We start from the raw sequence: 72089 nt of genomic DNA on the forward strand, positions 1-72089 counted from the left end.
TTTTTTCAATTATAAAATGTGGCCATGAATCCACAGTATTATTATTTTTTTCTTACTTACAGGTGTAATGTTTAGCACTGAAACAGCGTGTGGTGAAATTAATTATAGGTGTTTATATTTTCAGTGGAATTAAAGGCGTAGTAAAATAAATATGAAATTGTAAATTATATATATATATATATATATATATATATATATATATATATATATATATATATTAAAAGAAATAGAATAAACAATACACAAAGTTAAAAATTTAACGCAAGCGCTTTCATTTTATAATCCTCAGGATTTGGATATATATATATATATATATATATATATATATATATATATATATATACACACACAAATCATAATCCCTATAATTTCTGGACATACCATGTCATACATAATTTGACGTCGTGAATACTTCTTGAACATCTTGGATGATCTTTTCCAATTTTCATTTTTGTAGTATCGCTACATAAGCCTACTGTTAGGAAACGGTACTTGTACTACCATGGCCTCCATTTACAACGTCCCGTGGAGACCCGGGTTAGAATTGATCTTCAGTACCCCTTACTTGTCGTAAGAGGCGACTAAATGGGACGGTTCTTCGGATGAGACCGCAAAAACCAGATGTGGCACGCTAAAAATCCCTCCCTGCTCAAAAGGCACAGGTCTAAATTTTGCAGTTCTTCACCGGCAATGATGACGTCTCCATTTGATTGAAAAATTCTCGAGAGGGATGTAAATAATTTGCAATAAATTCATTCACAATGAAATCGGATACAACGAAATGCCGCATATGATTATGATGTGTAGGTCAAATGACGAGTACAACGAAATCTTCTATACGAAATTCCGTTTACAACGAAGTAAACTCCAAGTCCTGCATGAATAATGACATCGGATATAACGAAATCCGTTATCATCCCGATTGGGGCACGTGCCTACATACAGGTAAGCTCCATATCCTATCCTTGCGATTTACAAACGGGTAGTGTACGTCGTGACTGGCTGCATCAATTATTGTAGGACACTGTTGAGGCTCTCCACATGAAGTCTATTTCACTGTTTTACGTCCCTTAGAGCTTTTTTCACTCATATTGAGACTTCATTAAATGTAGGTAAGTGCTACCAATTTTTGCCCATGCTTGTACTTAGGACCTTTGCAGGGAGATTTTTTTTTAACGTTCCAACGCCTGCCACAAAACGGAGCCTCCATTTGTAATGTCATATCCAAAGACCCCGCGAATAAATGTTAAGCGTTTGACAAAGGAGCGGTTCTCAATATGCTTACGCTGTATGTTTTAAGAGGCCATCTCGAACTCACGACCTCCCGGTCAGGAAGTGAACGCCCTAACCACTGAACCACCGTGACCGGTTCACGCGATGTTAAGGTATCCGACGCACATTAGCTGATTTTTATAAAATATAAATAAAGGTACTTATTATGACCATAATTGATGCTAAAAGCTATATCTATGTTTTTCATTAAAATTTACCGCAAAATTACCTCATATTATCAATTATGTATAGCTACCAACATTTTTCAATTATGCTGCAACTTTTTTTTTCAAATAATGAAATAAAATAAGAAATAAATAGACATTTAAAGTTTTCTTTTTATTATTATAGCATAATTTTGATTATAAAACACTTCTAACATGAAAAAGACAAACTGACCATGAGAAAACATCAAAAATAGAAAAATAAAAATTCAAGTGCAAAAAGGTGAAATGTACAAAACTGCTATTTAAAAAAAAAAATAATGTAAAAATTTCACAAATAATGTACTGCAAATGAAGTTCAATCCCTATATTTTTGTTCACCACTATTATAAAGATATTTACCATAGAAAACTTACATTATGCTATGTTGAACAACATAGATGATTCATAGATGATGCTGAAGAGTTTTAAATCATTATTTTCCATACAAAAATCTTAAGTATGTCTCAGCTGGTCTTCTCTTGTATCCACAAAACCTTGGAACACACTTGGTATGGTCTCCAAACTGGTGAGGCACTAATGCTTCCAAGTTTTCCCGCATGCCGTCTGCATCACCTTGATTTTTTCTGTACTTGATACATTTTGTGAAGTGCTGAATCACCTGATTGCTTATCTTTGCGGCTTTACTGTTCTTCAAGTCGTATAAATGTTTAGTGACATTTTTTAACACAATGGTTACGGTCAAGTTTTTTCTTTATTCTTACACCCAGTGCATTCTCAATTCTTGATATCACAGTATTGTCTCCATCACCCTCAATAGCTTCAACTAGTGTCTTTTGTGACATCATCTCCTTTATCGCCTGAATTCCAGCCATATCCTCCATCTGTCTTGATTAACCTTTGTGATTCCAGATACATTTGTGATTGATAACCTTTTGTCCAGGTCTGTTCCGTTTCCACCATTTGCAAACCGAACGAGTTCGATATTTAATAACAGTTTTAAGAATTTTATTGCCATACTTACTTTTACTGACCAAAAATGTATGGCCTGTTGAATGTTTAAATGTTTTATGACGTAAAATGAAAATTGATACCGTTTTCAGCAGAATTCCACATTGCACTTTTATAATTTATTCTCTTGCCGTTAGACTATCAAATCCCCTTATTTTCCAGCCATGGTCAGCACAAACTGTCATTCCTGTTCTTGCTCGTGGGTTAAATTTCCGCTTCTTTGAAACAGCCACTCCCTTTCTCATCTTGACTTTTCCAAATGACTTCCTGACCCTTTGTCTATATGTGCAGTTTCACTATAAATAATGCCCACATAGAATGAGAATGCAATTAAGTTCACAATATGATAGTGTATATGAACGAAATTAAACGTATCACATGAAAACATTAAAGTATATGAGAATTACTTGAAATCCTTGTGGAATGTGAAGAGCAAGGTCCATTTCCTGTAAATCTACAGTGATGGACAAACTAGTTTTGGAGTCTGCGGAGAATGGTCAACATTTAATGAATCTCGATCTGGCAGACAAACTTGTGCTGGGTTAGAATTCCTGAAATAAATAACACAAGATAATGTATATTTCCAACTAATCAAGGCTTTTCTCTGTTGTATGAATTGTAAAAGCGCAAGCACTGTGTCCGGTTAACTGGTACACTGATACAAGTCAGATCACTCCCAAGATTTAAAAAAGGCTGTTGTTCGTGTTATAGTATATAATGAAAATTTTAGAACTGTTGCACTTACTCATCATGATGATCATCATCATTTCCAGAATCGCCACTTTCCTCCTGGTCTTGAAGCACAGTTATAGATTTCAAACGTGATGCAGGATTACTGAAATCATTTTAGTTGTATCATATTTATACTCGCATAGGTATACATGTTATCTATATATGTACATGAAGTGTAACAACTTTGTCATTTCCAACATAGGTTTCAACATTCTAACATTACATACCCCAGGAATTCACCATCTATAACTGCAGTACCCAACTCTTCATCAAAAGTAACATGATGGACAAATGGGCATTGTTTTCTTCCATAGTTGAAATGTCACTACAATGAATGATAATTTTTTTAAAGTACATGGCATATTTTGATTTTTTCACTTATTCATTTATAATTTTTCCTGAAGCACACAATTGATAGTCTGAATAAGATAGGAGGGCACTCACTTCTAAAGAGTCAATACATATCCACTCATATCAAATTACAAAATGAAAGTGTCAAATAGCATAATACCTAGTGATTTGTGTCGAGTCGCATACAGTATGTGGCTACATGGTTCCCTGTATTTTAAATTGAAAAATTTCTGACAAACTACAAATAACGATTATGTCAATCTTTCAAACATATTAGGCCTAAATAATATATATATATATATATATATATATATATATATATATATATATATATATATATGTTTTTGGTTTCCCGACCCTACATCTACATTTTTGCTGCAGACTCTATTGATGATACATGTACATACATAATAAAATAAAAATCTGAACTTTTGAAACAGGAATGTTTTATATCATTTGCATTCGAGTTTCTTGGTCCTTCAGATGAGACCGCAAAAACCGAGGCCCTGTGTCACAGCTGTGTACGATAAAGACCCACCCCTGCTCAACGGCTGTAAGCGCCAAACATAGGCCTGAATTTTGCAGCCCTTCACCAGCAGTGGTGACATCTTCATATGATTGAAGGATTCTCGAGAACGTTAACAATATCTAAGCAATCAATCATATTGTTTGAAAAGTATTCTAATGTAGATAGGTCTGTATTTACAGCATATTAAAAACTAAGATTTTGATAAAATGTTTAACTTTTTATAAAATAATATGTTTTACCTCCCTAAGTTAGGGAGAATTAAAATAGGAAACACACATATATTTTATTGTAGTGTGGCAGGGTGATCTTTATATCTAATTGAATTTTCTACATTTTTCAATACTATGCTGTGCTATATTAATTGAATGAAATCTATTCACAACATTCTATTGGCCAGGTTGTTTGTAGGAATTCACTCACTCTAGCTAAAACCAGTTTAATAACTTTTTCTTCTATAAATAAGTTTCGCGGGCTTTTTCATCAGTGCAGGAAATTTGTTTTAGAGGGAGTAGACCTATACATGTAGCTGCCCGTTGTGCCACACCTTAAGGTATATATTTGAAATGTTTATTATTAACTGATTGATAATTATGTACGTTGAACTATTTTTTTATCAGTATATTTCTCTACTATGAAATGACCGTTTTTTGATCAAGGACTATAAATTTTGTTACTTTTTGAAGTAAAGTAATAAAGTCGATCATATACATTTCATTGGAATATTTTGACTTCTTTAAAGGGAAATACGAATATGAATTTATGTAATTGTATATTTTGTTGCATATGTAATGTGGTGTGTGATTTGTTAATTTCAGATCTGCCATTGCCTTTAGTTCCTAATAAATTTAATAAAACCTACGTCGCTTGGTTATATTTGGCGTCGCCGGTTATCCCGCATCAACTTTGTAAGGCAATGGCTTGTGGTAACAACGGATGGCGGAATTCATGGGTAGATCTCTCTACATATTAATATCGTGGACGCCGTGAGTACTTTGTGCTGGATTTCACACCTACCCGACAACGACAATGGCGGCTCACCCGACCGTGAAGTCATTACAAAAAGAGGTTACCGCATTGCAGAATAAAATCAGTGAAATGGGCTGGGAAAATACTGAAGCGAAAACAGTGTATGTACAACGAGATCGAACACTTCCCAAATTTAACGGTTACAACATGGACATCGAGGACTGGATAGAGGATGTCCATTACGCAGCACGCGGAACAACGACAGAAGAGGGCGCGGATCTAATCTACCAACACCTATCTGGAAATGCGAGAGACGAAATCAAGTTCCTGGATGGAAATGTGAGAAAAAATCCGTTGCAAATGATCAATGTATTAAGAGAAGCTTTCGGGGATAAAGAAAATGCTATGAAACTACAAAAGAAATTTCTAGATAGAAAACAGAGCGAAAGTGAAACTCTACGTCAATATTCATACGCACTTATGGATATCATGAAAAAGTTATTGCGCAAGGATTCGTCAGTGTTTAGGAATGAAGATAAAGCCATGCGTGACCAGTTTTCAGGAAACGTCAGGGATACCTTTCTACGGAAACATCTAAAGCGTATTCTGCGGACACAGCCGGATATAACATTTATCGAACTTCGTGAGGAGGCTACACTCTGGGCAGAGGAAGACGAAAACACCGATGTAAAAGACTCAAGTGAAAAACAAATTGAGAAATCAAATGAAACGAAACTTGATATGTCAACAAAACAATCGGAAAGCGGAAGTGAAAGCAGAATCAAAGAACTGTCCGAAATGTTGAAGAAACAATCGCGACAAATAGACAGTTTAACAAAAGCAGTTAATTCAACGAAAAGGTATGAACCTGACTGGTATTATGAACGACCACTGATATGTTTTGGATGCAAGAAGCAGGGCCACAAAATAGCTGACTGTCCATCAAAATCCGAGTCTACAAATGCAGATTCAAAACGTCAGTCTACAAAAGCACCACCGGAAAACAACAGCCCTTCGTAATGCCGAGTCCAGTTATAGAAGGGAATCAAACGGACTCTTGGAGAATGAACACTCGATTAGTCGGTAAATGTCCTACTACATTTGTAAATATGAACGGTGTTAAAGTAAATTGTTTAGTAGATACTGGTTCATCAGTTTCAACAGTGACTGAATCTTTTTATCAAAAACATTTAAAAGCAGCAAGCAAACTGAATACTGACATTGTGTTTTCACTGAAAGCTACAAATGGATTTTCTATTCCATTCATTGGATACGTAGAGGTCAACATAGAGGTCATGGGTCAGCTATTAGAGCAAGTTGGAGTATTAATAGTGAAGGACTCTGTTGACTATGAAACTCGACAACGCAAAGAGAAAATTCCGGCTATTTTAGGAATGAACACTATTTCACTTTGTAGAAAGCTATTGGAAACACAACATGGCACTGATTACACAGAAAAAGTAGAAGAGATTTCAGTGAACAACAAGTTAAAGGAACAATTCAAAGCGTGTAACAGAAATGTAAAACATGATGTCATAGGATATGTGAAAGTCTGTGCTAAATCTCCAGTTCGCATTCCTGGAAAATCAGTGACTGTTATCAATGGTACAGGACCAAAGCTACCAAGATTATATGAAGCAATGGTGGAACCTTTAGCATCTAATCAGCATTTGTCGTCAAATATTATTGTCGTTCGTACTTTAACCAAAGTGAACCGGGGATTTTTGAGTTTCCGCATAGCAAACGTTGGCAGTGACGAAGTGTGGCTAGCACCCAGAGCAAGAGTTGCAGTTCTTGTACATGGTGAGATAGTTGAAAATCATTCTAACATTGAATTTACCAGGCATGGAAACATTGAAGAAATTTACATTCAAGAAGAACTGATGTGCAGTGAAACTAAATTAACTAACAAAGTGCCGAGTGATTTTCAAATTCCCTCTGAGATTGATAAACTGAATTTGAATTCAGCTCAGATGAACGAGATTCGATCCCTGTTCTACAGAAATCGTGATGTATTTTCACAGAACGATGATGACATAGGCTATACGACTACAATCAAGCATAGTATACGAACAATGGACAATCAACCAATAGTGCAACCTTATAGACGAATTGCGCCATCTCAGTACGAGGAGGTGAAATCACATATTCGTAAACTGTTGAACAATAGCATTATAAGGGAGAGTAGTAGTCCATATGCATCACCTATTGTCTTGGTACGGAAGAAAGATAATTCGCTTCGGTTGTGTGTGGACTACCGTAAGCTTAACAGCAAAACTCAACGTGACGCTTACCCATTACCTAGACTGGAGGAATCGTTTGATGCTTTGTGTGGTGCAAAATATTTTTCAACTATGGATCTTACCAGTGGGTATAATCAAGTGGCTGTAGACGAGAATGATGTTGAGAAAACTGCATTTACAACACCCATGGGCCTATATGAATACCTTCGTATGCCATTCGGTTTATGCAACGCGCCGGCTACGTTTCAGCGGTTAATGCAGCACTGCTTTAGGGATGAAATATTTAACATATTATTAGTATTTCTGGATGATATCATTGTGTATTCAGAGGACATTCCAGAACATGTTAAACGATTAGAAACTGTGTTTAGAATAATACGTGAACATGGATTAAAATTAAAAATGTCGAAGTGTAAATTTTTCCAGAGTGAAGTTCGCTATCTTGGACATGTTATATCTTCCAAAGGAATTAAAACTGACCCTGAAAAAATCAGTGCTGTACAGAATTTTGAAAAACCGTCAACAGTGAAAAAATTGAAATCTTTCCTTGGATTGACGGGTTACTATAGACGCTTTGTTAAAGGATTTAGTGACATTGCAGCACCATTGCACAAGTTATCCCAACAGTTTACACCTCATCCAAGGAAGCCATTTGGAAATAAATGGGATTCTAAGTGTGACACTGCATTTTGTAAACTGAAAGAACTTCTGGTGTGTTCTCCTATATTAGGGTACGCAAATTTCCAAAACCCTTTCATTCTTGAGACGGATGCCAGTATGCGTGGTCTGGGAGCAGTTCTCTCACAACTCAACAACGGAAAACCACATGTGATTGCCTACGCCAGCAGATCGCTAAGACCAAATGAAAGAAACATGCAAAACTACAGTTCACGGAAGCTGGAACTTTTAGCGTTAACGTGGGCAATTACAGAAAAATTCAAGGACTACTTAATTGGATCAAAGTTCACTGTGTTTACTGATAACAATCCGCTGTGTCACCTACAAACATCTAAACTCAGTGCAACAGAACAACGTTGGCTATCAAAATTGGCTATGTTTAATTTTGATGTGAAATTTAGACCAGGTCGGAATAACGCAAATGCAGACGCCCTTTCACGGATGAATGATCCAAATGACGCATTGAGGCAGAGTGATTTAGAGGTTATACTGGAAAAGTTCTCTGATTCTACAAAAGTACCTTCAGAATGTTCAGACTTGCAGAAAAGAAATACACCTAGTGAGTTTATTAATGAAGAATATGACACTTTCCCGTCTCTAAAATTGAACGAAATCCTATCTCTACAGTCCGCTGACTCAAACATTGGAACATTTCTTAATATATTCAATGAGGGAGTGAAACCAACGAAAAAAGAAATGAGAAAACTACCGAGAGCCGTGGTTACATTGATTCAGCAGTGGGATAAATTGATGTTTGTCAAGGGAGTACTTTACAGAGTGGTAGCAGATCCTACGTTAGGGGATTTAAAACAGCTTGTTCTACCCAGATCGTTGCATGAGAAAGTGTTGATCAGTTGTCATGACAATCTAGGACACCAAGGTATTGAGAGAACATTCTCCGCTATTCGATCACGATGTTACTGGCCGGGAATATTTAATTCGGTGAAAGATTACTGTAAGCGTTGTGAACGTTGTGTTATTTCTAAGATGCCTCAACCAGCTGTTCGGACTACCATGAATCATCGCATCGCTTCCAAACCGTTACAAATTCTGGCAATCGACTTTACCGTTCTGGAGCCAGCACATGGTAAGGAAAACGTTCTCGTGATGACGGATGTCTTTACGAAATTTACTCAAGCTAAAGACCAAAAAGCAGATACCGTTGCAAACGTACTTCTCAATGAGTGGTTTTACAAGTATGGTGTACCGGATCGTCTACATTCTGATCAAGGGCGAAATTTTGAAGCAAATGTCATTGCTCAATTGTGTAAGATGTATGGGATTTCACGTTCACGCACCACTCCTTATCATCCCGAAGGAAACGCTCAATGTGAAAGATTTAATAGAACTCTCCACAACTTAATAAAGGCACTTACACCTGAACGTAAGCGACATTGGCCGAAACATCTTCCAGAGTTACTATTTTCCTACAACGCAACGCAAAATACAACAACAGGATACAGCCCCTTTCATCTTATGTTTGGACGTCTTCCTAAACTACCGATTGATTTTCTACTTGGATTCTTACATGACGACGATGACGATCTGATGTCTACTGATGAATGGATCAGAAACCACCAAGACCGACTAAAGTACGCGTTCGACAAAGCTGGTGACCGTACATCCATGATGGCGGAATACCGGAAGTCTACCAACGACTGTAGAGCATTCGAGCCGAACTTGGACATTGGTGACAAGGTATATGTTAGAAACCGTCAAGTGCGTGGCCGTAACAAAATACAAGATTCATGGGATTCAACTGTGTATCGCGTAGTGAACATTTCAGGAAACGTTATAGCTGTTGTATCCGATGGTGGCTGCCAGAAAACATTAAACCGCCGTGACGTTACCAAATCTGTTTCAAGATGACAATTCTATACATATTATGTCTGATATTATGAACTTTTTTTGTTGCTTTGTGTTTTCATGTAAATATTATTAGTAGGAAGTATGTGGCTGTTTATATTTGATTAATGTTTTTCATTTATCGAGACGCTAAATTTAAAGCTGGGGAGTATGTGGCAGGGTGATCTTTATATCTAATTGAATTTTCTACATTTTTCAATACTATGCTGTGCTATATTAATTGAATGAAATCTATTCACAACATTCTATTGGCCAGGTTGTTTGTAGGAATTCACTCACTCTAGCTAAAACCAGTTTAATAACTTTTTCTTCTATAAATAAGTTTCGCGGGCTTTTTCATCAGTGCAGGAAATTTGTTTTAGAGGGAGTAGACCTATACATGTAGCTGCCCGTTGTGCCACACCTTAAGGTATATATTTGAAATGTTTATTATTAACTGATTGATAATTATGTACGTTGAACTATTTTTTTATCAGTATATTTCTCTACTATGAAATGACCGTTTTTTGATCAAGGACTATAAATTTTGTTACTTTTTGAAGTAAAGTAATAAAGTCGATCATATACATTTCATTGGAATATTTTGACTTCTTTAAAGGGAAATACGAATATGAATTTATGTAATTGTATATTTTGTTGCATATGTAATGTGGTGTGTGATTTGTTAATTTCAGATCTGCCATTGCCTTTAGTTCCTAATAAATTTAATAAAACCTACGTCGCTTGGTTATAGTAGCCTTGTGTAGTTTGAAAAACTTACCTCATTTCAGTGTCAAATGATACTTTAGTTGCAATGGCCATACTTTTCTCTGCATAATCTTCAATTATTTGCCCAGGTCGTAGTTCCATGGCTTTGAGATTTCTGTTTGATATTGATGGGATATCAAGCGTTGTAAGGAAATTATTGACTCGTTGTGGGCCTCCAATCGAGTCAATCATTGCTACAAAACATATTCAGCAAATTTCAAACCTTCTGTGGGGAAACACAAAATACTAATGAAAGAAATGTTTTACTAAAGCAGAAACATAAAAACAATGTCATATTTGAAAGTAATATCATGGAAATGATACTTACGACCAATAAAATTACGTGATATAATACGAATTCCATGCATCTAATTACTCCCTGAATACTTATCACTTACTTAGTTTGTGTATCAGTTGAATTCGGGTGATGAAACAGCATATGAGAGACTTAATGAGTATATTCACTTATGCAGTGATGAATATTCGTCCCACTCCCGCATGTAAACAAGTTGTTTCGCGCCTTACTATGTACGATAGTTCTTCAAAGGGAAGCAACTCGAGCGTATCTCGAAACCGGTGTATTGCTATCTACTAGGATATAACACTATGTATCAGCGGGAAACCACTTTATTTTATCTATGCGACTCAATAGGTTGAAATGTTTGTATTACATTAAGAGCTTTGGTTTTGAATTTCGGAATTTAGTAAATCCATGACGGCATAACCTTTTCAACAGCTTTCAACCAACCAACAACCACTTCCAACAATACGATTTGTGGTCAACTTTATTTGTCAGAAACTTTTTCATTTTTTTTTCTTTATTGTGTATTTCAGATTACATCGCCATGGCTAAAACATGGTGTCTTTCACGCAGGTTTCTCACTAGCATCCATGTGAACAGTTAATCCATGATAATGTCATCACGTGAACTGTTTGTATTATTCCCTCGCTTTAAAGTAGGTGGTTTACCCGCCTTCTATGAATTGTGGATGTGAACACCATGTATAAGTACATGTAGGTAGTTGACACCTCGATTTCCATACTCAATCAACAAAGGCATAAATCGCCGAATAAAACATAAAATTAATTTGAATTTGAATAGAAAATAATGTTAATGACAATGATGAAAAGATGCTATAGTTTTTCTTTTGATTTATTATCATTTTTTAAAATAAATTTCCAGATTTCAGTCTGATTGGTGATAATATTTCATTTCAGATTATGTTGAGTTGTTTTTGTGTAAATTAGTTTTGCATCTATTCATTCTGAGCCATATCATATGAAACGGATACACTATTTCGTTGGCAATTATCTATACATATGCAGTGGTTCAAAATCAGTATTTTGCAAAACCGATGGCGGTTATGATGATTGTATTTCCAAACACAAACTGTCAATAGCTCGAATGCTGCCTGAGGTATTTCCTACAGTATTGTTAACCGTATTTTACACTTTTATTTTCATTATAGATGAATCCCCTTATCTGATTAAGATGACGGGCTCATGGCGGGTACTTATTTACATGTATCATGCGTGTATGAGGGTTCGGAGAAAAGGGGGTACAGCACCTTTAATATGATCATATACAATCTCAATGAGGTAAACGATTGTATAATATGCTGGACATATTTGTTATAAAATATAGCATTGCGTTCTCTTTACTCCTTTTTATAAGGCCGCACTACGATAAAAAAATCTCTATCGATTCATTTCCCTGCAAACAAGAAACGCCAATGATTGGAGACAACATAGAATGCAAGATACGATGAAACAAATAGAAACCCGTTAAATATGTTGTGTACAGAAAGGAGTGGTTCAACTGAAATCTTTACTTGGTGATATATCTATATGTGCACGTCATTGACTCTAGAACTTTTTTCTCAATAATTAAGATTGATTGCAAGTTGAAGTTTTATTTGAATGTATGCCCAGTGTTGACATCCAAGACATGTATTATCCAACGATGCATTGGTTCTTTTACCTCCCGTTGAGAAATGTTCATTCATATTGTAACGTCACCACCTGTAGGCGAAATAATACAATTTAGACCTATGCTTAGCACTCAGGGCCACAGCAGTGAAGGTTCTTTCACGTGTCAACGTCTGTCGCGACATGGAACCTCTATTCTTAAGGTAATATCCAAAACACCCGTGATTCTCACTTCTAGACGCCGAAAGTTAGTCGAAGAAGCAACCATTACTTATGTTAATGCCATAGGTGTGACGAGGCCAAGGCACGATCAGGACTTAAAATCATTACCTCCCGGTTACGTATTATCCAACAATACCTCCCGTTGAAAAATTATTTAGGTGCAGTTTTTCGTCATATGGAGACTAATTGAAAATGCACCACTAAAAGCAATTTATGTCCGCTATGTCTTTGTATTCTGTTTATATCAATGTATCTGTAGTGAAAATACATTTCTAAGTATCGTTGTCTGTTATATGTCTTTAATCTCTGTAGCAAAGGTCTGTAACATTTTCTTGCTGCCCCCCCCCCCCCCATTTCCTCGCCCATAACATAATAGAAATAAACTTGAAGAATCAATTAATTTTCAAAATCTACAAGTATACAGTTTACTTTTTATGTTGTTCAATCATCGTCATGCTGTATATGCATAATATATATCACACTTTCAGGGACTGAAAAATGTTCTGGATACCAAGACTTGAGTGTAAGTGGAACCTGTATAAAAGTGTACATCGAACAAAGATTGCATCTGGGTGCGATGAAGGAATGTCAAAAAGATGGTGGATATCTTGTTCGAGTCACGTCTCCAGCCAAGCATGACGAAGTAAATGGCTTTGATGCATCTATGTCAAGTAAGTTTAAAACTGAATACCAAGGTCTTCAATGCGTGCTACGTTATATATGAACTTACAATACAATCAGCTCCTCTGCAAATACTTCAAATTACTGTAGTCACATTTAAGGATAAGTTTATGTGTTTTCAAGAAATAAAGGTTTGCATTCCCTTCAAATTATGCTTTTTGTATTTTTGAAGCTTAACAAAATTATTTTTTCTAGATATTTTTTTTAATGCGCTTGACTCAAAACATATACACAGGGCCTCCGTGGCCGAATGGTTAGAGCATTGCACTCAAAATCACACGGCCTCTCACCTTTGTCGGCGCGGGTTCGAATCCCGCTTGCGCCGGTCAGTGAGAAAGTTTCCCAGTTTACTTAAGGAAGGTCAGTGGTCTCTTCCCAGGTACATTGCATCTGGGTTCTCTCTTCCACCATTAAAAACTGGGTGCCACCAGATAACTGAAAAATTGTTGAGTGTAGCGGAAACCATCAATCAATTAATCAATATACACAGTAACACCAATTTATCTATTTATCAAACGCTTACACATTGTATGCAATGTTGTTGGATGGATCTTTAGTATAAACATTACATATAAATCTAGGCGGACGTAAGTAAACATATTGAAAAGTGGTCAAGTCTGTCAATATCAGACATTTACTAAAATCTATGATGTGTTAAAATAGGGACATTATATATCGGCACCATCTATAAATTATTTTCTTTATGTACCACTGGTATTCTAAATTTTTTTCAATTATTAAGTGTAATGGGAACCAAATAGTATTCTTATCCTTTTTATTCTTATTCTATTGCTATTAATTGTTAACTTTCTAACTTGATTTAATTCAGTAATTATTTATAGGTCTACGTTTTTCATCGACGGAAGTGGCGCAGGCAAAGAAGACGAATGGTGTCTGTCAAATGGAAGCCCTTTGTACTTAAAGTGGCATCCACTAGAACCCAATACTTGCTGTAAATTATTTGAGGATTGTGTTATTATATTCGCCAATGGCGACTGCAATGATGTCGAATGCAGTGTATCACATTCGTTCATCTGCAAGATTGATATATCCCTGTGATATAGAAACAGTGTGCACACGTTAATGTTTGTGACGAACACATTATCCCTATATACATGATTTGATGGATATGAATGCATCATTCAATATACAGACATTAATATTTCTGCAATCATTAGTCGATGTGAGATTGGAACGCATCGATATGTCAATATCGTAAACCTTTATTAAAAAGAATATAATCTTTTTTCATATTACATGTAGCTTTTCTGTTGGTATATTTATATGTATGTCATTATGAATAGATGATTTAAACATATTTTACAACTGAAACGGCATAGACATTGTGGGAAACCATGCATTTTAGTTCATTTTCAAAGGGTGTGTCATCGGACAATTTGTACTTTCTGAAACTACGTTCGTCATAGGTTGTACAAATTCACTCGTACGATCTTACAAATCTAATTATGATTGTTTACGTTATAAAACAATCCCATTGACACTAATTCCAATTTTCTAATACGGATACCATGATTCCCATTACTGAAATGAACTCCATTCAAACCAACACTCCATGAGTCCAATCCACAAAATGGACAAGTTATTCATAGTTCCGAGAGTTATATCTAAACCCCACCCACTTGCATCATCTGCAATCTGCATTACAAATAGAAATGGCGATTGATTAGACCTACATGTATACCCGGTCCTAGAAGTCCCATACACGATATCCAATCATGCAACTAGATACCCCTTGGATTTTAGTCAACCAAATTGACACCAATGAATTTTAATCAATCAACAAGGGATACTTACTCCTCCAAGGTGTCCTATCCCACCTGTGGTGTTTCCCTTTTTTATATATTGCATTTAAAACCAGGTTTTGATTGTGCTTTATATGACTCAGCAGCTAGTTTTGTAAGTTATCAAGCTAACACTGATTACCATTGTAATCGTGAGAGAAACATGGTAGGGAAAGTGATCCTGAATATTTTCATCTCACTGCATGCAGATTCGCAAATTTTAGGGTCATGGTATTGCTCTTATTTGTAAATGCAACCTGTTCTTATGTTGACTCCTGTCTGGCGTGTTTCATACCGATTGTTAGGCCGTTTTTGACTATTGTTTGCTCCGTTTACCTTATGGAGATATAGGGCATACGCTGGGTGTGGCCGGTCAACAGGGGATACTTACTCTTCCTTGGCACCTGATCCTACTTCTGGTTTGTCCAGGTGTGACTGTGTTGGTTCATTGTCTTGATTTTGTATTCTTTGTGGGATGGATGTCATTGATTATTGCTGATTGTCTTTTCTTTCATGTTTTTCTTTCATTGTGCATGGTAAAAATATAAATTCTGATTTATTATTTGTTTCGCGTGAAGAATCTACAATCTTGAGTTTGTCATATTCTTTGAGTATGTCGGACTTGGTATCAAATTAACCAAACTCATTACAAACTTGATGTTTAACAAACGACCCAATTATGTAACATTGTCATAAACATCCAATATTTAAAGGGACTGGTTCACGATTTTTGAAAAAAAATATTTTTGATGTTAAATATAAAAAATATAACTGATTAAATGTTAAGAGTAAAACATTTGGAGCTTCTGAACACAAGAATAAAAATAATATTTTAGCCCTAAATCCGTGTTATGTAAACAAAGACTCGAGTCTGTTCATGTATACAAACAAACCAATGAAATGTTAATTTTATAATATAAAGCATCTTAATTTGGCATAGTCACAAATTTTAACTTTTAGATGACACATTTTACCCAAAGAATGCTATCAATATGAAAGATGTAATAAACTTAGATCGATATCGATTTCTTTTGCAATTTCGTCAGCAATAACATACCGCAATCTTTGTTTACAAAACAAATAATAAACTCTCTAAAATGAGCTTCTATGATGATGTATAACCTTAATTTTTATGTGAAATCTTTTAAACACATTAGACAATAGATTTTGATCATTAAAAGTGAAAAACAAAAGTTTGGGGAAAATTGTGAATCAGTCCCTTTAAACACATGAGTGGTCATTAAACATTCTAAATTGTAATTCAACACGTATCGGTACTAGTTTGATAATTAAATGTTAGTTTTTTTTTCAAAATGCACTTTAGATATGGAAAGGATCTACATGGTAAGCAAGACGATTTTTCACACCACAAATCCATTTGACAAATATACTACAAATTTGACTAGAATTCCAATATCATCATTAGAAAGGAACCAATTTTGATACATGCACTTTAAAATAAAACCAATGCTGGTGAAAATTTTATTTTCATTTATATGTAAGTAAATTCTATAGAAGCATGTATCATGCATGTATCATACAGTTTGTTTGGAAAAATTGTGCATATACCCAATCATTGTATTAACATATAATATGGAATGTGATGTGTTAATGTTTTCTGTTTTAGATACCGGGCTCCGTTTTGCAAATTGTCAATCTACTAAATGTTGTACCTTTTAAAAAGAACCCCATCTTCTATGCTTTAAGGTAACTCAATACACTATATTTTTTTTTATTTAATGGCTCGATAAAGCACCTCTTATGAAGTATGATTTCACCATCTGACGAGTGATACAAGCTCTCAACTATTTTATTTGAATTTTTTTTAATTTATCTTGAATGGTGAAAGGGGTACTCTGTGTGCAAATAAGATACTCTAAAGTCCAAATATCACCGCGATTTCATGCATACTATGACTATCTAGGGAAATATGCCTAAACGACTCAAATAGACGTTCTTTTTTAAAAATATTTTTGAATATTAAAAACGTTATTTGCTAATATTTTTTTAATCTACGGATAAAATCATTTAAATAAATGTAAATTAGAAAAAAGTATACAAGAGAAATTTATTCTAAAAAGAAATTAAAACGAAATGGTCAAAATTCAGAAATATTAGGATTTTTCAAAATTTGAAACAAGCCCAAGAAAAAATGTATACCAGGGAAATATATTCTAAAAAGAAATTAAAATGAAATGGTAAAAATTCAGAAATATTAGGATTTTTCAAAATTTGAAACAAGCCCAATCGGAATTATGAAAAGGTAGTCATAGAGAACAACTAAATTCCTGTGATGTAAAATGGTTTATAAATTAAACAAATTTATCAAGGAAATTAATTTCTTGATGAACGGTTCATTCAATTAGCAACAATATGATTATTTCAGTCATTGCTATCAATGTTGTCGGTACTTTTTCTCTCTTTTGGATATAATGATTATATCTGAAAAATGGCCATTTTGTTTCCATTTCTTTTTATAATATATTTTTTCGATATATTTGTTTTCAAACTCGCATGTTTTTTTTTTAATCTGTAGATTTTAAATATATTCACAAACACCGATTTCAATTTTCATAATTTTTTTTTCTAAAAAAAAAAAATTACAACGTTTATATTTGAATATTCTAGGATGATTTATTTGATAACATATCATGCACCAAATCACAACGTTTGTACTCTAGAATACAAAGTGAAGATAACGAACAGTGATCAATCTCATAACTTCTATAAGCAATACAAAATAGATAGTTGGGCAAACACGGACCCCTGGACACACCAGAATCTCTTATTTGCAAACAAAACACATTTTTTATTATTACAGGAAAAATCACCCAAAAAAATTCATATAAAATAATTGAGAGTTTGTATCACTCTCTCGATGGTGAAATCATATTTCATAATAGATGCTTTAACGAGCAATTAGGTAAAATCTTAGTGTAATGAGCTACCTTAAGGTAGATCGATCTTCTTGTAATGTCAAAGGTTTTTACAAAAACTCTTATCAGATTAAACTTTGCGCATAGAAAAAATATATCTTCCAGAGAAATTTTATTCACTGAATGCAAGATCAAGATAACAGACAGTGAACAATCTCATAACTCCTATAAGCAATGCAAATAGATAGTTGGGCAAACACGGACCCTTGAACACACCAGAGGTGGGATCAGGTGTTTAGGAATACAAATTTAAAAAAGTAAACTATAGATAGTGAAAAGGTGCATATTTTCCATAGATAATCAATTATTCATGATATAAAAAAATGTTGTCAGGGGCAGTAACTCATATGCTGGCATTTCCTTTACTGTATGTGTGCTATTCTTGGGTCAAGTGCTGTCTGACTTGTTTCATAACGATTGTTAGGCCGTTCTTGGCACACTGATTTTGACTACGGATAACTCCGTTTACCTTGTCAAGATATAGGGCTCACGGCGGATGTGACCTGTCGACAGGGAATGCTTACTCCTCCTAGGGACCTGATCCCACCTTTGGTGTGTCCAGGGTTCTGTGTTTGCCCAACTCTATTTTGTATTCCTTACAGGGGTTATGAGATTGACCACTGTTCGTTATCTTCACCTTTCATACAATGATTTCCCTAATATTCACAATCCATGATACATATTTTAGATTAGCAGTTTTTTGAAACTGTTAACATTAACAATCTGTCATTTTATCTTGTGTTTATTGTTCTTTTTTACGAAAATGTGTGATTTTCTGATTTTGGCCTATACTTCTGTTTTTTTGTATGTCTGACATCTTAGAAAAGGTGGCATACATATTTTCTATGGTTATTAATCAAATTAAACTATATTGAGTGGAAATTAATACAGTTTTTCCACTTCTAACCATTAATATTGATAAGTCTCATGAGGGTGGAACTGCCTTAAAGGGGCTGAAAGTTTTCAAATTTTATTTTTCCATTTTTATTGTTTACAATGCTTAACTAAAGTATTTCTTAGGATCAACCACAACTTCAAGATCAGTTGTTGGGTTATAAGTGAGATACAACACTCGCAATTTTTTGTGATATAAACAACGCTTGTACCATGTTTTTGTTTACATCATACTGTTTAATAGAAAATAGCGTTTTTAAAACAAAATGAAACGTACTAAACACTATAAAGTATTTAAATGTGTTAAGAATTCGCTTATAACTTGAAAAAAAAAATGCTTTGAACGAACCTTTTTCTAGTCTATGTAAACAAATACATGACACGAGCCTTGTTTACATAACAAGGGCTTATGACCTCTGTATCTCTCGTGTACCTTGAGTATTGACATTCAAATTTCCGCTTATCATCTGTACACTCTTAGTTAAGCATTATAAACATTAAAAATGAAAAAAAAAATAGAATTTGAAATTTTCAGCTCAAATCGTGTCCATGTCCATTTAAAGACCCAATTATAAGTTAACACCTCAAATTGTAAGCCGTCTGTCAATTAAGCATTTAATAATAGATCTCATGTGGAGTGACATCTGCAGAAACTGTGGTCTGGAAGGACCCCATGAGAGGTGCTTTGATAACAATAACATCCAGTACCTACAGGCATTCTTTGGATCTTGAGGAAGCCCTATATTTTAGAGTTTTTATAGCATTCACCTGTCCACAACTGCTGTTTTCTTGTAATTCAATCATTTTTAAAAAGACCCCTGAACAATGCAATTTTAATATAATTGTGATTTCCCCCCTCTATATTCATGTATTATAAATTACACGATCAGAAATCAAATAATAATTTCTACATGTAAATCTTATAACTTATTTAAAAATTAAAAAAAAAATTATGTCATCAATTTATGATACCTCTATATTTATAACAGAAATTATTCATTGAATCAATGACTGAGAGTAAGAGAAAAAGAGGGGTTGGGTTTATAATGTTTGTCAGCTACCTTTAGGAATACAACCATTATTCAAACACTATGACCACAGAAACTCTGTAGAGGGCCCTGAGACAGGTCCTGTGTATATCATAGCTATACACTACACCCTGATGCTTGGCCAGGTAAATTCCAGGTAAAGAACAATGACACTAGATGAGCTCCACCTACATCCAATGATCCGTGAAGAAACGGTATTTTTGTTGGGTCTTTTAAATATTAGTGGATTTACTGTTTTGTTTTTAATTCATAATACATTAGCGGATTGTTGTACATATTCAATTTCAAAATAAAATTGAATTTTTTTTCAATCTTAGACTGTCAGTGGGAGTGTATAAACCAGAAATACCACATCGATTAATTCCGACAGAAAGATCGTTTGACGTTTTCCTAAACATTCCTGTCCTAAGAGAGCAAACCGAGCTTCATTTATACATTAAATTGTATGTTGAATGTGTAGTTATGCCTTAGCAAAAAAAATTTGTAAGAATCAATTACCAAAAAATTGTAAACCCAAAAGAGGAAAAGAATGTTCAGATTTCATGTCCATATTTTATGGTGACAACAAAAACAACTTTACCTTTAATAACGTTTCCATTCAAGTTACATTTTCCAGATTATCTTAACTCTTCAGGTTATGTAATTTAAATGACAGACAAAGTGATCGATGATCCTACAGTTAAGCACTAACTCTGATGTTATGCGAAGGATATTGCCGCATGATTTCTTGCATTTGTGTATGGCACTTTTCTGTTTCTTTAATTCTCTATGCAGTCTGTGTCATTCCATCAATGATAAAACAATTAGAAATTGCTAAAATGGGATTTTAAATTATAGCTTGACTTTTTAATGTACAATTAATGTTTTTGAAAATTTTAAAGATTGACTATAGTCATTGACATAAACTAAAGTAAAATTACAAACATTGACTATATCCTTTACATACACTTACCTCTGTAGATTTACAAACATTTGCTATATCAAAATATTAACGGCAAACAAACAACTCAACATTACGACAAACGGGATGATGATGCATTTGTACTTGATCATCGATATATCAAAAACGAAACAAAAGTCACCAAGTGAAGGCGATTAATCTAACAACATATGAAACATCGAATGAAAAGTGAAGATAATGAACAATGGTCAATCTCATAACTCCTATAAGCAATACAAAATAGAGAGTTGGGCAAACGCGGAGCCCTGAATATACCAGAGGTGGAGATCAGGTGCCTAGGAGAGGTAAGCATCTCCTGTCAACCGCCGTGAGCCCTAGATCTTGATGAGGTAAACTGAGTTATCCGTAGTCAAAATCAGTGTGCCAAGAACGGTCTAGCAATCGGTATGAAACACGCCAGTCAGCATTTGATCCAACGATAGGCTGTATTGGCAAACTAGATTGTTCTAACGACCATAGAATTTGCGAAATGCTTACTTTCAACGAGACTGTTGAAACCCATGTACAATCAACTTTAAAAACTGATAAAACGCAGAACAATCTCTTGCGTATCGAATTAGTTGAATGATATAAACACCCCATGCAAGTGATAATGGAATATTGCTACATAGATATGGGAAGTTGAAGATTGAGAAGCTGAAATCATACCGTATGTCATAAAGTTGAGTTGTTGGTTTGCCGTTAATATCTACTTTTAATAAAATATCAAGTGTGGAGCGGAAGTGAACGATTCTCTGGTGTCTTTTATTTCAAATTCACAGGGATATATCGAATCGACATGTGAATGAAATTTATTATTGTTAATACATAAAACGTCGACGATATATCTAAATGTCGAACTGAAGGCCACAGCAAGACATTTTTTGTCTTCTCACGTTTTTTAATAAATTCTGCTTTATGAAAGGTGAAGATAACGAACAGTGATCAATCTCAAAAATCTCATAAGCAATGCAAAATAGATAGTTGGGCAAAAACGGACCCCTGGACACACCAGAGGTGGGATAAGTTGCCCAGGAGGAATAAACATCCCCTGTCGACCGGTCACACCCACCAAAAGCCTTATATCTTGATCAGGTAAATGGAGTTATCCGTAGTCAAAATCAGTGTACCAAGAACGGTCTACCAATCGGTATGAGACACACCAGACAACATTTGACTAAATGAAAAGTTGTACTGGCAAACTAGATATTGCTGTGATAAAATCTAGAAATTCTTTTCAAAATTAAGGATTATCTCCCTCATGCATAGCTCTTATCCTTGAACGAATTTGGCTCCACTTTTTGGCACTCTGTTTTCCCCTAAAATAGCTCTTACAAGTTTGTTGTTATTTCGGATTTCAGCGGTTGAGCATCACTGAAGATAAATTATTTGTCGAAATGCGCATCTGGTACATCAAAATTGGTACCATGTAAATTTTACATCGTTATAACGACCATAGAATTTGCGAAATGCTGACTTTAAACGGGACTTGTTAAACCCCCGTACAATCAACTTGTTTTTCAGTAGCTTATCTCGATTAAAAAACTGATCATACGCAGAACAAACTCTTGCGTATCGAATCAGTTGAAAGATACCAACACCATATGCAAATGATAATGGAATATTGCTACATGTACATAGTCCTTTCTTTTGCGAGAAGGACTTACTTTTACAGTCAACGGCTGACTTTGACAGGAGGATACTCTACGGAAACCTTTTCAGGACATATATATATATATATATATATATATATATATAGTGGGATAAATTTCCGATATAATCTTCTAGAGTGCTCGACGTGGCCTCATGGAGCTACATAAATTGATGATCAGATGGAGTTCAATCACATAACATTTATTTCTCTACAGGCTGTTTCGTAAGGGGATGGTTTCCCCTTACTCGTCGGGAGAAAAATGACATCTAACGAAAAACATCCGCATGGCTGAGAATATGTTACACAGAAACATACTGGATAGTTGCTAAGCATGATTACACACAGGATTGAGTAAATAGAAATTTATGGGAATGACGGCAAGTGCCGACAAGTTCTGAACGCTTATTCAATGAAGATTTTTCGGGATGACATATTATAAAGAATTTCTCTAGAATACAAAGGTTGCACTTCTTTGAAATGTTTGAGTATGATGATGTTTTTCCTAAAAAAAAATTGAAATGTTTGAGTATGATGATGTTTTTCCTAAAATTTCCCACTTGATTTTGTAGTCAATATTTTTGTCTTTCTTCATCATACTCAAACATTTCAAAAAAGTGCAACCTTTGTATTCTAGAGAAATTCTTTATAATATGTCATCCCGAAAAATCTTCATTGAATAAGCGTTCAGAACTTGTCAGCACTTGCCGTCATTCCCATAAATTTCTATTTACTCAATCCTGTGTGTAATCATGCTTAGCAACTATCCAGTATGTTTCTGTGTAACATATTCTCAGCCATGCGGATGTTTTTCGTTAGATGTCATTTTTCTCCCGACGAGTGAGGGGAAATCATCCCCTTACGAAACAGCCTGTAGAGAAATAAATGTTATGTGATTGAACTCCATCTGATCATCAATTTATATATATATATATATATATATATATATATATATATATATATATATATATATACATGAATAATGTAAAACTTATAGGGTACCAATTTTGATGCACCAGATGCCCATTTCGACATATAATGTCTCTTCAGTGATGCTCAACCGAAATGTTTGAAATCCTAAATAACAATGAAGTTTTAGAGCTATTATAGGGAAAACAGTGTGCTAAAACAGTGGAGTCAAATTCCTCTAAGGATAAGAGTGATGAAACAATTCAATGTACAGAAATGTTAGTTGTCCAAAAAGTATCGAGTTGTTCCGTTTCATTTCTATACTTGTACTCCTTTTGGAACAGTAAAGCCAATGTAACCTAATATTCCCATAAATATTTTAAGGCACCTGACCTATTGCAGATGGTCAGCATCCATCATCATGTGTCGTGCGTTAACCAGTCTTAACTTTTTCCTGATAACTACGACTTAATTATTTGTTCACATTAAATTTTGGTATAAAGCACCTTTGAGACAAGGGGGCAAAAAATATAAATATACTCCAACAACCCCGGGGCATCAAAGCATCTTCCCTACAACCTCACATCTGTAAGAAAAACTAAATGCATAGGTCTACTAATGTAAAGGTTGAAGGCCTCTTCCGAAATTGTTAATTTCATGATTTCCGGGGTAGAAGTACTGATTCCAGGGCGGGGCCAGACTGGTATATATTATGTTTATGTGTAATCCATTTTTAAATAATGTCGTAATGTTATTGACAGCATACATCTTTTTTCTTGCTCTGCCATGGGCCCCTTGTTAGTTAAATATTTTAAATGAAATAATTCCAGTTCCTTTCTCGCTAAGTTCTGTCAGTATTGAAAAGATTAATCAGGAACGGGGAGCAGACTGATGGCTTTTATAACGTACTAGGATTATTTTTCGATATTTTTATCCAATATTCGTGTTTATCACAAATAAAGACCGAATCCATACTTCATATTGGATATATTGAATATATATAAAAAGCAACGGTGTTCGAATTCACTGCTACCTAACATGGATAGCTCTACAAAGGAACCCATTTGAACTTGTGAGTTTTCGGTTCACATTGGGGCTTTAATAAATGTTTGGACTGAGATATAAAGAAAACGCAAAGCTCTTGCATAATAACATTACATGTACATTCAACTTATCATGTTCCGATGACCTTTTGTAAAGTTTAAACATAAATTAAGGCATCTGTGCTAGTTAAGATTTTACACCTGGGTATGCATGCAAAACTTTAATGAATTGATAGCATTGTGTTTTTATGTTTTGATTATTATCAGGTAAATGAAATCAATATTATGGCCTTATTTGTTCGCCATCTTTTTGCTCTGGGTTTGTTTTGATGAATTTTTATTTGTCATCTTATAACGTAGCATTATTTAAGTTATTTTGTCTTCTTTGGGGGAAATCAGACTTTGAGTAATTTAGCTTTGCAGGTACTTTCATGTAGAATGTATTATCTGATTTCCCCCAAAATCTTATGTTGAAGATTTCTTTCGTCATTTGGTATTGTAATAAATGACAAATTTTCAATCTCAATCATTCTTTGTTCAGATTTTTTATGACAGCAAAAACGAGCTACGGTGAGCAGAGTTTGGGTAATAGAAGCTGATAAACATAAAATCAATATTATGGAACATAATAGCATTTATGTTTAAAGCGTATATATGTGTCATTTGCCCTATTGGGGACCTCGTATAACTTTACCCCGTTGGGGGCCTCAAGTTTGTTAGCCAATCAATGGCTTGGATAGGCACGCGATAGCTTGTGTTTTGCACACGTTAGCCTTTTCATATACATGGGATTCAGTGAATACAAATTGTAAAGCGGATCAAAGTTTTTTCATTTTATTCAACCCTCCACCACCCCAACTTTCCGTCCTCAATATGGAGGTTTACTCCGGTGCTATGCAATCTTTTTATATAGGCTTTTAATCATTTGGGTTGGCCTTATTTGTTCGCCATCTTTTTGCTCTGGGTTTGTTTTGATGAATTTTTATTTGTCATCTTATAACGTAGCATTATTTAAGTTATTTTGTCTTCTTTGGGGGAAATCAGACTTTGAGTAATTTAGCTTTGCAGGTACTTTCATGTAGAATGTATTATCTGATTTCCCCCAAAATCTTATGTTGAAGATTTCTTTCGTCATTTGGTATTGTAATAAATGACAAATTTTCAATCTCAATCATTCTTTGTTCAGATTTTTTATGACAGCAAAAACGAGCTACGGTGAGCAGAGTTTGGGTAATAGAAGCTGATAAACATAAAAGACGTTCGAGTGATTTGAAACATAGCATGCCTACTATAATAATATTGTAACGTACAGTGATCTGAACACGCTTATTGTTGCTTAGAGAAATACCACCATATCACTAGAAACACTAGTTCTCTAGCAAATCAGTAGGAATTCCCTACATACCATCTGCTACACTTCCCCCGATCAGGGAAGCTTCGTCCCGTAGCTGAGCATGGGTCTCTTCTGATTGTTTGGCACCTCTTCAGCAAAGGCATCTGCCGTTTCCGACGACAACCACCGTCGTCCCCAAACGACACCACGTCCGTACGTGGACAAAAAGTCCCAGAGTTCCAAAGATACTCTACCTGAAGCAGGCCTCCCGCCAAATACCAGAATAACTACGCTGCCACGATTTTGTAACAGGCGGCGGTTTGAATACGCTCGTCTTTGCTTAACTTTTATGATAAAAAGAAATCACCAAAAAAAAAAAGCTGGAGCAAGGCAGTAGAGGTTTTCTGTATACTCTCTGTTATACTATATTTGCCAACAATTCGATATTACATATATTTAACGATACTGTGCTTCCATACCATACGCAGGTTTAAATGTCCAAGTCAGCCGTTGACTGTGAAAGTCAGTCCTTCTCGTGAAAGTCCACTAGCCATACATATTTCTTACAGGGGTTAAAAGTAAGTATTTCACAAATTCGATGGCGGTTATAATGATTGTATTTCCAAATACAACCTGTCAATCGGTCGAATGGTGTCTGATGTGTTTCATAGTGTATCGTTTCTTGAACGTTCTTTGCATTCTTATTTTCATTACAAATGGCCCCACTTACCTAATCAAGATGAAAGACTCACGACGGATACGACCAATTTTGCCAGCTTACATAGCTCATGCATGTACATGTATGTGTGTTCTGAGAAATAAAGGGGAACCACGGTTTTGATATGTCAGATCGTATGCAATCTTAAGGAGGAAAAGGATTGTATAATGTATGTAATGCTAGGCATATTTGTATTATTAAGGAAAACAATACTTTATTGTGGTCTATAAAAGCTACCTTTACGTTCTCTTTACATCTTTTTGATATTTTTAAGGAACACATTATTTAGTTTTTATTTTAAAACGTGATTGGGTTATATCATGTAAATAATTGTTTAAATAGGAAATGCAAACATAAAAGCAAAAACTACAAGATTAGTAAACCAGTATGTAACTCCGAGCATTACTACTAATAGATAAATACTTATCAATCACCGAAATTAGGTACTTATTTTAGAGAGTTTTGCATTTAGGCAACTTTAACGTAGAACGCTGATTTATTACCCACTACGATAAAAAAAATCTCTATTGATTCCTTCTCATGCAAGCAAGAAACGCCAATCCACGATAAAAACAAATTAAACAGTGCATTGGATCCAATTACAATGTAATTTTAGTATATTATAATAAGTACACATACTATATATCAATTGATCCTACTAATTAGGCAATGAATGTCACTTAATGCTACTCTTGCATTTCACACTTAAAAACCCATTATCTTCTGATGGAAAATCGAGATCCGCTAATTGATCAATTAACTAATCATTTCATTTCGATTGTTTTGTATCCTATGTAGTATGATGTTTCTGTTATACTTCCTTACTCTTTCGGACATATTGTCAATACTAGTAAACAAACTGAGAAATACACTGATATAAGTATGTATGCATGACTTCAAACTAACTAATGGAATATTTGTATAACTCGTAATTATCTATTCTATTTTACCCAGTGACGATTCTCACACCAATAAGCATCCTTTAAAGTTTTCAATTTTATTGGCCCTGTAATGTTGCCAAGATACATGTAAAGCATGGATTGGTCATTGATTTATTAAATTAGAAGTTATAATACCACAGTTGGAGGAAGGATTCCCACAGGTAAAACATGCTATACCACGGATGCAGACCTTTGTTGGTGTTATTTGGTGAGATATAGTTCCTATTGTGTCTATTATATATCTTCAACTTCAAAGTTTATGGGAGAAACTACATTACAATAGTTATTTTCTTTGGGGGGCTCTATATTCACTTGGAATTCAAACCAGTTGCGGTAGCGTAATGGTAGAACATTCACCCCGTGATTGGGAGGCCGTGAATACAAGCTACGCTCGTGTAATGACCGCGTCAACCCTAAAATGTACAGTATATATTAGTTATGAATGCTCCTTTGTCAAACGCTCGGAATTTAGAAATGAAAATCACAGGTCGGCTTATAAGCGGAGGTCCCGAGTCGCGACAGGCGTTGGTATGTTAAACAAAAAACTACTGCTACGACACCGAGCAATAAGCATAGGTTTGAATGTTCTACTTTTCCTGCAACTGGTGACATCTAAATACTTTTGAAGGAACGTAAAACAAAAACAAAATAAATTCAAACAATGGGAAGTCTATTGCATAGGATATGTGATTTGATTTTCAGTTGTTGAACAATTTGTGTTGCAGTTACACTTCATACGGTTTACAGATCTGTCAATCATTATCTGTTCACAGGTTTTGGACTAATCAGGAGCAATGTTTTAGGTTCTGAATTCCAATTCCAATTATACCAAATCACGAATGGTCTTGTGAGTGAATTAATAATTCATACCGATGAACAAATACCGAAGTTATCGGAAGTCGGATGTGCCAGAGCTTGTGCTAAACAAAATGGGTGCCTGTCTCTTATTTTCGATTCTGAAGCTGGTCGATGTTCTTTACTCTCAAGGGGCATTCTTCAGAACAGTTCGAAACCCGAGATACCTTATTACATCAAAGTGTACACAAGACGTAAGTACAAACGAAATCCAGGATGTTCATTGTTATATGAATTATCTACCTTATAATGATCTTGATATTATATATTCATTCGATATGCAAGAGCTTGTTCTGCGTATAATCAGTTATTAAATCGCAACAGGACACTGATAACCAAGTTGATATTGCAAAACTTTCAACAGTCCCGTTTAAAATCAGCATTTCACAAATTCTATTGTCGTTATAACGATCTTGCTTACCAATACAACCTATCATTGGGCCAAATGCTTTCTGATATGTTTCATACCGATTGTTAAGCCGTTTTTGACACTCTGAATTTGACTAAGGATAACTCCATTTACTTGAGCAAGATATAGACCTCACGGCGGGTGTACATGTTACTGGTCGACAGGTGATGCTTACTGCTCCTTGGCCCATCATCCCATCCCTGGTATATCCAGGGGTCCGTGTTTGCCCAACTCTCTATATTGCTTCTAGAAGTTACGAGATTGATCACTTTTCGTTATCTTCAACTTTCATAATAGGACACAGTGTGTGTTGTGACTGAAATAAATCTGAGTTCTCCCAAACTAAAAGTAACAATTACTATCATCTTTATTAGAATAATCACGGTCATTAGTACCCGAGATCAGAATGACGTATTATGCTACCTAAATTACGGAGCACACTGTTTATGTGCTGTACCCAGGTTTAGTTGTGATTCCTTGATTATGTTCAACACCTTGTTTGAAACAAAGACCTGTATAGGTTACAAATTAATCATGACATAAGTGGAGTAGTTGATAACAAATGATAAGTTTTGAAATGAAAATGAATGAATATAACTAGAGGGAAATGTAACATTTACCCAAACTAAATGACAGGAATTAAGGAAAATGAAAGAAATATTGAAATAATAAGAAAATGTTACATCATGACACCAACAAGCTTTCATTTGCTGTGAAATGAAATTAGTAGACTTCCATACACATCAAAGGAATATAGGACAAGGTTAAATATAAACACTGGGATAGCCTCGATATGAAAATAGTAACTCTGAAAAAGAGGCCAATAAGGATATCTTTGATTTTACCTGAACCAATGTAAATTGACTTTATGATGTTATATACATTTCATAATAAGAATATTCGGACTTCCTAAAATTGTTTGTTAATACTACGTTATCTTCATTTACTGTATGTTAAAACCCTACTCCAGGTAGGAGAAAAGAAGCAAACACAGAATGGAAAGCATGAAAGTTTTGGATTCCAGCAGAGTGATGATGCAGCTTCGTATGTAGGGCTGGCAATAACCTATAAGAGAGACATTATTTGTCGAAATGCGCATCTGGTGCATCAAAATTGGTACCGTATAAGTTTTACATCGATACTAATAGCAAACGCTCAATCAGATAAGCCAGGGTTAAGCTTCGTAGCTAATGGAATTGCAGAAAATGTTTGAGATTACCGACAAAATGGCAGGTATAATGAATTACACAGAACAATGAAAGGTGAACACGTGAATCAATGACAATATCCAATATCTTCTAAAAATATAGAAAGCATTTTACATAAAAGACATGTTGTATGTGCAATAACTACGTAATTCAAAGCTAACCAACATCAAATTTGTCACAAACACGCATTCACCCCCCCACCCCCACCCCCATGAGACACTTCAATGAATGTAGCTTAGCTTCCTCTAATTATTTCCCAGTGTTGTTCTGTCAGTTTTACATTTTTTATTCTTTAACAGCATCATCAATGACAGTCAATCTTTCCACCTTTCCCTAATTTTTTTTTATTATGTTTATTTTTATTAAGGTCTTCCGTTACAACGGAAGACCTACTGATTGTGCTGGTTAAGATTTTTTTTTTTCCCTACACGATAACTTTGAAGCTTCATATCTCGGTCATTTCTGCATGGATTTTGCTCAAATTTTCAGGGTTTATAAACTTTACAGAACAATTTCAAAATCATGTACTACATTTCAGAAATCCCCTTCTGTTCACGAGTTATTCTCCTTTGAATGAACTTTTAGGGGCTTTGGTTTCCAGACAAAGGCTCCGAGACTGTATAAGCTTGAGCAGAAAATGCATTGAAAATTAAAAGTAGGAGCATTGTAGTTGTACACATTGTTTTTTGTTTTTTGATTACAGCATTCGAAATGGTGGTTAACAGGGTTAAAAAATTAGGACGCCTAAAGGAGCAAAAAATTGCATATATTTTCCTTTGTATCTTTTAAACTAAAAATATTTTGTTAAGACGTGTAGAACAGAAGTTGTGCAAAATGTAAGAGCTTTCTTTTGATATCCATAAAAAGGGGATGGTCCCTTCAATTAGGGATCTAGGGATCTTCAAAATTTTTGCATTATAACTCAAAAACGGTAAATATTTCGATATGGCTTTCGCTGGAAAAACTGTTCTTTAACATCTTATAGATCTCATAAACATAATATTTTGTTCGAGTATTGTGTTATATATGAGTAAAAAGCTTGACCTGCAAACAGGTAGCCATATCATTAGGTAGGAAAATATGTGTATAACTTAAATAAACTTGTTTTAATTGATCAATCAGACTTCATGAAATGCTAATATTCTTTTAAAATAAGGTTTTAACGTAATCTATGGTTCCTTTAAAAATCATCGATCGACACCTTTCTTTTTTAATTATTTAGTAGCTTTAATATAAACAATCGTTCCAAAGAAAAAAAAGCAAAAGGTTATCTCTTCTACGTTTGTTATCAAAACAACGATATATTTACAATTACGCAACCGCCTCGAGGAACCATCGCGTGTGAACCAGGTCATGTACACAAAGTAAACATTGTCGTCCTAAATATAACACAGAATGTTATGTTTTTGATCATATTGGATTTGTCAAATAATGCAGACTTTCCGGGGATGTGTATACTTGTTTATGCTTCCCTGGTTTTACATTTGATTTGTTTTAAATTCAAAACTCTAGAGCATTGAGTCAGGCATCAATTCTAAAATCTGCAATTTAATATACAGTTCGTTTCTCAGTCATGTCTTATTGAATGTGTGTCTAATATCGGAGATTCGTCGCTGCTGTACTAGCGATCTGTGATTTCACACTACTTTAACTGAACACACAAGCTTTACTCAAATTCTTCATTGTGAAAAGGAAAATGGATACATTTTACAAACATAACGAATTATTTCTGAACATGCTTTGAAATCAATAGTTTATAATTATGATTAAACCAAATCTAAACATGCGTATATAATATTCAGAAACCCATGGCCGACCAGTCTCATTTCAAATGATTTGTTGTTTTATTGTTTAAAACAATGACTTTGATTAAACATTGATTCAGAACTCCTGGTCCAAATTATGTAACTTTGGCAAGTGCCCCTGGCGTGATATTCATACGCGACTTCTGTGCGCACTGTGTACATAATATACCTACATGTATTTACGCAGATATATTTTAAAGTTTAATAAAATATTCAAGATTTGAGGGCAATTTATTTGATTTGTATGTATAAATAATTCAAACTTGATGAATTATTCTCTTCAGTCTGAATATTATGCTATCACAATTTTGTTGTATGATAAAATATTGGTAACAGCTATAAACCTTTATTGTATGTCCTGAGCCGTAAATTTCATAAATTTAAGTAGTAATTTTTTTTTTCATTATTGGGACTGAAAAGTTAAATGCTGAAAGAATTTAATCCCATATACACGCGCCATATGATCAAAGAATATGCCCTGGCCTTGACCCATGGTCACATTGTCAAGTTCAACTTTTAAAAAATACAAACCCTGTCCTGGCCATATCAAGTAATGAAGAAATATTTAGATTTCATACTTATTACAGATTTTCATGTTAAATGAGGCTGCATTAGGACCTGACCCAAGGACATATGGTCAAGTTCAAGGTTTTTATGTCACACAGCTCCGACGGAATACCTCTCGTTGCTTTGCAACGAGCTTTGCTCTAGTTATATATTATATTCTATAATATCAGAGACATATATAGCAGAGAAAAGGAACCCTTACGGTGTTGCTATATTTTTGAACAAACAATTTAGTAACTGCTTTTATTTTGGGGTTTTCATATCTGGACGAAAAGCAATGAAACGGTATATAGTGATTTTTGTTTCGTTTGTACAGAATGGTGAACAGTTCGAAAGGAACGCTTTGCATAAAACGCTGCCAGCTTTGTGAAAGATTTGCACGAAACTGCACGCTTTAATTTTTTCGGCATTATTCGGTTCTTCTGGGATTATCAAACGCAAAATAATTTCAACATACAAATGATCTTAATATAAAAAGTGGTTAAGAAAGAAATGATAATTATCTATTTTTAATTGGTTCTCAAGTCGGACGAGGTAAATTATTTCTTTTTAAATCATTGATGAATATACAGAAACAAATCATTGAATAAATCAAAACTTTTCATTTTTCTTTTATCATTTCAATGATAGGTAACAAAACACATGGGAATAAACGAATACATATTTTTAACTTCGGATATAAAAGGAAATGCAAGAAATTGCATTGTTATGAATAATGATGATTATTCGACATAGATAAGTATTTACTCTGCTAGTAAAAGTAATTAAATTGAGGCAAGCTACTGACAAACACGTTGATGGTACAGGGGTTTCAACAGTCTAGTTTAAAGTCAGCCTTTCGCAAATTCAATGGTCGTTATAACGATCTAGTTCGTCAATACAACCTCGCATTGGGTCAAATGCTGTCTAATGTGTTTCATACCGATTATTAAGTCGTTCTTGGCACACTGATTTTGACTGCGGATAACTCCGTTTACCAGATCAGGATATAAGGCTCACGGCGGGTGTGACCGATCAACAGGGGATGCTTACTCCTCCTAGGCGCCTGATCCCATCTCTGGTGTGTCCAGGGGTCCTTGTTTTCCCAACTATCTATTTTATATTGCTTATAGGAGTTATGAGATTGATCACTGTTCGTTATCTTCACTTTGCATATAGTTGTTTGTCGTAAATAGACTAATTGAAAATGCACCACTAAAACAAGAAGATGTTATATATGCATTTTTATTGCAAATGCATGATATCAGTCAGGCTGTTGCTTTAATCTCGAGACACGTATTGCATGTATATATATGTAATCTGTTTATAGTAATGTACCTGTCTTGCAAATCCAAGGAATCTTTTCTGAGTAACATTCTTTATCATGTCTGTAATCTCGAAGGTAGTCGTCTGTAGCATTTACTTACTTCCCCATAACCTAGTCACTTAGAACCAAGCTTGTAAAATCTATTTTAATGCGATTTTCAAACGTTTAATTTACTTATTTCAAGTATTCAATCATCTTCATATAATTTATTCTAAACAATAATACATGTAACATTTTCAGGAGTTGAAAAATGTTCCCATTTTGGATACCAAGACTTGAGTGTAAGTAGAACTTGTATTAAAGTGTACAGCGAAACAAGATCACAGCCGGATGCGATGAAGAAATGTCAAAAAGATGGAGGATATCTTGTTCGACTCACGTCACAAGCCAAACATGATGAAGTAGATGACTTTGTTGCATCTATGTCAAGTAAGTTTAAAAATCTAGTCCGTGTGCTTTAATTCGTGCTTCATTATAAATTGACTTGCAATCAACACATTTGCAAATCCAGTCAAAATTTGACTCACGTTTCGCTTGAGAAATCCAGGCTAATAATCATGTATTAAGGATAAGTTTATGTGTTTTCAAGAAATAATGGTTTGTAATGTATCTGTTCGTTCACTTTAAAAAATGTATTTTTGAAACATTTACCAAATTTAGATGCGTTTGACTCAAAACATGAGACCATAACGCCAGTTTTTCTACGTATCAAAATTATAACAATGTTTTTGCAGTATTCTTAGAAGGGTCTTTAGTATAAACATTGTATATAGGAGGACATAGGAAAACAAAGTGAAAAGTAATAAACTCTGTCAATTCTAGATATTCATTAGAATCTCTAATTGTATCACATTTGGAACAGTATATAATTGGCAGATTCTGCAAATTATTTTTGCTATGCACCATGATTATTCAGATTCTAATTCATTTTAAGTGTACTAGGAAACAAATCGAAATATTATCCTATTGTATTCTAATGCAATTAATTGTTAACATTCTAAGTTGCTTTTATTCAGTAATCATTTATATTTATCAATGAAGGTCTAGGTTTTTTCATCGACGGAAGTGACGCAGACAAAGAAGATGAATGGCGCCTGTCAGATGGAAGTCCTTTGTACTTACACTGGAGTCCGTGGGAACCCAATATCTGTTGTAAATTAATTGAGCACTGTGTCATCATGTTCACCAACGGCGACTACAATGACATTGGATGCAGTTCATCACATTCGTTTATCTGTGAGATTGATACACTCCCTGTGGTATAAATACAGCCTACATACGTTAATGTTTGTAACAAGTGTATTACTGCATGTATAAATGATTGGATGCATATGACTGCGTCATTTAATGTTCAGACAATTATATTTCTGCTACCATTAATCGATCCGAGATTGCATTGGAAGGCATCAGTATGTCAATTCCTTAAACTTTTATAAAAATATGAGCTTTTATCATATTGCAGATAAGTCTTCTTTCGGTTTCATTTGTCAATATTTACATTTGCCAATGCACTTCCTTATATGACAGTACTAATGAAATTGCTGTTCAATTTCGTGTGACATGAATTTGGTCACGTGATCAGTTTGTTCTTGCGTATGAATTCAATCACCGCTCCAAAAGTCACAAAGCCCCTCTCGCCACAAATTTAAGTAATAGAAATAGTGTGAGTAAAATTGCAGATTGGCACCCAAAATGGCTAAACATTTTGGCTAATACTTGACTTTCACACACATCCTTTCGTAAACCCTGGATCCGTCACTGCAATGACATCATAACAGAAATAAACGCAGCAGGATATTTATAGTTTATTTTGTAAACAAACAACAATTGCATCAATTTATAAAAGAGAAACATTAAACATATCGTTCTGTTGTTTCATTTTATACAGTTTTAATTGCCGTCTGCAACGTCTGCATGACGGATTTATAAAATAAAGTTCTATGATATTGGAACCGACAACATGTAGGCAGAGTTATAAGCCTGTTTACTTTATGATGATAAGTTAACCTGTTGTTTCCTGGCAACTTCCATAACGGCTATGACTCGGCATGATCATAAGCGAGGCTGGTTTCGAGGCTCGAAAAATTTGCATGTTCATGTCAGGGTACCGGTGCGAGTCTTCATTAAAATCCTACAACAGAAATCTCTCAAGTGAACAAAAACTCCGTCAGTTCATTTTTATTTTATTTAACACACACTGAAGGTAAATAAAAGACGCAATCTACCTGCACTTTGTCTAAATCTGTCCTACTGTCTTGAATCGTCTCCTGCATGACTACAACCGCGAGTCCTAACGATGAACATATTGTTGTTTCTTTCCAAAAACCTGACTAAGAGCTTAACGTTAACTTGACCCATCATATCCACCATCAATTCTCTCATATCCTTTGAATTTCTGTCGAAATATGTGATCAACAATTGCGTTTTCAACTTAGTAAGCTAGACCGGCGCCAGTTTCTCCATAGCTGATCGCGACCAAATCGCATCACGGATGTAGTTTACTCCGCTCTTCTTGTCGTCATTTCAGTTAACCTTTATTTTACACACGTTTCGTCTTTTTTAACATTTTCAATTAAATATCTATATCTTATATTTTCTTTGATATTGTTCCGAATTTTTTATTCGATAAAACTCTAACGAACTATATATTGTTCTACGATCGTTATTTTGGTTATCTGCTACATAATCATGGAAGCTCGTTAAGAACACAAATCAAAATAGAAAATATGAATATAAATATAAGAAATAAGATATCATTTTTGAATGTTATTGAGATATGACATGAAGTTGGTACGTGATCAAATCTACTATAAAGCCCTTTGGGCCCTTTGGGCGTTATAGGATTTGATCACGTGACCAAATTCATGTCATATCCCAACAACATTCAAAAATGATATCTTATTTCTTATATCTTATTTCTTAATTATGAATTGACCATATATACACTGATCCAGAAACTGTTTTAGTATTAGGAGTATTAGGTGTAGAATTTTACAACACATATGACATGCAAATTGGAAACAAAACATCCATTTTTGTTCATTTTCAAAGGGTGTGTCTCCTTTGAAAATTTCTGAAATTGTGCCTGTCTTAGGTAAATCTGTAAATCCACTCATACATTCTTAACGATCTAATTATGGTTGTTTATGTTACAAAAAATATCAGTAACATTAATTCAAATCTTCTAATACGGATCCTATTATTCCCACTGAAAGGCGAAGATAACAAACAGTGATCAATCTCATAACTTCTATAAGCAATATAAGTAGATAGTTAGGCAAACACGAAGCCCTGGACACACCAGGGGTGGGATCAGGTGCCTAGAAAGAGTAAGCATCCCCTGTCGACCGGTCACACCCGCCGTGAGCCCTATATCCCGATCGGGTAAACGGAATTATCCGTAGTCAAAATCAGTGTGCCAAGAACGGCCTAACAATCGGTATGAAACACGTTAGACAGCATTTGACCCAATCATAGGTTGTATTAACGAACTATATCGTTATAACGACCATAGAAGTTATAAAAGGCTGCCTTTAAACTAAACTGTTGAAACCCATGTACCATCAACTTCTTTGTCAGTAGCTTGCCTCGATTTAAAAACTGACTATACGCAGAACAAGCTCTTGCATATAGCATCAATTGAAAGATATAAACACCATCTGTACGTGATACTGGAATATTGCTAAATACATATGAGAAGTTGACGACGAAGCTGAATTCATCCCGTTTGTCATACAGTTGAGTTGTCCGTTTGCCGTTAATGTCTACTTTAATACAATATCTAAGTACGAAGCAGAAATTGATGACTCTGTGGTGTCTTTTATTTCGAGCTCACGGGGATATATCGAATCGACATATGAATGAAAGTTATTATTGTTAATAGACAATACGTCGTTGATATATCCAAATGTTGAATTGAATGCCAGAGCAAGAGATTGTTTTCTTCTCGCGTAGAAGTTTTCTAATAAATTCTGCTTCATACGAATATAGAAACAGGTCAACTAGCAAGCAATCTAATAAATAGAGACCTCATGAACTCCATTCAAACAAACAGACACCTCATTATTCCAATCAACCAAAATAGACACGTAATTCATAGTTCCTAGAGTTATCTCTAAACCCCATCCACTAACATCATCTACTTTCGTTATCACAGAGTAACATGGCGGCTGATTCAATATATATATCCAACTCGGACGTAGACGTTCCTAATACGATATCAAATCATGTGATTCCCATCAATCAACTAGACATCCTATGAATTTCAAGCAATCAAATATACATTCAATGAATTTCAAGCAATCAAATAGACCTCCTATGAATTTCAAGCAATCAAATAGATGTCCTATGAATTTCAAGTAATCAAATAGACATCCTATGAATCTCAAGCAATCAAATAGACACCTACAGTGTGTAATTAATTAATTCAAATCAGCCAAACAGATATCTTATGAATGTCAGCCAACCAAATGTACACCAATGGACAAGGGATGCTTACTCTTCCAAGGCATATAATCCCACCTGTTGTGTTTCCAGAACTCCGCTTTTGTCCTTCTTTAGATTTTATATTTGCATAGGATTTCTTAGATTGATCCCGTTGTTTGTGCTTTATATGATTCACCGGCTAGTTTTAGAGCTAATGCTGACAGTCATTGTGCTAATCACTGAAACATGATATGGAAAGTGACCCTGAGTTGTTTCATTTCACTGCATGCAAATTTGCAAATTCTTTGGTAGCTATAATGATCTTATTTGAAAATACACCCTATCATTAAGTGTAATGTTGTCCGATGTGTTTCATACTAATTGTTAGGCCGTTTTTACATACTAATTTTGACTACGAATTGCTCCATTTACCTGATGAAAATATAAAGCTCATGACGGGTGTGGTTAGTCAACAGGGGATACTTAATCCCCCTGGGTACTTGGTCCACTTCTGGTTTGTCCAAGGGTGGGTCCGCGGTTGAGTTAAGGCTTTCCCCATAAACACCAGTCCTGTACATAAATGTACTTTACCGCACTGGCACATTGCGCGACGTCACAATGAAAAATACGTCATGATGAAGGTCATGACGTACATATCTACAGTCCTTTTGTGGTTGGAAATGTCAAAATATTGTTTCGTTATTTACCACCGCTGTCAAACGGTAAACTGTAATCGCGTAAAAGTTTCTGTCAAATGGGTTATATTAATTCTCTTTGATATTGAAAAAGTTTCAATTTCTTTTCTATATAACATACATGCTAAAGTAATATCCATATTATATTGTGATCTTGATATCGCCCCTAATCTGCACGTATAGTTACTTTCACAATGGACTCATTTGCATAAAGAGGGTTTCCGTATATAAAAATTTCATTATTGGCACGACACCCCGAGGTTTTTAAGTGAAAGATGTTTGATTTATGCGACATGTGAACTTCAGTGCAAAAGGAAAGTTAGGGGAGCAATTTCAGGCTTCAACAGAAAATATGTTTTTCAGGCTAGATTCAACTTCGTATGTGCAAAAATCGCTTCATCTTGCATATTCAATGCAAAAATTAGACATGTTGCAAGTCGCAATAAACTTGCTCTCAGCACTTTTCAAATTAAGAAATTAATATGCTTTGAAGTTATATTAACTTCAACTTGCAATGATATCTGGATATCGTGCCAATTCAACGATTTATGCATACACGATACGTTTTTATCTTCATATTTGATCACGTGATACAGAGTTGATGTAGGGACTGTCGGTCTGGTGAAAAATGTATAGGAGGTCAAAATACACTTAATGATATATACATATTGTTTTTGTATAAAAGGGTTGTTTTTACAGAATTTGTCACAAATTGATCTGTTTATTAATGCTTTTTTCCCGACATATTTCCATGGCCCTACTTAACACAACTGCGTCCGTGTTTCCTCATTCTCTTAATTTGTATCTTTACGTGATTAATGAGATCGATCCCTGTTCCTTTTTTTTTTTACTTTTCATACATTTCTCTGTGAATTGCAAAAATATAAATTTTTATTTATTAAGCGGGGAATTTTTTTTTTAATCCCAAGGTTTGAGTATATTGGACACGTTATTACATCAATTAAAATCAATATTAATTAAAACGTGGTGTTTACAAAGCGATACCAATTATATAACATTTTCACAAACATCTAATATCTTAATCCACGAGTGGTCATTAAATTTTCTGAATTTTAGTAATATTCAACACGTATCGCTATTAGTTTGGTAATTAAAGGTTTTATTCTCTTCAAGATGCAGTTTAGATATTGATTGTATCTAAAGAGTAAACAAGTCGAATTTTGACAGCACGTAATATCCACTTGAGAGGTATTACTAGAAATTCATCCAGAATTTCGACATCATCATTATTTGAGTTTATTATCGCTAGAAAGGAAGCAATTTTGATACATGTACTTCGATATGAAAACGATCCTGGTGAAGATTCTATTTTCATCGATAGGTAAGCAAATTTTATGGAAACAATTTCAATTACATGTATTGCATACAGCTTGATTGTAACAACTGTATTGAATTATTTTATAAACATATGATATGGATTATGTTTTAATGTTAGTCTGTTTAAGATGTCAGACGACTTTTTACGGATTTTCAATGTACTGTATTTCGTGCCTTTAACAAGAGAATTCGTCCCGTTTTGTATGCTTTGCAAAGAGTAAATAATAACCTAAACCATTGTATAGTATTACTGGATGAAAGGTATCTCCAAATTAGAATACACTGGATTGTGGGATTGTGATATATATTCAACTACATAATGAAACTGATAACTTGTTTAATCTTAGGATTGTCAGTATGGGTATATAGACCAGAAATAAATTCCAACAGTAAGATAGTTTGATGTTTTCTTTATCCATTTTCCAAAACATTCCCTTCTTCAAAAAGTATAACGGGATTCGTTTATACATTAACTTTTACGCACAATGCGTAGTGATATCTTATCAGCAAAAGGTTATTCGGATAGTTGTAATCATTTCAAAAACCAGAAAGAAAGAAAATTGTTCAGATTTCATTTTCTCATTTTATGGTGACAATGAAAACAACGTTACTTTTATTAACATTTCCATTCAAGTTACATTTTACTGATTATCTTAACTCTTCAGGTTAGGCAATTTAAACGACAGACCGTGTTAGAATAAAATAATGAAGTTGTACTTATAGCTTATGTTTAATGCTGCTACAATAATGATAAATGTATTTCTGCCGGAGAATATATCCTAACAGTATTACAATTAAATCGCATGTGTATCATTCTATATCATTCGCATTACCTATGCCTTTTGATGTCAATGTTTTCAAACTTCTTGAAATTGTTCAGAAATTGATATATTTGGAAAATGAAATCAATAAAAAAGGGTCGTAAGATTAAAATTAATAGTATAAATTTATGATATTTTTAAAGATAACTTAGACACATGCGGATTCTTTATATCCGATGATGTTTAGGATCATTAAACACATAATATAAAATAATGCAACAATTATAACAGGCACCTAAACTTGCTATTTCTATTTCAATATAATCATTTGTTAATTGTTTATTCTCCAAAAACTAATAACAGAACTTTTACGTCACTCAGACTATGGAGACCCACTTACGTTAAAAACGCTGAAAAGTGTCCATCCTTAATGAAAGGTGAATATAACGAACAGTGATCAATCTCATAACTCTTATAAGCAATATGAAATAGATAGTTAGGCAAACACGGACCCCCAGACACACAAGGGGTTGGATCATGTGCCTAGGAGGAGTAAGCATCCCCTGTCGACCGGTCACACTCGCCGTGAGCCTCATACCCCGACCAGGCAAAACGGAGCCATCCGTAGTCAAAATCAGAGTGCCACGAACGGTGTAACAATCGGTATGAAAGACGTCAGAGAGCATTTGACATACCCCGATCAGGCAAAGTGTGCTATCCGTAGTCAAAAACAGTGTGTCGCGAACGGTATAACAATGGGTATGAAACACGTCAGAAAGCATTTGACTCTCTTAACTCGTATAAGGAATACCAAAAAAAGTTGGACGAACACTAACCCCTGGGTATAACAGAGGTGGAATCAGGGCATAGGAAGAGTAAAAATCCCATGTCGACCGGTCACACCCGTCCTGAACCCTATATCGTGATCAGGTAAATGTTTCTTTCATCATGGTGCAAACAACGTATGTACGACTGATTAAGCACCGTTGAACGAAACAGGAATTCTGTGTACATGGGTTTCGACAGGGAATGATTACTCCTCCTGGGTATCTGATTCTCCCTAGGGTATGTCCAGGGGTCCATGTTTAACCTACTTTTAATTTTGTATTCTTTATTGGGGTTGTGAGATTGGTCACTGTTCGTTATCGTAACCTTTACTCGCTTAAATTTATGTGTTTTTCACACGTTACTGTATTTGCTATTGCAATGATAGCATTGAAAAGAAATCATATCATCAACATGTGACGATTATTAATACACGATAATAATTTATTGGAATTGTAAATGTACACCCCCAATGCAATGGGATTTATCAGAAAAAGGCTGCATCTTTGTCAGGTCGTGTTTTTTTTTTTCTTTTTTTTTCTTTCTTTTTTTTACAATACACCGTATTGATAGGCAATATAATTGAATCAATGTAACCAATATATTTAATATCTACTCTCAAGCGATATTTGAAAATCTACAAAACGCTTGTCTTATGGAAATGCTCCCGGACATCATTTAGTACAAACCCGAAACTTGCTACTATACCACTTGCAGGGAATGGTATAAAATGTTCTTGTACGGAACGGTGAACGGTTTGTTTGAAACGCTGAACGATTGCACGGAACGCTTTATACAAAACTTTGCTTTGTGAACGGTCTGCATAACACGGTAGAATTACCTGCACCCTTTAATTGTTTTTGACCTTATTTTGTTCTTCTTTGGGTTGTTGAACACAAAATAATTTCAAAATAATGATTCTATTCTTGATAGTATAAACCAAACTCAATAACGAAATGATAAATAAATGATCTATTTTCAAATAATTATTAGTGTCGGACGTGGTTAATTGCTACTATTTGATTATCAATAAATGTGCAAAATCAAATCATTGAATAAATCAAAACTTTCATTTTCTAAAAATTATTTCAATGACAGGTAACAAAACACATGGAAATAACGTATTATTTATTTTTTAACTTCGGAAATAAAAGGGAAACTGCAAAATAAATTGATTCTTTGCGCAATCAAATCAATTCTAACTTAAATTCAAACGGTCTTCTCTGTTTCGTTATATTTGCACACTCAATGTGAGTACTGTTAAAATACAGATATACATTGTATATTCCAAGACCTGTACACATTCACGAAAAAAGATCAGTCTATTTTTTTCAGAGACAGACATTGATTAATGATGTATTTACATAGAAAATTATAATAAAAAACTCTTTGTCAAGCAGGACTAGAACATTGTCGGGGAGGGGGTTACATTTATGCATGCACATTCCAACTTAGAATTCTTTAGATGATTCCTCGAATTCCCATCAAAGTCTACCTTTCCCATGTCCCATAGCGAAATGTATTGGGGTGGTTTGAACAGTATGTAAGTTTCTACGGGTGTGACTGATCTTGCTTGGAACGATTATCGCACGGACAGATTCTGACACGGAACGGTTTTTACAGAAAACTAAACTGTTTGCACAGAACAGTGGGCGGTTTGCACGGAACAGTTACCGGTTTGCACGGAACAGTGACCGGTTTGCACGGAACACTTTGCAATATATGTCTGCATGGATATGTAGTAGCATGATTCAGGGTCTGTACATTGTATGTAGATTAGTGTGCCTTTTATCAGTAAATATTTGTGTTCAACCGTCCTTCCACTTAAAATACATGTTCATTAACTAACTCTCGCATTGATATAATTTAAGTGACTAAATGGGGCGGTCCTTTGGATCAAACAGCAAAATATGAAGTCCTGTGTCATAGCAGATGTGGCACGATAAAGATCACATCCTGCTCAAAGGCCGTAAATGCCGAGTATAGGCATAAATTTTGCAGCCCTTCACCGTCTTCTTGAGTGAAAAAAATTCAAGCAGTTTGCTAAACAATATACAACGAAACCAAACCTGACAGTGTGTTAAAACATGGTCTACTTATACTTCATGTTTTGCATTCAGGTCCTCTTGGATTGATCCTGACAGGCGTTTTGTGCTCCTATTTCCAACTCAGTTTAGTCCGAGTCAACAATGGAAATATCAATGACCTTTTTCTAATCACATTTGAACAAATACCAACAACGTCTATGCTCCATTGTTCTACTACCTGTGCTGAAAGAAATCACCAGTGTTTGTCCATCATTTTCGATTCCGAAAATGGTCAATGTTATCTACTTCCAAGGGGTATTTATCAGAATGTATCAAAGCCAGAATTCCCTAGCTATCTGAAAGTTTATACACGGAGTGAGTATTAGTATTGTAATCAGAAATTGTCTTTTTATCGTAATATGAATTAGAGTATCAGAAATCCAAATTTTCAGTGCAACTCGGTACTAAGAACTTAATCTGTATTCAATTTAGGATACAGCTGAACTAATTGTAACTTCATCTCTCCTCTCTCTCCGTTTCTGTGTAACACTTGTGTATATTAATTGTCACGGTACGTCCATTGTAACTCGGTCTGCTTTTATCGCAACTCTATAATTAGTTTAGGATTTTACTATTTCATTCTAACTATGTTTCTTTTAACATTCTATCTATTTTGACTACGTATTGTGTATCTGCTGCCATTATGAGTTTCTATCTTGTTTATCTTTACAATCAATGTTATTCTATAGTAAATGTGTTTTTATATCGTATATTTCGTATAACACTGATATGAAATTTATCAAGTAGACATCAATATTTAAAGTGTCTCTTTTCATGGTATAGTGTTGCTCTGTATCTAATGTACCCACATATGTTTCGATGCATGCGTAAGTGTCTATATGGTGTCGCTCTATATTCATTGTGCCATTTTGTGTATTCTAATTCCAATTGACTTTTGTCTTGTAACCATTCAGCATCTCTACCTCGAGGATACATGTTGCTCGATATATGTTCTACTATGAACATAAACAATACGATAAAATACTGTCTAACACATCGCCTAGCATTAAACGGTGTGGAATCTACATGGGTCATATACTCTGGAATACAACATTTCATTCAGAGACACATTTGATGAATGTATTTCGGACATCAGGTGCTGCATCTCCAAATGTTCTACCCAAACCTGTAAAACCTGTGGTGTATTGATCACTAGGAATTTACTTCTTACTAATGTCATTGGATATAGTTTCCTATGAAATTGAGTGTAACTTTTGTGATCTAATTTATGACGAGTAATCTTAAAAATCACTAAATAAAACATTATAGAAACACAAATAAATAATGTACAGACTGTGGACAAAGGTTTTCTCACGGTTACTTCATTTTTCAAACGTGTTTATCGAGTACACTGTATCGTACAATGTGGGTTATCTCTCTTTGCACGGGCATGGTTTATTCTCTCACGGATGTTGTATTTAAGAAATCAAAGGTCATTCATGTGACGTTAAGATATTTGTTGTCCTCTGCACCTCTGGTTACATGTAAGGCAAAACACGTGGGTTATAGATCTACATGTAAATCATCTGAACTCAGTAAGGGCTGCAAAGAAAACATCTTAACATTTTAGTTGAAGGTGATGAAAATTTTGGAGAAGTTGAAACATTAGAAATTCAAAAATCAACTGTGTATGGTGTTTAAAAAACGTTCTGAGGGGGTGGTACAACATAACGTAAACAAAAAAGTGGTCGAGAGCAATTAGCGCAGATCAGATACTTTTTAGACACGGGTCGATAGAAAGATATCACTCCCGGACGTTACAAGAAAGTGTAATGAAAATAACTGAAAAAATTTCAAAGAAATATATTTGATGATATCTAAAACGAAAAAAGAAAATACGGATCTGAGTTGCCAATCATAAAACACCGGACCTTATGAAATGAATGAAAAAGGTCAATCTTTACGAGAGACAGATTGCTATTAAAAAGACTTTTGAGTATACATGGAGAAGAAATGATGAATCTTGGCTGCTCGACTGTGTTTCCCCCCCGAAACTGGTAAAACAAGCTCAGTGTTGTGATTTGGGTCTGCATTATGCATCATGGCGTTGGTAGCTTTCTAGAGTAAATGACAACACTAATTCTGAAGACAAAACATAGATACATGTAACAAGATGACATGGTGTAGCACTTCCCCGTCTATGGATGGCAATGCACCTGTTCATCGATCTTGTATTTCAACCAATATAATGTCTTGTGCCATACTGTCATTTAATTTTGTTTTATTGTTGCATTCCTCTTCATAACCTTGTAAACCGCCTTAAAATTAAGGCACGATATAAATTCTATTATTGTCAATTTTGTCCACGTGCCCTTAGGTTTTTCACTGCATTGGTTTATCGACTTCGCAACAGATTACCTTTTAGCTTCACCGATTATTTTTACGACGCGATTCCTCGCTGATCGATACAAGACCCAACCCGATACGTGGTGGGATTTTGAAGCCTTCCAATAGAGGAAATCCCCTTGACGAATTTCAGGCAGAGCATCATAATCCATATTTCGGAATCGGCCCGGATACGGCGATCTTTAACTGGCATATGTTCTCCGACGATTTCCATCGAAAAAGCTTTTTCGAATGTTGACCACAATTGAAATGCTAAATGGTTTAATGCTGTTCCATTCATCACCCTGTAAATCCCAAAGAAAATCTTTTTTTTCTTCATTTTCTGATCTCTGAATTTCACATGTATATTATCATTTTGTGCATCACGATCATATAATAGGTCATGGTCACTCAGCGCTATTGGCACTACACCAGATAAGCTGTAAACATCGTGCACGTTTACGTAGACATGATCGATGAGCCTGTTGGAATATAACTTGGGTGGGTTCAATACTAATTTGCTCTTACCTAAATATCTCCATAGATCGTTTGAGATTAAATGCTTTCAATTGATCAATATTGGAGGTACCCATTATTATACGTTCGTGTCCACTACTCGTTACATCTTCGATATACTCCTCACACTTTTCTAGCCTTTGGGTTTCTGAATCGGATGGTCGATACACAACCCCAATATTTAATGTCGGAGAGTTCATTATTTTGATATCCAACCCACAAGAAGCTTTTCAAATATTCCACACATGCATACATTTTTGACTACCCATTTCTCTATAATGTACATTAGGACCCCTCCACTGTGCCTATAGCGATCTCTGCATACAATGGGGTATCCATTTACCTGTATTCAGAATCCGTGATATTCGAATCTAGTTTACTTTCAGAAAGTGCAAGCACATCGTAAATCCCCCTTTCAGCAGAATTCTGATTTTGTCCAGTTTATTCATTAAACCACCTTTAGGGAATATTGATATGTTTTTCTTCAATTTATTCGTCATTGTAGACGTGTTCACCTATGTCGTACAATATCATAGTTTTTACTTATAATCCAGTTTCCCTTTCAAATGATGAAATTCTTCAAAATCCCGCTTGAAGTACTGAACACATTCAACACACCCGTCAATGAGACCAAATAAATATGAGTTACTGTAACTATACTGGATTTTAAAACTTTATAAAATCCCTTACAGAGATACATTGCTGGATTCAGTAAGTGTTCTACTTTTCTTCCCCACAAAGATATTAACTGTTATTTAGAAGAAACTTCAAACGTATTGCACTACAACATCTGCGAGAAATGGAGTAAATTTAATCATAAGTAGATTCGGAAAAATTCTATTGTACTCTTACCAGATTTGAAATCACATAACTTTTCCCAATTCAAAAAAATCACCTTATATGATTTCAGCACTGTCCACGACCATTCCTCACAATAAATTAAAAGACTAGGTATTTTCATATCATAGACTGCCTTTTCAATAAAAGTGGAGCGTGTAAATATTCATATCTTGTGATCAGTCATCCCAACTGATGTTAACTTTGTTAAACACTACTGCAAATTTCAATTCGACATTAAGATATATCAAAGATATTTTATCTATCAACATTGTTATTTTCATTCATACACTATATGTCAATTCGATATATCCCAGTGAACCCGAAATGAAAGACACCACCGAGTCCATATCTGTTTCATATTTGGATATTTCATTGAATATAAATAGTAACAAAAACAAACAACTCCACTATATAATAAACGGGATTACTGCAGCTTCTTCATCATCATTTCCCAATACTTCTGTAGCATATTCCATTATCACCTGTATAAAGTGTTGCTGCCACTCAATTTTAACTGATTCGACACGTAAGAGCATATTGTGATTATGATCAGTTTTCAAATCAAGTCAGGCTACTCAAAATAAGTTGATGCTACATAGGACTTCAACGTCCTCGTTTAAATTCAACATCTAGCACATTTTACAATCGTTATAATGATCTGATTTCCAAATACAACCGATCATCAGGTGGAATGCTGTCTGACGTGGTTTATACCAATTGTTAGGCCATTCCTTATACGCTAAATTTGACTACGGGTTGCTCCGTTTACCCAATATAATGTAACACTAATCTATACCTCTATATAACTTCTATAAGGAATACAAAATAGACAGTTCTGCAAACACGGACCCCTGGACAATATAACACTATTTGTATTGTAAAACTATATGCATTATAAGTCTATATACATTATAACACTACATGTATTATATCGCCATGTACGTTATATCATTATATGTACATTATATGGTCGTTATAACGATCTAGTTCGTCAATACAACCTATCATTGGGTCAAATGATGTCTGACGTGTTTAATACCGATTATTAGACCGTTCTTGGCACACTGATTTTGACTATGGATAACTACATTTACCTGATCAGGATATAGGGCTCATGACAGGGGATGATTACTCCTCCCAGCCACCTGATCGCAGCTCTGGTGTGTCCAGAGGTCCGAGTTTGCCCAACTATCTATTTTGTATTGCTTATAAGAGTTATGAGATTGATCACTGTTCTTTATCTTCACCTTGCATTGATCACTATTCGTTATCTTCACCTTTCGTACCACTATATATATAATTATTATAATGCATTATCTGCATTATACTACTAGGCACCTGATCCCATCATTGGTGTATCCAGGGGTCCTTGTTTGCCAACATCTCTAGTTTGTATTCGCTACAGGTGTTATGAGATTGATCACTATTCGTTATATTCACCTTTCATCGATTATCATAAGATTTATCTAATACGGATCAATCTGATTATTTTGTGAAGCTTATTTCATGTCCAGCGACCGATGACTCATATTCTCATTACGTTAGAAATGCATCTTGTCTACGTTCCAATTTCGTATTTTCTTTTGTATGCGCATTTCATCTAGAACTTTACTTTTCTTTTCTTTTTCATTTGCATGGAGCAGATCCTATTTTCTTTTTCTTACATTTAATCGAGTTTCACCCGATAACAAACTCCACCCCAGGTGCAAAAAACACCACGTAGCCGCATGGACTCAACCCCGTCTTGAACCTGATTTTGTAATCATGATGCAATCGACTTTAGAACATTGCAATCATCGGATGTGACTCAGAAGGCATCTAACATAGCACTTGAACGCCTAGCAACCTGTTGAAAATATTCCAGTTCAAAATAATAAAGGTACCCTCTCGATATTTTGTCAAATCATTTTATTAATACAATATCAACTTGCTTTAAAACATAAAGGAACTAGTTGCTTAATCAGTTCTTTGATTTTGGCACTTTTCTTCTTCATGACCCAACTTTGAGGATTGGGTATTCCAGGTGAAGCCTAAGCATAAGGAGTAAACTTTCCTAGTATTTACTTTAGAATCTAGAACGTCTATCTGAGTCGTTTAGGCATGCTCTATTATATATCTTTATCATGCATCGAATCAAAGCGATACTATTTTTTTAATCGCTCTTTATAATTCAGGCAAACACAAAAAAAACCAAGAGTTTGTATCATTCTTTTACTGTTAAAAGCATACTTCTTATAGGGTGTTTTAACGATCAATTAGATAAAAATTTGGTACAATGAGATTCCGAGATATCTAAATTCATGTATCTCATGCAGCCATACTATCATCGTTGTGTTTATTCTGATATTGGTACTTTCTCCAATGCGTTATCAAATGGACATGTCTAGCACGCCAAAGACGTTGAGGACTTTCTTATTAGATTGTATTTAGAGACATTTTTCTCCTTGTTAAAGAGTCATCTGATCGAGTTTGCGTTTGTTGTTGCCCATGTCAAGTTAGTCACAAAATAACACCATATTCACACTAACACTAAAGTAATTATGAGATGAATCTCTGTTCGTTGTCGTCAAATTTTCAGTATATGCATTATAACGCTATATGAATCATAACAATATATACATCATAGCACCTGGTATATCTAGGGGTTCGTGTTTGCTAAACACTTAATGTTTGATTACTTATTGAGAAATGAGATTGATCACTTTTCTTTTCACTATATCTATTGTAACATTATATGATTGATTGTATATTGTTTAATGCCCCGCTTGAGAATTGTTCACTCACATGGAGACGTCACTATTGTAAGTGAAGGGCTGCAAATCTTTAGATCTATGCTCGGCGCTTACGGTCTTTGAGCAGGGAGGGATCTTTAACGTGCCATACCTGCTGTGACACGGGGCCTCGGTTTTGTGTGGTCTCATCCGAAGGACCGCCGCAATTAATCGCATCTTAAGACAAACAATGGGTACTGAGGGCATATTCTAACCCTGATCCCCGCGGGGTGTAACATTATATGTACTGTAAAACTAAATTTAAAAATACTATAGTCATTCTACAGTGTGACAATTATGTTATATGTTGTGTAACACTGTTACTAATATTAACTACATTCTTTTTGTATCGTTGCAATATGCTTAGCTCATACCTAACTATGATTTCGTGTAACTATATACATGTATGAATATAGCATAACTATATATTTTATGTAACTCAATATCTAGTTTAACTTTATAACTAGTGCAACGAGTAACCTATCAATAGGGGATGCTTACTCCTCTTCACCACCTGACCCCATCTCTGACGTGCTTACTCCTCTTCACCACCTGACCCCACCTCTGACGTGCTTATTCCTCTTCACCACCTGACCCCATCTCTGACGTGCTTACTCCTCTTCACCACCTGACCCCATCTCTGACGTGCTTACTCCTCTTCACCACCTGACCCCACCTCTGACGTGCTTACTCCTCTTCACCACCTGACCCCACCTCTGACGTGCTTACTCCTCTTCACCACCTGACCCCACCTCTGACGTGCTTACTCCTCTTCACCACCTGACCCCATCTCTGACGTATCCAAGGATCCATGTTTTCCTACTCCTAATGTTGTATTCTTTATGAGCTTTCTCACTGTTCTTCATTCAGCTTAACGTAATCTGTCCTTTGTGTAACTCCATATCTAGTGTTACTCTATACATGTATATATCGTGACTCCCCATCTAGTGTTACACTATACATGTTTATATCGTGATTCCCCATCAAGTGTTACACTATACATGTTTATATCGTGATTCCCCATCAAGTGTTACACTATACATGTTTATATCGTGATTCCCCATCAAGTGTTACTCTATACCTGTACATATCGTGACTCCCCATCTAGTGTTACACTATACATGTATATATCGTGATTTCCCATCAAGTGTTACTCTATACCTGTACATATCGTGATTCCCCATCAAGTGTTACACTATACATGTTTATATCGTGACTCCCTATAAAGTGTTTCTCTAAATTACCATACAGAAAATTGGTGATATTTCATTTTGATCTTCATTTCAATTTTTAATGCATTGTTATATATCATACATCGTAACCGAGTAATAACTTTAAAACAATGCTCTAAAATTAAAATGTAAAAAGATGTATCAATTCATGATTTGTTAATAACGAAAAAAAAAAAAAAAAAAAAATCTACAATAATGTATTCTTCACAATTCTCTATTCAATTTTCTTTAGGGAATGTACAATGTTCTGATACGGGGTATCAAGACTTAAACGTGAGTGGAACCTGTTTTAAAGTATACAGCGAGGGGAAATCACACGCTGATGCCATGACGCAATGTCACAAAGATGGAGGATACCTTATTCAAGTTACATCTGCAATGAAACACGAAGTCGTGTCTCAATTCATAAAGTCCATGACAAGTACGTGTAATTTTCATAACTTATTCAAATGCATCTCACCCTGCAGAATGTACTTTAATCTAAAGAAAGAGAATGTGCAAATATTTCTGTTCCTGACTCCCCTGCAACAACCTGCATATATTTGACATTCCATTTCCATAGCATAGTTGGATGTACATGTTGTTGTTCTCTATGTATAGTTCCAAATAAAATGACCTTTAACATAACACTACATTATTTAGAATCTGAAAAATCATATAACTGTTTCATTTATTTTCATTCTATTCTACACAAACTGTACGCTAGCTGTATAGACAGTCAAAACACTACTTTACTCAATCATTTTACTTGCAAATTTGCTTCCGTAGACTTTCAAGTGGTAATCTTGAAATCTTTTCATGCGTTAATTTTGACTAGGTGATGGTTTTTTCATTGACGGAAGTGACGCAGATGAAGAGGATGTGTGGCGTCTATCTAACGGCAATCCTTTCCACCTAAAATGGAGTCCAGATGAGCCCAATATCTGTTGTAAAGTGTTCGAAGACTGTCTCATAATGTATACCGTTGGCACATACAATGACGTTCAGTGTTATTCAAGATTTTCATTTATTTGCGAAAGAGAGGCATTACCAATTGTATAAAACCATTTCTGTTGATTGGCATCGATGTAAACGCATTACTGTAATTTTCGACATTTGTTTCTTTCTTGTAAAACTCCCTTTTGAATATGAAAAAAATCTTAAGGTGAGTACTAGGGTTCTTTATGGAGATATGTTATTGGGTACCATTTTAATCTGAAGTTGTTCCTGTTCGGGTTTCAAGCATTTTGTCGTATTAGTGTTGTGTAGCTCACATGTTATCACGAAGAGTAAATACATTGCACAGTGGTTACAACATTAAGTATCCATTAATTAAACATTCTCAAGTCTTATATTCAATTTAACCACTTGTCAGTAGTGGAAGTAGGTTTATGCTATGATCAATGTTCGTTATCTTCACCTTCCATTTACATATAAAATACACACGTTATGAATTAACACCATGTACATTTTTATTGTAGTTCTAGCGTTATCCGTTATAATTTAAAGGCAACGTTTGTCAAAATAGAAAATGTGAGATGACGAAAAGTGTTGCTTTATATATGTCCAACTTTAAGCACTACAATTCATGCTAGCCAATCAATATAATTGATTCCATCGATTTCATTTACAGCAATACACATTTATGTAAACACCAGCAAACTGTTTCCATAAATGACATCAATTAAGGCAATCTCTTAGGTTGTTTTTTCCTCTCGTATAAATGTTTACATTCTGCCTCAAGGTCGTTATAACGATCCTATTTGCAAATTCACAGAATATTTTCATGGCGACCATTCTAAGACGTGAACATGAGCAGTGATTGCTCCTTCTCCAAACGCTCGGCATTTAGAAGTAAGAATCACGGGTTGTTCGGATATGTCAGACCATAAAATCGAAGGTCCCGTGTAGCGACAGGTGTATGCACGTTACAGAACCCCCACAGCTACAACCGTCAGCGTTAAGCATAAGTCTTATCTATTTTACTTCGCCTACAACTGGTGACGTCTCAATATACGTGAAAAAGTTCTGAACGGAGATTAAAATATACAAACAACGACCAAAACGTTTAGGTGATCAAGATAGTGCATGGGCTCTCGGCAGGTGTTTCCCATCAACAGGAGATACTTCCTCCTTATAGACACCTGCCCCCAACTCTTGTGTTTTCAGGGGCCCATATTGCCATTTTCTCAAGTATATATCTTATTGGATTTGTGAGATCGATCGTTATCTTCATCTTTTTCATCCATTTCGATTTGTTAGGGCATGAGATTGATGAATTTCGATCCACTATCCATTAACATGTGTTGATTACCATCATAAGTTAAGGTTTTAATTTATGAATGAACCACAGTTGTTGCTTATGATTATAATGTTGTGTTTGGAAATAAAAGGAACCAACAGCGTGATTGCAAACTCTTATCATTCGTTATCCGAGGTGGTTTAAAAGAGCTTCTGGTCGGCAGCATCCCTAATCACAGAATATAGATTATGGTGTTGAAAAATTCAAATATGGGTTTGCTTTGCCGCTTTTTATATAATCAGAATAACGTTTTGTGCGAATATGATGCAGACCTCGTTTATTGATGTAAGGTAAATTTGAATCAATGACATATCATGTATATTTGGGATTTTTTTTTTATCAACGACGTCCTTGACTTTGCTTGCGTCATTGTGTATTGCGAACAATTTTCATCACATTTACTCTGTATGTGGAGATAGATTTCCCACATCTACATTATTATAACAACCATATGGAAAAGCAGTGTCTAGTGTGCTAATCCAGTGATCTCGTTGTTTGTAAGTAGGATGATAATTCGTTTTCTATAATTTTGAACCTTATGTGCAAAATCCACTGTGGGCATGAACAGCTGTAGTATTCCATTATCACCTGCATATGGTGTTTATATATCTCAACTGATTCGATGTGCAAGAGCTTGTTCTGCGTATTGTCAGTTTTTAAATCGAGGTAAGCTACTGACAAACAAGTTGATGGTACAGGGGTTTCAACAGTCTCGATTGAAGTCAGCATTTCGCAAATTCTATGGTCGTTATAACGATCTACTTCGTCAGTACAACCTCGCATTGGGTCAAATGCTGTCTGACATGTTTCATACCGATTGTTAAGCCGTTCTTGGCACACTGATTTTGACTGCGGATAACTCCGTTTACCTGATCAGAATATAGGGCTCACGGGGGTGTGACCGGTCAACAGGGGATGCTTACTCCTCCTAGGCACCTGATCCCACCTCTGGTGTGTCCAGGGGTCCGTGTTTGCCCAACTATCTATTTTGTATTGCTTATAGGAGTTATGAGATTGGTCACTGTTCGTTATCTTCACCTTGCATGCAGGCTATTTGGAAAACAGTCCCAGTGGATATGTACTTCACAGTTCCAGTGGATTAGTTGCTCAATGTACACATAATTTGGTTTCACTCGATAAAAATTGTACGTATTTATATTACCTCCTTCAGCGAGTACATGGTACCAAACTGTTTAGGATTGACGTTTCATTTCTTCGGTTTGATTTTGGAATACATTAAAATGACGTTATAAAAACGTCACGTCACAAACGTTACGTTACTCCCCATCATTGTTTTTCCCTACTAATCCTGATGTACACTTTATTGGACTTATAATATTAGTCACTGTTTGTTATCTTTATTTTTTCATTGTATATTTATTTCAACATCAATGTATAATGTTTAAAATGTAGTACAAAATCACCAAATTCCACGCGATGGAGCTTTTAAAGTATATGTTTTAAATTGGATGCTGTAAATAAAAATTGGTCTGATATGCGTTAAGGCTGACGCTTTCATCTCTTAATGAACAAATATGAAGGGAAGGTAATTTCGTTTTCCTTTAATACTCTAATAGTATACATGTGATGACGATAAACTTCAGAATGAAATCATAGATGACACACTTTTGAGGTATTGCCAAGAGAGATTCACATCATATAACATCGTTGGAACGTTTTTCGCAGAGAAATGTATTGGTTGCAACGCATGGTACATCATTCATTCTTCCGTCATAAAAGATTGTAATACAATCTTCGTGACCCTTGCAGCAAGGGGCTGGTTCTCCGTACATCCAGTCTAAAAACATGGATCTGCCGTCAGAAAGACGCCAGTCATCCTCGATAGCTTCGTCACTTCCATCAACAAAAAAATAGCTTCCTGTAAAATTTCGACAAATATTTATGCTATGCACGTTGATGTTAATCAAATTACACACACACATACACACACACACACACACACACACACACACACACATACACACACACACACACACACACACACACACACACACACACACACATACATACATATATACACACACACACACACACACACACACACACACATACACACACACACACACACACACACATACACACACACACACACACACACACACACACACACACACACACACACATACACATACATACATATATACACACACACACACACACACACACACACACATACACACACACACACACACACACACACACACACACACACACACACACACACACACACACATACATACATATATACACACACACACACACACACACACACACACACACACACACACACACACACACACACACACACACACATACACACACACACACACACACACACACACACACACACACACACACACACACACACACATACATACATATATATATTGCAATTTTCTCTCGTTTTTGGAACTTAAATTTCCATGCTCTCATTATGTCCTTTACCACTGATGCAACATTCAAATCTATTAAGAAATTAAACAAAAAACTGGTACAAACTCTCTAAACCATAGTCAGTAAACACGCTTTACAACGAAACCACCACCATTTTTATCACTCAGCACAACAGGTATCACTCTTGTCATCAATGTAGTTTATCGATACTTGTCGTTTTTGCGTGTTATTTGTTTATGTAATATATATCTCTTGATAAAGACGCGGGTTGCGTCGAAAATTCGAGTATTAAATAACCAACAGTGTCGTGGCCTTTTCAGTGCTTTTATAAATTTCTTTACTGGCCTTGTATCTTCTCAGATCCGACACTTTAAGAAAGTAGGGTGTTGTTGGGTTTTTGTGCTTATATATATATATATATATATATATATATATATATATATATATCGTACGCAGATTATTGAAATTGTGAAATATGAAGATATGTTGAAAGGATCATAGCTACCTGTAGGGAGATTCATCACTTACCAGGTAGGGTTTCACTTTGAATAAACTGTAAGACTTCCAAATGTTTGCTTGCTGAATCTATTTGCGCAAGGGACGCCTTGTCGTTGGCACACTCAATTGCTGCTTCGTATTTGGTTTTTATGTCGTACTTGGCCTTGAAACATGTACCATTTACAACCTTGGATTCTTTGTACCCAAAATCAGAACATTTGGAGGAAGCTGAACAAAACACAAACAGAACTTCGTTTGAATAACAGTCTGATTATGATTTTTCTCGTTCTGTACGATTCGAATTTACTCTTTACCTTTCCTTTAGTAGTTGACTTACCCAGGGGGTAATGTGCGGGAAAATCTTTCCTACATCCTATATCAATGTATTATCGGATACTTTCACTTGCACTTATTAACATAAACAGGAAAAACAAACGTTTCATATCATTCGTCATACTTTACAAAAATTTAGTAAATCCATAGGTGAAATTCATCTGAAAGTTGAAACAATCACCTTTTGAAAATCCTATCTATGACAGATACTTCTCTTGCAGAAATATTAAGTTTTCTTGGAAATTTTACGAAATGCTACAATTTTCGTTCTCCGATAGGAAAATCGCAATTCTTAATATCTTAGCATCTCGTCAAACCTAAAACGTTTACCATATGCCATATGCAGTGACTGTTCCTTCACAAAAGGAGGTAATAGATATGTCTTAATGATACAATGTATTATTTGAGCTGTCCCTTCTCCAAATGGGGGAATAAACATTTCTTGATGATACCAAATATTATTTGAGATTTCGTACTTTAAGTTTTAACATGCTGACTAATTAATCTCTTCGATTAATATACAATAACTAAACTGAACGACCTTGACGTTCTGAAAATGGAAATAATTCGAATAATGCACTGATTAAATTTAATAGCAGTACATTAAACAAATTGGCTGGTAATGGTGTTGCTTTTGACACGAGGACGTTGTGGTTATGATGGTTCGTGTTTGCCCTATTATCATTTTAGCATATTCCAATAGTATCACGGGTTTATTAGATTGATCACTATTTATTGTCTTCTCCTCTTTTATTCGAAGAGGCAAATGATAATCAACAGCCTGGTAGGTAAAATTGTACATATCACAAAACGCAACGATTTCAACTTTTAGTTAATTCACCAAGTTGGAATTTTCCTCTCTCTTGTTTTTTTTACAATTATAATTCAATTGATTTTTGTGTTTTGCAATATAGTGAATGAAAAAGCCAATCTCCTGCATACCATAACAATGCAAAATGAAGGATAAAGCAAACACGGACACTTGGAAACACCAGCAATGTGAGTAGGTGCAAAGGGAGAGTAAAACCCCATGTTGACCGAACAAACCCGCCATGGCCCCAATATCTTGATAAGGTAAACTGAGTAATCCATACTTAAATAGTATTAAGCATATCAGACTACACTCGACCTCATGATAGGTTGTACATGCAAATTAGATCATTAGATCTACCATTGAATTTTCGAAATGCTGGCTTTAAACGAGATCTTATAATATCAAGTTATTTTTTAGAAGCCTTCATCGATTTCGAAGTAGTCATGCACAGAACATCTCTATCGAATCGAATATGTTGAGAGACATAAACGCCAAGTACAGATGATAATGGAATATTCTTACAGGAATATAGTAAGTTGACGATGGCGCAACTGACGTCACCCGTCTGTCGTAAATTTGAGTTATTAGTTTGCCATTGACATCTATGTCCAATATGAAGCATATATATTAAAGACTAAATGTTGTCTTTTATTTCGGGTTCACTGGGATGTATGGAATCGAAATGTAAAAGAAAGCGGTCATAGGTACATGTAATAAATAAAGCGTCGATATATTTAGATGTCCACTTGAAGGCCACAGCAATATATTTTTTGTTCTCATACAGAGGCTTTTGAATGAATTCTGATTCGTAATAATACAAAAGTAGGTCTGCTGATAAAGGATAACAATTTCGTGATCAAGGGAATCCCAACAGACTGACATTCATGATATAGAAGATAATAAGGCTCGCGCAATGTGCGATCGGTCCCCAGGGATGCTTACTCCTGTTAGGCACTTATTCTTGATTTTGTACATTTTATGAGATTATCACTATTTGCTATCTTAAACTTGTTTTTATTCAGCATAATAAAACCAATTTCAGGGCAGGGAAGTTTTTCTTGGGGCACAATTGTTCAATTTCACCATCAACAATTTATACAATAATAAGTTTGCTACAGTAAAAAAAAATGATACTTTGATTCACTGTTAAAACGTTAATGGTTTATTTATCTATATAAATACAGCAGTCTTTTTCTTGGGGCTAATTAAGAGTCTGTATCTCATGTCTTAGATAAGTAAATGGCATGGCTTTACGCACACAGTGATTTACTTTTCTTAAGGGAAAAAATAATTTTTCAATGAACTTACGTTTTGTAAAGGCTTGAATGTTTGAAGGCAATTCTGGTTTTGTTGGAGCATCAAGAGATATTCCTTTTGTTAGCAGGATACATTGCGTGGAATCCGAATTGAAAACAACCGAGAAACAGTTTGCATTTATTGTACAGGTTGTGCAACATTTGATCACAGAAACCGTATACATCTCCTCCAACGTATATGGAATGAAGTCTGCGTAACTACCATTTTTTGCTCGATTAAATGTTTGATGTTGAAAAGAACTTCCGTCTCCTCCAAACACAAATGAAAATACTGTAAATTTGAAATTTCATTTTTAAACATACTGATACAAGGTACATTGTTCATACTGACATCTTTTTAAAAACATTAAAGACCTTATCAACTGAGTAAGCATTAATATTAACATTATCAACACTATACCATGGATGATTCCATTTTTATATCTCAATGAAGATTTACTGTACCCTCTTCATTTCAATATCAGATACGTTGTACATTGTAAATTGTTTAAAACGAAAACAATCACAAACATATTACAATGCTATTAGTAATGAGACTTAATGATATTGCCAAAACCAGAATTTAACCTTAATGAGAAATACTCACTGATCCAAAGAGACCGAGTCCGAGTCATGTCTCATTGATATGTGGTTAATGAAAGATTGCGAATTTTTAATGGTTAAGCTAATAAAATTTACAGCAAATACCTTTACCGCCCTCAAAATAATAACACGATTTTCATTGAAAACGTTTAATTGAACTCCGAATGGGTGATTATTGATAACCGATATCATATTGTTATTGGATTCAACATGTCCAATTATCTATATAGATAGAAACTATCTATGGGTTCTGTTTCATATATATGACTTATGCCATTAAATGTTGATAGATATATTCACTTTTTCCTTTCCTTTATATACTATAATGTTAGATGTGCATTAAAGGGCTGAATCAAAGGAAGTCATATTTTCTACACCATCTAGAACAGTTTCTGTGTATTGTACATGTGTAATGAGCCCAAGTGTAATAAAAGGGGGATGGGATAAAAGAATCTGGTATGTGTTTTAATACAATACTACCTACTTATCTTAGATCTCATTGGTGTAGATTGATAATCACATCTACTACATGTCCATGTATCCATACAAGTATTTGTCTCGAAGACTTTAAATCAATAATTATCACATGAATTGTGCTTTAATCTGGAGAGCGATGAAAATTTGAAGAAAACACCCTGATACACTGCATTTATTCTTATCTATCAAACAAATCATGTTAAAGTATATTGGATACAAATTTTGTACAGAAATGATTAACAATAAGAGGAAGACGCCTTTAGATTTTAGGGCCATGTCAATTTGTCTATTTTTCTGTATGTCATCATCTTTCTTATTATGAACACTTTCTTTGTGACACGATAACTCAAACAGTTCCAATTGTACAGTTTTCAAATTTTGTACAGAAATACTTTACAATAAGAGGAACATGCCTAAAGATGTTGGAGTCATGTCACATTGTCTGTCTGTTTATATGTCATCATCTTTCTTATTATGACCGTATCTATGTACCACTGTCTAAGGGAGATAATTCAATATGAATTATGATATGTATATAATACAAAATATAACTCTACAACACTGTGTATATCTATCTATCTATCTATCTATCTATCTATCTCTCTATATATATATATATATATATATATATATATATTTGATTTGATATAAAAATGCTTGATATTACAAGTATATCGAAATAACACGTCATTCCCAGTCAACAACTCGAGATCAGGATCGGAATACGATATAAAATTTCTTAGATCCGGTTGCAAAGTGAAACTGCTTCATTAAATCATGTACTAATATTGCACGTTATACCTTACAGAACTGTTCCTTTTAGTAAAGAAAGCCACAAAATGAGTGTACCTTATTCATTACTGTTACCGAACTTTCGTCGGTGAAAATCTCGAAATGGCGTGTTTCATTGCGCTTGTTGACGGTAAGGTCCACATTTCCTACGCGAGTGTCTTGATATTTGCTTATGAATTATTTTAGCGCATACATGGTATATCTCTGCCAGGAATAATGGAAACTTTCCCACCTATGTATGTAAAGACATATTCTACAGAGTGCCATTTTTAAAAATGTAGAACAGATCTATCAAATGACAATGTGTTTGGAAACTCTTACACCCCTAATGTCCGAATTATCTTTTCCTGGACATCAATATATCGAATTCATAATCCTTTTCGAATAGTATGTGTCATATTTTGTACCAGTTATTCATTTTAAATCCCATATTTCAATGGGATTTAGTTGCACTCTGTTGTGTTTGAGTGGATGAGTGTGTGTCAAACGGAAGTAATTTGAATTTGCATCAGTCTCTCATAAATATGCTTCATTATTCCTTTTTCACAAATTTGCTTTCCAATATATCTTTGAATATCATTAATTTCAACATATATGCCAGCCCAACATTGCTATATCAAATACAAATGTAACTGTCCTCTAATAACCCTCAGCGGGGCCTTTGCTGACCGTGTCAGTTTTCTTGTTACATATGTAACCATTTGGAAGTCAATTGATTTCACAACTAAGGTAAAACTGGGATCGAATATAAGTTGATGTTGTAGTGCCCGTAGCTCTATCAAACAAGTGTGAATACTCTGTTTGCTTACGTTGTGGCTGTTTGGACGGCAAATTGGTTTATCAAAGGTAATATTTATTTGCTAAATCGAATTATTCAATACAACAATTTCCGTTCTCGCTCCACAATTAAAATATTTCTACAAATATCACAATTCTTCTTTCAACACATGCAAAATCAATTTGAAATACTTATTTAACCTTAATAGGTTTCGACTAGCTCGATTCAGCAGTTTGATTTAAAGTCATCGAAGTTTGTTTTCAAATCAAAGCTGAATATCATATAAAAACACTAATGTTGCTGGGTTGAAAGTTTCAGCTCCATTTTGTACCAGTATGGTATTCGTTTGTGGGGCTCATAATTGTAACTGTATTTGAGTAACCGTAGATATATTGCATTCTAAAACATCTAGAATATACATTACAGACTCTATACTGGCGGAAAAAAGAAACTATGTACTTTAGTATTTATGTCACAATTTAATATTTTTATGTATATATTGACATGAAGAATATTTTACATTTTGTATATCATTATTTGATACAATGTCTTTCAATTCATACATCAGACCACAGAGTATGTCCATTATGTTTGATTCGAATATCCACGAAAAATAAAGGGGGTGTAAAAAAAAGTTTCGCAAGTTTAAAAGCGTGAATGGCCGCCGTTCACACCAATGCATTAATCACACCTACAATGCATTGAACGAATCAGGTTACGCAGAAATACACGAAATATACATTCCCGCAATATGCGCATTATAGAACAACGCACAGAGTCCATCGTAGCAGGGGTTGGCTCTTGACGTAGATGTCGTTCCATTTCATCCCAAATATGTTCTATACGTGATAAAGCCGGTGAAATCGCAAACCAGGATGTCACATTCACGTTGTGTTGCTGTAGAACTAACTGCGGTGTGAGGTCGTGCGTTGTTCGGCTGCCGAATGACTTTCCTATATGAAAATATCTAGACATGCTCTAACTTATTGAAACTATTATGACAACAATGCACTTACACCTGATGTCGGGCACGTAAATTGTGTGGCATGGTTTTTCAAAGTTGGGAGAAGAGGAGTAGAAAACTTGTTTAAAACATTTGACTAGCAAACTTTAAACTCGCAAATCGTGAGGTACAGCATCTGAATCTAGCTCAATCTCTTACCCAGGGTTAAATTTGTTTTAATCGAGGGTCATTATTTGATACATGTGGTCATTTTTCATTACAAAATAGAATTATACATTACGATAGTTGATAATACGAGGATTTGAAAATCTCATTGAAAGTAAGAATTATTAATGTTTGATGGTCATTATAAGCATATTATTTGCAAATACATTTTGTCATTAGGTCGAATGTTGCCTGGCGTGTTCCCTACCAGCTGTTTTCATGCTGATTTAAACTATATTTTACTCTTCTTACCTGATCAGGATAGAGTGTTTAAGGGGGTGTTTCCCGTGCGAAGGGAATACTTACTCTTCCAAATATCTGAGTCCATATCTGCTCTTTTAAGGGACCCTGTTTGTCCTGTTGTTGATTTTGCATTCTCTACGAGATTGATGAGACTGATCATTGTCCGTTATGTTCGCTATTTTCATTCACCACGTTTGATGTGATCTAGTTTTCTCATATTCTTTCTTAAATTGACATTCCAGGGTCATGCTACTATTTCTATTATGGGCCGGTACGAGTCGGTCCATAATATTGAAAACGATTTCAAAACTTGCGTGCGTTTCTGTGGGACGATTGTATAATACCTTGGGTAAAATCTAATAAAAAAACACTTTTGTTTTAATTTTTATTTAAATATTAACAACGGCTTAAAGTTATCTATTAATTTTCCATTGCCACTGAGAAAAATAATCAATGGTATAATTTGTAAAACTGATTTATCAGTGTATATTATTTCTAGAATCATTAATGACCTTTAAGTCTATATATAGTAATTCTCTATTGATCTGTCATCTGTTGATATAAAAGATGAATCAACACAATTCATCTATATCATTTTTGTATCGATGTATTCTTTAGTAAATCAAAGTAGCAAGGTGTCAGTTTGTTTCGTTGTCTGGTGTACGTACCTTCGAGATACTGTCACTCGTATTGACTGGTCAATAGGGAATGCTTACTACTCCTGGGCACCTGATCCCATCCCTGGTACTTAAGGGTCCGTATGTTTCCTACTCTTAATTTTGTATTCTTTATAGGCGTTATATGAAATTAATCATTGTTAGCTATCTACTTTGCATTACAATGCCACCTATTGTAGGTGACGTACACAAATTTACACTTCTGCATAGCGCTCAGGGGGTATCAGTGACAATTCTTGTCTTGATTTTAAAGGTATCCTTTGACAAACCTGCAACTTTCACCTCTAAATACCAAGGGATTGTGTGAAAGAGCAAAAACTACCTATATTATGTCCACGACCCACGGCAAGTGTTATAACTGGCATACAACGTATCAAAGTTTTAATATAGTTAATCCGAATACCATATATTTCACTAAGGTAAATGAGGGGTTTCCATTATATTTTCCTCATTGAGATTATCATCGTAGTCTTTGGTGATTAGGTCTTCCAATGATCTGTTGAAATTCCCATGGGCACAAATTGTTATATTCTTATGAAGCATATTTTATTCAAGGGACTTTACATCAATTTCTTGCAGTGCCCCTTCATCACGAATGGTTGATTGTTTGCTGTTTTCCGCCTTACCCAACATTTTTCAGTTATCTGATGGCGCCCGATTTTTATTGGTGGAAGAGCGAACACCGATACACTGTACCTAGGAGTCGGTGTTCTCCATCGACCTCCCGCAAGTAAATTGGGAAAATTTCGTAATTACCGGCGCGAGCGGGATTCGAACCCACGCCGACCAGATGAGAGGCCGGGTGATTTTGAGCGCGATGCTCAAACCACTCGGCCACCTTCAACTCGACATTCAACTATATCGACGACGACGTTTTATCTATTAATGATAGCCATTCTCATCCATATGTCATCCCGTGATGATCCAGGTTAAAATAGGCCCTCAGTACCATTTGCGTGTCGTAAAAGACGACTAAATGGGGCAGTCCTCCAGAGGCCCCGTGTCACAGCCGATGTGACACGATAAAGATCCCTCCTTCCTCATAGGGCAAACACGCCGCGTATATTCAACATCTGCTTCGTACATATTTATTTTATTGATATTGGATTTTAACTGCAAACTAACGATACAACCTTATGAAAAGCGGGATGAAATCAGATTCCCCATCGTCAACTTCCCATATTTATGTAGCAATATTCCATTATCACCTGCATATGGTGTTTATATCTCTCAACTAATTCGATAAACAAGAGCTTTTTCCGCGTATGGTCAGTTTTTAGACCGAGGCAGGCTACTGCTAAAGATTTTGATATCACAGGGGTTTCAACACTTTCTTTTGAAGTCAACATTTTGCAAATTATATGGCCGTTATAATGATCTAGTTTGTCTATACAACCTATCATTGGGTGAAGTCGGGTCACATGATACACTGATTATTCCGTTTACCTGATCAAGACATAGGACTCACGGTGAGTGTAACCTGTAGACAGGGGATGCTTACTTTTCCTAGGCAACTGATCACACCTATTGTATAACCAAGAATCCGTGTTTACCCAACTCTCTATTTTGTATTCCTTATAGGAGTGATGAGATTTATCAATGTCCGTTATATGCACCTCATCACTTCTTCATCAGGTAAGCGAAGTAGTCCGTACTCAAAATCAGTGTGCCAAGAACGGTCTAACAATCAGTATGACACACGTCACACATCATTTGACCCAATAATAGGTTGTATCGACAAACTGAAGCGTTACTACGCCCATAGAATTTGAAATATGCTGACTTTAAACGTAACTGTTTAACGAAACATTGTTAATAATAAGACAGTATGTTTTACAATTCACATTCGATTTCTTTCTCGCAACGAAGTTTGGGGGTGTACTGGAATTAACTTGTCCGTATATCCGTCCGTTTGTTCGTAGATATCTTTAACACCATTTAACAACATATTTCATAAACACGATATGCAGATTGTATAGGATTGATTGGTTGTATCTTGTTGAGCATCTCTCTCGTGAATTTTTCACCCATATGGAGACGTCACAAAGGCCGCTAAATGGCTTCAAATTTAGGCCTTTGCTCGGCGCTTAGGGTTCTTAGCATGCAATACCTACTGAGACATGGGCCATATCCGAGGACCCGGGACATTCACACCTGATGTCGAGCGTTTGGCGATGGAACTGTCACTACCTATTATAATGACTTGGGTCTTTCGCGGCCGGGATTCCAACCCCGGCCTTTTGCATGCGAAGTGCACGCTTTAACCTCAATATCACGGCAGTATATCCTATAAGAATAACGAAATTGTTTTGATTGAAATGTCTTAATATTTAATGAAGTTGTGGATACTGTAAACCAACTTTTATTCGCAGCGACTTCATTTTGCGATCTCCCAGTGATAAACTGATTTTGTTGTCGACATTCTCTGTTGAACTGTTCACGTAAGTCAGAAAAGTATTATAACATTTAATGAAGAATGACTCGCGTTATTATTCATGTGGATCTGCTGGCTGTACATAATTTTTTTACATATGTCCGAGAATATGAGATTATGTCCCGTCGAAACTGTTGGAATCCACCGGAAATGTGCACATATAGTAGTCCAGGGTTTTATCAAGCTTTTGACAATTACTACCCATTTCATATCCATTGCGGATATTTGATAATGCTGGAATGAGCTTTTAGGAGGAACGTCAGGAGCAATCCTGTATAAATAAGCTATCTAGATACTGAGTATTATTGGATTCTGATGATAAAAATTGATAGTAAAATATATCAGAAGAGACCTTTGTAGGAAAATTCTCCAATTTAGGCGACTATTTTTCGAGACCGACATTATCTTAAGCATAAAAAGGATATTAGAATGGTTTGCGACGAAAAATATTCACAATGATGATGTTCTCGCGAACTTCGCGAATATTTCTCGCACGCAAATGAAAGTTAGTTTACCGTATTTATTTCCATTGTGACTGGGTGTTGCCAGTTTCCAGAGTATATCTTAAAACCCAATGGACAGATTTAATTCAAACTTTGTGCATATATTATGTATGTAATGAATGAAGTTGTGCTCGTCACATTTTTATTAAGATACATTAACAGTGGATGATTTTTTTTCAACTGCTTTTACTTAGTCATTTTCTTTTATATTGTTGTAGTGATTTGTTCTTTCACATAGCTTACTGCATTAGTTTAGGGAAGGGTACAATGTAATCATCAGTCTATTTGTCTATCTGTCTGCTCATCTGTCTGTGGATGATTTTGATGATGAAAGATGTGTCATCTTCCAGCTCATGTACGCTGAAATAGTACTAATTATTCATGTAATATTATTCAAAAAGTAAAAGAGGGGATGCTTACTCCTCCTAGGCACCTTATTCCACCTCTGGTGTGTCCAGGGGTCCGTGTTTGCCCAACTCTCTATTTTGTAGTGCTTATAGGAGTTATGAGATTGATCACTGTTCGTTATCATCACCTTGCATATTGAGCATACCTTCAATATTTTGAGTAAAACTCTATTGCAGAATATATAGCCTTGCATTTAGATAAATTGCTGTCAACAATCGTCATGTCAAAATGATGTCTTCATTATTCAATGAGAACAAATTCACCATTCCCATCATCCGATGTGCCTTGCTGGGGGGGTCTTAGTTGTGCTAGGACAGTTCTTTCTAAGAGTATCTTTCAATTTATTCTTGTGTGTGTGTGTGTGTGTGTGTGTGTGTGTGTGTGTGTGTGTGTGTGTGTGTGTGTGTGTGTGTGTGTGTGTGTGTGCGTGCGTGTGTGTGTGTGTGTGTGAATTAGGGCACTTGCCTACGTAAATGATGAAAAGTATTACCTTCCCGCCCTAAACACCTGCCATTAAAAGTGAAAAGTTGCAAGTCACTCGCGAGGTCTCTAATGGAAGTTTTTTGTTTGATTGTTGTTTGATTTAAGATATCAAAAGGTTTAGTTATGTAAAGTACCAATAAAGGGCACTCACAGGTTTAGCAGCTATAATTAGTTCACGTGACAACACCTACCACGACACGTAACATTCACAGTCCATTGGCTTTCACTTCTAACATCCGGTGCTTCACGAACAGTCACTGCCGAGAATCAAATGCGGGTCTCTGCGAAACAATTGCTCTCACCACTTTGCTAACCACAGTGGGCGTAAATCAACAATCCAACTCGCAAAACATTGAATTGTATAATTATAATCAATCAATATATAACTTAATGATTGTACAATTTAGAACTTATTGATTTGGAAAATCAATAAAATAAGTTACTTAAAATTCTTTACAACTTAATGTATCGCTGTGTTGTTGATTTGCGTTTGAACTGATAAAGCTGATACATAAATATAATTAGGTCAACTTTTTTTCCCGCGTCGTATGATGCATTTCATATCATACCTCTGATATATCCAGGGGTTCGTGTTTACTTAACTCTCTATTTCATATTGTTTATGGAAGTTATGAGATTGATCACTGTTCGTTATCTTTACATGCACCTTTCATAGTTAAGGGTGGTTGTTTAGTTCCAGGTTTCTTTGATCGAAATACAAATTGGTACATGTAACATTACGCAATAGAATAACAATCCATGGAAGCTCAATTTCTTTTTTTAACATTTTGACACTATACACCTTCTAAAGACATGTTTTATGCATCCTATTTTGTAAATAATCATTAAATCAATTTATTTAAACATTACGTCACAAACATGTCCATAACAGTAGTATTTCAATATACGTACCCCACGATTGTGAGAACCAAACTTTTTATTGAAGGACAACATGTACGTTTATCACAAATATCTAAATTACAAAACTCAAAACATTATATATTCATCTTTGTAAGCAGTTTAAGCATGTACTTTGGATCTGTAAATAAAATGTCCCTAGCCAGTCATTTACTTGATTTTAAAGTTTTCCCTAATACATAGTCCATATCCATCTCTGTGTTGGAATGATTTGTCATTAGACCTTCAAATTTACTATTCTGATAGCAATAATTCGAATAATCTGTTGTGTAATTATGAATCCTGTACATGTAGTTATGTTAAGTAATTTTCAATTCACACAAGTAGCTAAAGCTATATCCGCAAGGAGTGGTATCCCAGATCCCTTTCTCCTTCACATGTACATGTACGCAATCCGTTACATCTGTAGTCGCCTTGGGCTCTCCAGCTCTCCAGAAGCTAAACCCCAGAGGCAATCCAGTGGAACTCCAAACAAACTTGCTTTCACTTTTATTGTAAGTAGCGCCAAGCCATACAAAACCTCCTAAATTAAAACAACAAAGGGAAAATATATGACAAATAGTGAATTGAAAGCTCCATTATGTTTACTTTCTCAAAGATCATGCATGTCGTGTTTTATTTGAAAATGCAAAATGTGTACCTGATCCTCTATAGTATCACCCGTCAGATACTTACCACAGATTACATCAAATGCACTAACCAAACAAAGAATTGTCTTTATCATTGATTTTTTTTTCTTTCAACAAACTTGTTCCACTGATGTATTATCAATAGATGTAATTACTCTCAATCAAATAAAGTAGACAAATTGAAGATAACAAACAGTGATCAAACTCCTGTAAGCAACACAAAAAAAGAGAGTACGGCAAGCACGGAACCCTGGACATACCAGAGGTGGGATCAGGTGTCTATGAGGAATAAGCATCACCTGTTGATCGGTCACACCAACCGTGAGCCCTATATCTAAATCAGGTAAAGGGAGTTATCCGTAGTCAAAATCAGTATGCCAAGAATGGTCTAACAAATTTGACCGATGATAGGTTGTATTGCCAAACTAGGTCGTTACAACGACCATATGATTTGCAAAATGCTGACTTTAAAAGCGACTATTGCAACCCTTGTACAACCAACTTGTTTGTCGATAGCTCTTGAATATCGAATCAGTTGAGAGATATAAACACGATATGCAGGTGATACTGGGATATTGCTAAATAAATATGGGAAGTTGACGATGCAGAAGCTGAAGTCATCCCGTTTGTCATACAGCTGAGTTGTTGGTTTTGCGTTAATATCTACTTTCAATAAGATATCTAAGTATAAAGCAGAAGTGAACGGCTCTGTGGTGTCTTTTATTTCGAGTCCACTGGGATATATCGAATCGATATATTAATGAAAATTATTATTGTTTATAGATAAATTGTTGTCGATATATCTAATTGTCGAATTGAAGGCTACAGCAGGAGATTTTTTTTCTTCTCATGTAAACATTTTTTTTTTAAAAATCTACTTCATAGGAATATAAAAACAGGTCAACTAATAACAGTTCTTGCCCATGGGGATTCCAACAGGCTTTCGGAAGACATGATCACCAAAGACTACGAAGATTTTATCAGTGAGGAACTCCAGCATATTTTCTATTTCAACTTCAGAGTACTTGTGCGTGGAATAAGAGTGGTGCTTAATAAAGTAAGTTTTGGATGACTGATCACTAGATTTAAATATTTCTTACTTCATAGACAGTTGCTTCAACTGTCTATGAAGTAAGAAATTCTAGTCGTTAATTTATCGTGAGGAATGGTTGTGTAGAGTGTTCAAAGGTAATATGTTTTGACTTTGTTGATTTGAGAAAAGTTTTGCGATTTCAAGTTCACTAAAAGTCCTTTAGAATGTTGTAGAATCCACGTTTGATTTATACCACTTCTGGCAAAAACATATGAAAACATAGTGTAATAATTAAAATGTATGTAGTAGGTAATGTTAACTGAATAAAGGAATAATAAATATGAATATGTTATTACTGAATAAGAAGTGACTTTTCATAAATGATTAATTCCATTTGAACAAATCTAACCGATATGAACTCTGACATCCAAGGTACACAAGAAGACAGAATTGTTGAGACATGCACAAAGGAAATAATTTCAAGCTGATTTGTCGATAAAAGCTGTAGATGAACAATTTTGCACTCGGATATCCGTCTTGGACCTTCATGAGTTGCCAAGTATCACATGAATTGTTATACAAATGCATAATTAAACTTATAAAAAATAAGAAATAGAAAATACATGATTCCTGGCAAAAGAACTTTATCATTCTTATCAGTTTGATCCCAAATTGATATGACTTACCATTTGGTGAATTTGGTTCATATATGTTGTTCACAATGAAATCGTGTTCTTGTTCCGTTTCAATTTCCACCAACCTACTTCTATTTTGTGCACATATTTCCTGACAAAAAATCATTTAAAGCAAAACATTTGAAATACAATTATTATGATTCTATTCAATTGCCTTCTTGTTTTTCGTCTCTAAAATGCAATTTCTTTTGATGTTTAAAAATACCTGCGCTGTTTTCCATGTCCGTTTTTCAAGTGTGAGGAAGTAGAGGGAACCCTGGAAATACGCCCATTTCGTGTTCGAGGCTATCAATAAAAGTTTGTTAAAATCACATACACTGTACATGATGGGTGTAATACACATAAACTTCGATATCTCTAATGTGTTAGGACCGAAGAAAAATTTCGAGATACCCCAGGGGTCGAAAAATCGCACTTAATGAATTTCAAAACAATACCGTAAAACGTATATAGTACCAATTTTGATGCACCAGATGCGCATTTCGACAAATAATGTTTTTTGTTTTATTTGACAGGTAAATAAACACACCTTTTAAAAGCGGTAAAAGTTTTAATTAGGAGTTAGGGATTTTTTAATTCGTTTGCATATATATTGTATACTTATTACTTTATGCTAGGTACGTTTGTTATCATAACTAGGCCCTGTAAAATACTTCAAAAATAAAGAACAATTATCAATACAAATCATTGATATACATGAAGTTGATGATCCATAGTATTTATATATACACACATATCGGCGGATCTAGGTCTCTTGTAATGTTGAGTACTATTCAAACCTATCCGGAATCCGGAAAATGGACGATTTTCTTCACTTTCTCTACCTTTTAGGAGAAAATTTCATGTGGCCACATGCATCGGCCACAAAAAGCAGTACACTAGAGATAGATTATCTGCAAAAGAAGTAATTGTGCATGTTTCGTTCTGGCCGTTGACTGTGGCTAATTTCTTTGTTTTTATTATTTTTATATCTAATCAGGCGTTTGATTTTGACGTTTGTGCATAGGCGGATCGCCATGTAGCACATAGCAACGAATTGT

At 35.0% G+C, this 72089-nt stretch overlaps 3 protein-coding genes across 4 annotated transcripts in view; 2 read left to right on the top strand and 1 right to left on the bottom strand.

The window, feature by feature from the left end:
- Positions 1-13287: 13287 nt before the first annotated feature.
- LOC125656467 (uncharacterized) lies at positions 13288-35108 on the top strand. The gene is made up of 4 exons (XM_056145725.1): positions 13288-13381; positions 28381-28656; positions 33998-34186; positions 34799-35108. The coding sequence occupies exons 1-4, from the start codon at positions 13288-13290 to the stop codon at positions 35020-35022; spliced, it is 783 nt and encodes a 260-aa protein (XP_056001700.1). The 3' UTR covers positions 35023-35108.
- A 4331-nt stretch (positions 35109-39439) lies between these two features.
- Positions 39440-55352, top strand: LOC125655018 (aggrecan core protein-like). Its single transcript, XM_048885130.2, has 4 exons — positions 39440-40219; positions 43922-44203; positions 51805-51993; positions 52390-55352. Exons 1-4 carry the CDS (start codon positions 40168-40170, stop codon positions 52611-52613), a joined length of 747 nt encoding a protein of 248 aa, XP_048741087.2. The 5' UTR covers positions 39440-40167; the 3' UTR covers positions 52614-55352.
- A 13182-nt stretch (positions 55353-68534) lies between these two features.
- The window catches only part of LOC125655093 (C-type lectin domain family 4 member D-like), a 6841-nt gene continuing 3286 nt past the window's right edge, over positions 68535-72089 (bottom strand). For both annotated transcript variants that reach the window (XM_048885261.2, XM_048885262.2), the window contains exons 2-4: positions 71255-71334; positions 71041-71140; positions 68535-69215 (exon numbers count right to left, since the gene is read on the bottom strand). In XM_048885261.2, coding sequence (XP_048741218.2) covers positions 68992-69215; positions 71041-71140; positions 71255-71334 — 404 coding nt within the window. In that variant the 3' untranslated portion in view covers positions 68535-68991. The remainder of the gene's footprint in view (positions 69216-71040; positions 71141-71254; positions 71335-72089) is intronic.

This window comes from Ostrea edulis, chromosome 7 (genome assembly GCF_947568905.1).
Source record: "Ostrea edulis chromosome 7, xbOstEdul1.1, whole genome shotgun sequence".
In the NCBI taxonomy this organism is placed as follows: domain Eukaryota; kingdom Metazoa; phylum Mollusca; class Bivalvia; order Ostreida; family Ostreidae; genus Ostrea; species Ostrea edulis.

What these genes read in the sequence shown, in the direction of transcription:
- LOC125655018 (XM_048885130.2), top strand. Translation starts at nt 40,168, where the DNA reads ATGTACTTCGATATGAAAACGATCCTGGTGAAGATTCTATTTTCATCG. An exon ending in GATTCTATTTTCATCGATAG is followed by an intron (nt 40,220 to 43,921) that starts GTAAGCAAATTT and finishes TTTTGCATTCAG; the next exon opens with GTCCTCTTGGATTGATCCTG. An exon ending in ATTCATAAAGTCCATGACAA is followed by an intron (nt 51,994 to 52,389) that starts GTACGTGTAATT and finishes AATTTTGACTAG; the next exon opens with GTGATGGTTTTTTCATTGAC.
- LOC125656467 (XM_056145725.1), top strand. Translation starts at nt 13,288, where the DNA reads ATGAAGGAATGTCAAAAAGATGGTGGATATCTTGTTCGAGTCACGTCT. An exon ending in CTTTGATGCATCTATGTCAA is followed by an intron (nt 13,382 to 28,380) that starts GTAAGTTTAAAA and finishes ATCTGTTCACAG; the next exon opens with GTTTTGGACTAATCAGGAGC. An exon ending in CATCAAAGTGTACACAAGAC is followed by an intron (nt 28,657 to 33,997) that starts GTAAGTACAAAC and finishes TAACATTTTCAG; the next exon opens with GAGTTGAAAAATGTTCCCAT.